Below are 66579 nucleotides of genomic sequence, written 5' to 3'. Positions count from 1 at the left end.
GCTCCATCTGCGCAGCCCCACTGTGTGCCAGGCCCCTGCCGAGTGCTCGGCTGGCTTCAGCTCACCGGCGCCTCTCTGCTGCCCCTCGAGGAAGGCACTGTTATGGCCGCCTTCCTCCACCTCTTCACCTTGGTTAACTATGGTGCCAAGAATCGCAGTAACCCTTCTCAATTCTTTTGAACCCATCTGTTGCTTAATTTAATTAATTTGATTTCCTTCTTGATGCTCCCCTGCCGGTCCCCTCCCGCCAGGCATCCACTCTCCTGAGTCTGTTCTGTGTCCTTGAAGATGCACAAATCCCTGTAACCCAGGTGGGGACCTTGTGTAGGGGCGTATGGTTTTCGTGCACAGAGGTGGCCTTGCGCTGTACTCTCCTAGCTCTGCCTCCTCCCCACCCACTGGGGTTTCTGAAACACACCGTGGCTCACATTTCCTGGCATACCTGCTGCCGCAGTGACCCTGACCCCTTACCGGCTCCACCTTGCCCAGCAGACTTTCTCTAGGTGGACACCCCGGAGACAGCAGGGTCATGAATAGCCTCCTGCCTACGATTCCCAGGGACTGCCCCGGCCCCAGCACCCAGCAGAACCTGGATTCCATCTCTCACGCCCTGGCTAGCTAGCACTTGGTTGTTCGGGGAGGCTGGGCTTCATGGGGAATGGGGCGGTGCATCGGGACAGGTCTGGGGGTGGCTAAGCCTGTCCATAGATGTTGACAAACACGGAGAGGGGACCAGGAGCCATCAAAACTAAAAACATATTTTTTAAAAAACCCCAAACTGTTGTCCAAAGTTTTGGTTGCTAAGTAGCCTCCTTATCAGTTATTTTTAATGTTTTCCATTCTAATAAGGAGTTGTGGCATCCCATGTGGCCTTGATTTGCGTTTCTATGATAACTAATAATGTGGAGGGTCTCTTCATGTGCTTATTCACCTTCAGATACTTTTCTATTTTGGGGTACAATATCTTTTTTGTTGTTTTTTTTTTTTTAAGAGAGAGTGAGAGAGGAGAGAGAGAGAGAGAGAGAGAGAGAGAGAGAGAGAGAGGAGAGAGAGAGAGAGAGAATTTTTAATATTTATTTTTTAGTTTTTGGCGGACACAACATCTTTGTTTGTATGTGGTGCTGAGGATCGAACCCGGGCCGCACGCATGCCAGGCGAGCGCTACCGCTTGAGCCACATCCCCAGCCCCTTTTTTGTTGTTTTTGTTATTGTTACTGGGGGTTTAACCTAGGGGACAATTTTCCACTGAGTCACACCCCTACCCCTTTTTAAATTTTTTTATTTTGAGACAGGTTCTCACTAAGGTGCTTAGGACCATGCGAAGTTGCTGAGGCTGGCCTCAGACTTGCAATCCTCCTACCCCAGCCTCCTGAACAGCCAGGATTACGGGTGTGCACCACCACACCTGGCTTGGAGCAGTATCTTTTAAATGTCTTGCCCATTTTTACTGGCTTGCTTCTTTTTTGATGACTGAGCTGTGGATGCTCTGTGTCTGTATTCTGGGTGCAGGACTTTTATCAGACATGGATTTTGCAAATATCGTCTTCCAGTCTGGGGCTTATCTGTTCATCACCAGGGTCATTAGAAGAGCAGGACCATTAAATCTTAGGTCAAATTCATCATTTTTTAATGACTCATAGTTTTTATGTCTTTTAAAAAAACCTGCCTCATTCAAGGCTACAAAGATTCTCCTCCTGTTTTTGTGTGGGAATGTGCTGGTACAATGGATCTGGGTCCATTTCAAGTCAGTCCCTGTGTGCGGCGTGAGGTAGGGGTGGGTTGGTTTTTTAACATATGGATGCAATTTCACTTCTAGAGAATTCCCTCAGTATCTTGCCCCACAAAGGTATGAAATGGACACTCACCACCACCTGGACAGAAAGAGAAGACACTGGAAATCAACTGTGGCCTTCCCTTGAGGACCCCTCTCGGGCCGGTTGGTCCCTCCGAGAGACAAAACTGCGAGCACAGAGCTGGCGTCCGGCCCTCGGCCCCTGCCCGCCACAGGCTGCGCCCTGTCCGAAGCTGCTCAGCTGACCGGTGTCCAGGCTGAACAGCGGGGACGTTCTGAAGCCTCTGGCTCAGGCATCAGGAGAACACGGCGTGTTCATGGAGCCACATGGGAGCTCTCTGGAGGATGCCACCAGGTCAGGAAGCCCAGGGCAGAGGGCACGGGCCACCGTCGTCGGGTGCAGCTCCTGGGTGAGGCTCCTTTGCTTGCTGTGGGAAGATTCCCGGGACCTGAGTGACGGGGCTGCGTCGGGGAAGAAGAGTCGGGGGTCTAGAGGGCAGGGATGGGAGAGAGACGGCTTTGCACTGTGTCCCCTGTGTCCCTTTGAGCTCTTTTGCCAAGGACACGTATCGCCCATTCTGAAGTCAAGCCTGCTCTGGGCACCTGCGGGTGGGCAGCCCTGCAGCTGGACAGACCCCACCCAGCTTCCCAGCGGCCAGTGCCTGGAGCAGGCTTCTCTCTCCCACGGGGAAACCCAGGCTCTGAGCAGGGACGACATTCCCCAGGGACAGTGTCAGGCATCTACAGGGCCCGAGGGACTGAGAGCCAGGGAGGGCGCCCTGGGGACCCAGCCGGAGTCCCTTGGGGTGCTGCACAGGGCAGAGCCATCTGGAGGCCATCGCCACCCCACCCAGGCTGCAGAGGAGGTGGGTGGGCCAGCCGCGCAGCTGGGCCTCGTCAGGCCGGAGCCGTGGACAAGGAGCCAGCCCTGGAATCCCAGTCCCCGCCGCGCTGGGCCACCCTGGGCCGCCTCTCCCCACTACGCGCCAGCTCCCCACGGGGCACGGGGAGAGGTGGCCCAGAGAGCGCCCCGCTGGCCCCTCACCTCACAGGCTCCCCGCACTGACACCAGGCATGCTGGACGGTCAGCGCTCACCAGTGAGAGCGGTTATTGTCTCTAGATGGCCCTCCTGGCCTGGGACCACCTGCAGGTGACCCAATAATAGTACCAACAGCCCACGTGCCCAGGGCGGCCAGTCAAGGAGTGCGGACTAGTCCATCCACACTGCAGCAGTCGTCTGAGCTACAGATTCCTCCCACTTGGTTTTTCTGATGACTCTGCTGAGGCTCAGAGACACTGAGTAACTCGTCCAACGTCACACAGCCCACAGACGGCAGAGGGCACCTGGCTCGGGAGCGCCCACTCCAAGGCCCTCCCTGTGCTGCCTCAGTGTTCCCACACCTCTGTCCCCCTGGTGTTCGATGCCTGGGGGGACCTGTGACAGTGTCCCCTGAATGGAGATGAACACGGGTCTCCACCAGTGTTGCTGGCTGAAGCCATGGGACAGGGGGACTGGGGCCATTTGGAGGGGACTGGAGCAGCCCAAGACAGAGGGCTAGGGGTCACGGGTGCCTCGCCTCTGGGGGCACAGTTGTCTGGGTCAGCCTGGGGGGAGGTGGGACTGGACAGACCCCACCTGGGGGCCTTCCATGTGGACCAGGAGACACACACCAGGACTTTCCTGCAGCCCTGTCAGAACAGAAGGATCCTGGCCACAGCCCAGGTGTCTCTCAGCAGCAGATGGCGCACAGAGGGTGGCCCAGCCACACTGCGGAAAACTATGCAGGGGCGGAAAACTATGCAGTGACGAAAAAGGCCTGACGCAGGCCCCTGTGCCGACAGGGCTCCTCCAAGCCCATTGTTCTGAGGACAGAGGACGCTGCTGGGCAACTGTGTTCGCAGGCAGCTGGGAGAGGGCGGAACACAGGGCCAGGAGGGGAGGGGTGGACACACTTTTAACCCTTCTAGAACTTTTCCCCACAGAACTAACAATTGTTAGATTGAGGTGCAGAGAGTGGGCAGCCCCCAGCCTGGCACCATGGAACAGCCCGAATCCAAGGGAGGCGTCTTGAGCCCCTGGTGGCCAGGGCTGGGGCACAGGTGTGGAGGCCCCGTCCCTAGAAGTGGTCCCATATGCCTCGTTAGGAGCAGTTTTGGTGGAGGAGCTGGGGCCAGGATCGGGGGACGGTGGGACAGTGGAGTGGGGGGCTGACATCCACCGGTGGGGCCGCCAAGCACTTGCTCATCAAGCTCGTCCTACATGTGGGACTGTCCTTGTCATTCCCACTTTACAGACCAGGACACTGAAGCCCCGAGGGCTTACCCCCTTCACAGCGAGCAACAGAACCATGGGCTGCAGGCCGAGGCTGCCTGACACCAACCACGGCCCAGCCCTGCCTCCGGGGGGACCCCGGGCTGCCCACCCCGCCGTCCACCCCGGACTTCCCACCTGGCCTGGACCTGGGGCAGGGAGTCTGCAGCCTGGCTTGTGGTCCACTCTGGTCCCTGCTCCCTCGTCCCTTCCAGAGTTGGAGAAGGGCAGCCAGGAGCCGCGGGCCAGTCAGCCAAGAAGGCTGGGAGTGACCACGGCCGGCAGAGCCAAGCATCCTGGAGGGAAGAGGCCTCTGCATCTTAATGGACAGGCAGAGAGCCCAGCTCAAGTTGCTGCTCTGCTGGAGACTGGGGGACAGGAGAAGGAGGGAGAGGCTGGGCCCCGGCAGGCAGGGCTGGGAGCTGGAGGAGCGGGGAGGCCGGCTCCTGAGGGCAGCGGGCAGGCAAGGCCTTCTCCTCCTGCCCAGGCCTCCTTCCCTCCCTCCAGGCTCCGAAACCCACTGCTCCCTGCACCTCCATCGGCCCTCGTGGCCTGTTGGGCCTTGGGGACAATTCCCGGCCGTCCCCTCCCTTCCTGGTGGAAACTTTTCCAGGAGTAAACCTTGAGTCGCTGCACAAGTGTCCCCGAGAGCTGGCAGGCAGGACAGGAGAGGTAGATGGACACTGTCCCCAGTACTGACCACGGAACCTGGCCAGTGTGAGAGCCAGAAGGGACCCCAGCCAGGATCTGCATTGATGGCCCGATGGGCGACACTAGCAAAAGCCACAGGGCAGCAAGAGGACGAGAGCGACAGGAGTTTCTGTGCTCGCCATAGTTTAACCCTGGAACTGGATGAGGCTCAGAGAGGTTGATAACTTGCCCAAGAACACACAGCTGGAAAATGATGGTGAGAGATCAGCTCCCTCCTCAAATAGAGAAGAAAAGGGAGGCCCAGAGAGGGGCAGAGACCAACTCCAAGTCACACAGTGAGTTAGAGGCAAGACAGTGCCCTCCCTCTGCTCCATGCCAGGCCCCCTGTTATTCCAAAATCCTGGACCCCAGCCTGAGCCTCATTCTCCCAGGGAATCCAGCCTCTATTCACAGAGGCTTGGGGGACAGAAAAAGAGGAAGAAACCCTCTTCTGACCTGTTCCTCTTGGGACATTCCCTCCCCACACGCCCCATACCCACCCCGGAGCTGGCACATAGATGAGTCCTTACAGGGGACTCCTCTGTGCCTCCCCCACTGGTCACCAAAGCCTGCCCTCTGTGCTGTCCCCGCTCCCCCTGCAACCCACCACCCACTGCTCCTCCACTCCAGCCACGCCACTGTCCTTTCTGTCCCCTCCCCCTGCAGCCTGACAGGCCCATTCCAGACTCAGGGCCTTTGCACGTGCCGCTCCCTCTGCCAGGAACCCTCTCCCCAGCCTCCCATGGCTCTCTCCTCGGCTCCAGTGCGCTCCCCGGCAGCGTCCTCGGGCCTTGTCCTCCTCTGAGTCCTCTCGTCTGTGCTCGTTGCCCTGCGCTGGAGGCTCGGCTCCGCCAAGTCCAGGTGCCACCTGTTCTTCCCACCTCGTGTTCATCTGGGACACATGGCCCCGAGGGGCTGAAGGACAGGCCCAAGGCCATGCAGGGAGGCGGCCAGGGAGGCGGCCAGCAGGGCCCTGCCGAGCGGCTCACGTCACTACTGTCCTGGTCACTACCGTCCTGGTCACTACCGTCCTGGACGTGGTGGTTGTCCGAGGCCCGTCGGGGGCTGCTGTCAGAGAGCCCAGTGGGGGCCCGAGGCCAGTCTGGGATGAGCCCCACTGAGGTCTCCACCAGCCCCCGGCCTCTCCCCCACTCCCTCTGCCCCCACCCAGTGCTCATCCTGCAAACCTCTCGAGGGTGTCCCCTGCGGTGGCTGCAAGGTGACATTAGTCCACAAAGACACAATGCACCCTGTGCCAGAGTCTTGCTTCTCGTTCACCAGAGTCCGGGCCCGGCTCCCAGAGCAGCAGCCTCGGGCAGCGATCTGGACCCAGGCTCCCTTCACCTCTGTCACCCCACACCTCCCCCAGGCTCCTGGGTCTCGGGTCCGATGCTTCAAGCCCGTGGAAGGAGAAGGAGGCTGGACCGTGGGACTCAGTCACAAGGCCACAGCAAGGGAGGCTGGGGACGGCCGGGCCACGGGCTGGGGGGTTTGCTCTGGGTCCGGCCTCAGGTGCCAGCAGATGCTCTTTTCTTTTTAGGGATTGAACCCAGGGGTGCTTAACCACGGAGCCACATCCCCAGCCCTATTCTGTATTTCCTTTAGGGACAGGATCTCGCTGAGTTGCTTAGGGCCTCCCTAAGTTGCTGAGGCTGGCTCTGAACTCTCGATCCTCCTGCCTCAGCCTCTGGGTGAGTGGGATCACACACATGCGCCACCACAGCAGATTTCCTACCCGGGGCCCTGGGACCGCCGGGAAGGATCTGCAGAGAAAGTGCTGTGTTGCTGCTGGCCACAGGGCCCCAGGCTGGTGCGTGGTCCCCGCTTTCTCCTGCCAGCCTCCTGGGCTACAAAAGTGAGTCTCTTGTCCCCACTGTGGAGCCACAGGTGCGATAAGGTGCCAGGTCACCCCCTGCCGGCGGGACGGGGGCAGGTTGGGACACAGGTGTGCTGGCTGAGACTCCTCCAGGCAGGGCAGAGGCTGGGGTGAGGGGGCCTCATCTTCTCGGGGTCACAGGACAGAGGAGGGTCAGGATGGGCCAGCGTCCTGGCGAGGCCACCGCCGGGCCTGAGTGCGGGGCAGACGTGGCCCAGAGGAGCCTGATGCACTTTTCATGGCTTGTCCTCTATCCGCAGGACGGTCCTCTGGCTGGACGGCTCCTCCGAATCACCCTTCCCCGTGAGGAGCCACGGGTAAAGGAGCCACAGGGGTCCCTGTTGCCACACACCCGGGCCCTGGCTCCACCCCAGCACCTCCAACACCAGAGAAAGAAGCTGGTGCATGTTCCCAGTCGGGACAGGAGGGTGCCAAGGGCGTGGGAGGCTGGCCTGAGGGAGAGCGGCCATCAGCCGACGCAGCACTTCCCGGGAGTTATGGGGACTTGGGACAGAATGGCACATCCCTCGGGGGAGCAGGAGCGTTTGGCTACTAAGGAACAGGGACTTAGTGCTGTGGCTTAAACAGCAGGACTCCCTTTCTCCCCCAGGAGGGTCAAGAGGAGGAGCAGGAGCCGCGGGGTCTTGGTTTTTGCTTTCCTGTCCCTCGAAGCTGCCGGTCAGAGCGGACTCCAGGCATCACAGCCCAGGAAGCACCCACTGATGCCCTGGGATCACAAAGCACAACCACCACTTCCTCCAGCTTAGGGCTCACTGGTCCACACTTGTCACATGGCAGCTCAGCTGTCTGAGAGACAGAAAGGGGGACATTTGACCACCCAGCCTTGGTGACAGGAGGAGGCAGACAGGCTCTGAATTAATCAATCCCCCATGAGGCACTTCTACTCCTGGGTCTTGGTCCTTCAAGGAGGAGGGGACATTGGAAGACACAGTCCACTGCGACACGAGAGCCCCTCTAAGAATGGAATCGATTCTAGTGAGTCGTTAGAGATGCTGGATCCAGCCACACCTGAAAGTCGCCACTCCTGGATGTCTGCATTACACATGCAAAATAATAACGATAATAATTTCACGTAGACAGTCCTCTGCTGAACTCGCTGAAGCGGGGCCTGACCTCTTCCCCTCAGCAGGAGAGGCCCCGTGGTGGAGAGGCTGGCCCTGGAAGTTTGGAATCTGGCTGTCCATCCCAGTCCTCCTGCTGCCAGCAGTTTGCTTTGGGCAGTTTCACCTCCGAGTTCCTGATGCTCAACCTCTACAGGGGGCTGCTTTGTGGAGCAGTCGCTGGAGCAGGTGAACCGTCCCATGATGGACGGGCCCTGGTGACTGCCTCCTTGCCCCTGTTCATGTGGATAGTTGAGGAGCTGGAGGTGCCAGTTCCAGCTGTGCCCACTGTGGGGCTCATTACCATCTCTTCCCTTCACAGCAGGGTTCTGGACGCCAAGGACTCTGCCCAAGTATTTCTATGTCCCTAGCCCAAGGCAGGGCACACAGTAGGTGCTAAGGAAATGCTGGAATGAGAGAGAGCACAATACTTCCTCCATCTAATCCATAAACATATATTTAGCACCTACTATATGCAAGGTACACTGAAGGCAAGCGGGATGCAGGGGTGAGGGCTCAGGTGGAGCTCTTGCTCTCCAGAGCTCAGGGCCCCACGGAGGAGAGCTGGGTCTGAACGGGTGACCCCACCCCTGAATTCATGTGCTGCAGCGGAATCCCCAGGGTGACAGTGTTAGGAGGCGGGCCTCTGGAGGTGACTGGGCCACCGCAGTGGATCCCTCTTGATTGGAAACAGCTCCCTTATGAGAGAGGCCTGAGAGACCCCTGGGCCCCACGTGAGGTCCCAGCGAGAAGTCCCCGTGGGGACCAGAAGGTGGGTGCGCATGGGCCCCCCGCAGCCTGGGCACTGAGAGCCGAGCTGCTGTGGTTCCTAGGCCTCCCAGGCACTGGTGTTTGGTGACAGCCTGCACAGAAGGGGGGGGGGCACGGCAAACCCCGAGCAGAGGACCTGGGAACAGCAACAGCAACCGGTGGCTAGGTGGTGCAGAGACGCCAAAGCGAGGATAGGAAAGGGCTCGTGGGGGGCGGTCCCTGCAGGGACCTGGGAGCCCCCGGGGGTGGCCAGACGCACCAGGAATCGGGCTTCCAGGCCCAGGAGAGCCCTGCAGAGCCCCGAGATGGGCTTCAGTGACCGGAAGCCGGCAGATGAGCAGAGAGGCGGAGAAGCTCCGCAGGCACCGGCCTCTCCTCCCCCGTGTGGGCCTTGCAGGGACCCGCGGGGCCTCCTCGGCTGCCAACGCTCAGATCCACCTTTGCCAAGGAGGCGACATCTGCAGCAGCACGCGGTCTTTGGGGCTTCCAGGCCGGCCTGGCCCGTCCTGCCCAGGGCTGCGCCCCACAGGTCTCCACTGCGCAGTCCTGCTGGAGGGGAATTACTGAGTCATAAGGTAAGTATATGTTAACTTCACAAGAAGCTGTCCATCTGTCTCCCACAATGTGCCACCATTTTGCATTTCCACCTGTGATGGGCAACTCAGAGTTCCTCTTCCTCCCCTCCTCCCAGCACCTATTGCCAGCAACTGAACCTGAGGGTGGTTAACCTCTGAGCCACATCCCCAGCCCTTTTTATTTGGAAACAGAGTCTCGCCAGGTTGTTTAGGGCCTTGCTAAATTGCTGAGGCTGACCTCCAACTTTACTGGGAGTTGCATCCCAGTAGCTCCTGATCCTGAACACGTGTTCACGAGCGTCTTGGCCATCAGGTCTCTTCTTTCATTGAACTTTTGTTCAAAACTTCGCCCGTCTTTTCATTGGGTTGTTTTCTTATTACTGCATCTTGAGATCTCTGTGCGTCTTCCAGACGTACATTATGAAATCTATGCTTTATAAATATCTTCTTCTAGTCTGTGGCTTGTTCTTCTCCTTATTATCTTATTAGTATCTTCAGAGGAATGAAAATGATTCATTTTGATGACGTTTAATTCACCCATCTTCCATGATTCACGGCCTGATCTGAGAAGTCTTGGCTGAAGTTTTGTGTTTTTAAACCTTAATGATAGACCACAAATCTCTTCATCCAATATTCTCGCTTTTAACAACCCTTTAAGATCCCATGCCATGAGCTTGCAATGTTTTCCTGCTGTGAAGGAGGAAGTTCTAGGCAGAGGGCCGCCAAGTCCCAAGACTGGCCCTGAGGGCCTCCCGGAGGCTCAGCTGACCGCCGGGCGCCGTGGACACACGGTCCACCACCGCTCAGTCAGGACAGGCCTGCGGGGAAGTGTCGTTATCCTTCGGAAACAAGCTCAACATTGAGCCTGAGGGTCACAGCCAGGAGCTGGGCCATCAGAGGGGGAGCCGGGCGGGGGCATCAGCTCTTCCCTCTAGCGCTGCCCCAAGGCTGGTGGCTTAAAGCAAAAGTCACCCTTTCTCACCTCTCTGGGTCCCCGGGCTCGTTCTTCTGGCCTGGGCAGCTCAGCTGGCCAGAGTCTAGGCTGGCCCTGGGCTGCTCGGTCGCGGGGAGGGATGGAGGCCTCGGGTGCATTCACCTGGTGGTCACGCGCCTCCAGGGAGCATGCGCGGGAGAGTCCCAGCTCAGGACCCTGCCCAAGCCTCGCCTTGGAAAAACGTCGCATGGGCCAAAGCCAGGGCGGAGGGAGGAGGCCCTGCAGCAGAGAGGCTGGCAGGGACCAGTGGGTCTGGGGTGGGGTTCAAGTCTCCCACAGAAGCAAACCCTGGTGTCCAACCAGGAGGGATCACGGGGAAGATCCCAGCAGGCAGCCCCCGCGTCACCCTGAATGTGCAATTAGAGACAGACATTGCGCTAGGAGGGCAGTTCCTGATCCAAGTCCGCGAGAAGAGGTGACTGTCCTGTTAGGTTACCTTTGCTGGCCAGCAGGTTGGCCCCGCAGGAAAGCCAAGTCCCGGGTAGACGGCAACAGCAGCAGGCGAGGAGGAACAGAAGAACCGAACCGGCCCAGAGATCCGTCCGCCGAGGGCTGGGTAAACAAACAGCGGCTAATGATAGATGCCGCGGCCATAGCAGCGAGAAGATGACCTTGGTCACAAGACCTCTGTGTGTAATTTGGATAAATCTGGAAAACACAGAGCGCAGGCAGAACACTGCAGCCTGCGTAATAGCATGTATTTAAGTTTTGAAAACAAAAAAACGTGATGCACTGTTGGTGCACTGAGCCGTGTCCCCAGGGCTGGGAGGGAGGGGAAGGAGGCCGGCCTCACCTGCAGCCTTTCGTTTCTTTCCAAATCCAGGACAAATAGGCCCAAGGTTGACACGTGCCAGTGGGAGGATGGGATAGGGGGGATGTTGTACTATCTTGAGCATTTGTCTGATTTCCGGGGCGGTGTACCAGGGATTGAACTCAGGGGCACTTGACCACTGAGCCCCATCCCCGCCCTATTTTGTATTTTATTTAGAGACAGGGTCTCACCGAGCTGCTTAGTGCCTCGCCATTGCTGAGGCTGGCTTTGATCCTCCTGCCTCAGCCTCCCCAGCTGCTGGCATTACAGGCGTGGGCCATCTGAATTTGTCTCATCTTTTTTCCCAAAAGATAAGTCCAAAATAAGTAAAACAAAATCTAGAAAATGGTAAAATGGTTTACAGCTGCTGCTGCTGCTGCTGCTGCTTCTTCTTCTTCTTCTTCTTCTTCTTCTTCTTCTTCTTCAGCTAGAAACCCCACCAAAAAAACCATGTGCAATGCCAGGCGCAGTGCACGCCTGTAATCCCAGTGGTTCCAGAGGCTGAGGCAGGAGGATCTGGAGTTCAGTGCCTCCCTGTTACTGAGGCACTAAGCAACTCAGCGAGACCCTGTCTCTAAAAAAATATAAAATCGTGCTGGGGATGTGGCTCAGTGGCCGGGTGCCCATGGGTTCCATCTTTGACACCCCCCTCCCCCCAAAAACCCACCATATGCATCTACAGGCAGCAGGAGGTGGTGGAGGGACGACCCCAGGACCTTAGCTGTGCTTCTGCCTCTGGCTATTGGTAGCACAGGCTGCGTTTACTTTCTCCCACTTGACAATGTGGACTTTCTGACTGTTCCAGGAGGGACACGCTGTGCTTGTTTAATAAAAACAAACAAAATACCGAGGGGCTGTTGGTTCTCTGGGTCACAGGCTCCTCTGGGCCTCCACGGGTCCCAGGTTCCAAAATAGACCTGCCCTTCGACCTGGCAGGCCCATTCCTCATGTCCTGGAGTGAGCGCCAAGGCGGGCTCAGTGGCCGCTGAGCTCCCCAGGCCTGAGAGAGGACGGGCGCGGCTGGGGCCCCGGGCTGGGCACAGCCAAGGGGGCCCAGATCTTCCACCCGGCTCCCCTGAGGACCAGAGCCGGGCAGTCCCGTGGTGGAGAGGGGAGACTGAGGCCAGGGAGGACACCTAGAAAGAGGCAGCGTCGCTCACAGCGGAGGCTGCTGCGTCCGAGGCCCGTCTGCTGGGACTGGGCGCTGGGACTGGGTGACTTGGGACAAATCCCAACGCACTTATGGGCCAGTTTCTCTGGCAGGCCCAGTGGGAATCATTCTGCCTCCTCCTGCACCTTGAGCTGTCACAGGGTCTGTGCAAAGAGGCTCCGGGTCCTTCCAGTGACAGCCAGGGGGGACACTGACACCATCCGTGGAGAACTCAGGTGCCGAGCACTTGAAGGCCTTTTGAGCCCAGCCTCCCCTGGCCAGTGGACCTCTCCAAAGTGGCCTCAGCTGTGTTTCCCATCCTGCATGCTGTCCATCGAGGGCCACCGCCTGCCCCTCCCCTGACCTTGGCCGTGACTCTGACTGCCCCCGGGAGTAGGAGGCAGAGGAACCCTGCCCTGCGTGACTTTGTGTGTCTTCTGCCGACACTGTCCCTGAAGATTCTTGCTCTTGGAGCCCCGGCCACGCGAGGAGGCGGATGTCATTGTCCGGGGGGTGACAGTCCGCTATGTGGGTGAAGGAGCTTCGAGTTGCTGCTTCAACGCCGACAGAGCAGAGCTGAGCCTTCCTGCTGAACCTGCCCGTGGCCACAGAGGCGTGAGCGTTTGGGTCGGCTGATTTGTCACTGTGACCCAAAGACCCGACAGGCACAACGGAGAGGAGGAAAGGTTTATTGGGGCTCATGGTTTCTGAGGTTCAGCCCACAGTCGGCCAACTCCATGGCCCAAGTGAGGCAGGACATCACAGGGGGGGGGACAGCCGCCCTGGTGTGGCACCGGGGAGCAGAGAGGAGAGCGCTCCACTCACCAGAGACCCAGGGACCCACTTCCTCCAGCCACACCTCAGGACAGTCACCCCCAGTTCACCCTCCTCAGTGGACTGATCCGCTGATTGGGTCCCAGCTGTCACCGTCCCAGGGCTCCACTCCAGCACCCCTGCGTGCTCACACCTGAGCGGCGGGGGACGCCTCCCATCCAGACCCTCACAGTGCAGTGAAGTTGAGTGCCTTGCGACTCAGTGCAGGGACCTAGACCCCGGGCCCCGCCCACGGAGGACCGTTCTCCCCGCCCGGTCTCACCTGCCAAAGGAGCAGGATCAGGGTTCAGCCCTGGGGCCCCCTGAGTGCTGGGTCCGGCTCACAGCGGAGGCCACGTCCAGCCCCGGCTCATCCTGAGCACGATCGTGCTGGGGCTCTGGGTCTGGGGGTGGAGGCAGAGAGGGGACAGGTGAGAGATTGTTGTTTGGGTAGACATACTCACAGGGACACGGATTACTTGCTCCAAAGATTCACATCTGGCCTCCTGGGGACTCTGACAGACTGGCCCCCGGGGTTGTCCTCAGCCCCAGGGCTTCCTGCCAGGACCTCACCACGCGCCTGTCGATGGCTGTGGGGATACCAGGTGATGGCCTCGGGACCGAACAGCGCAGTACAGAGGCCTGGGGTCTGCCGTAAGCTGACCAGTTTACAACCCTCCACATTCACCCTGGGCCCTGAGATGTGGAGCCAGAGAAGCTTCGGACAGCAGGAAACTGGTGTCCAACTGATGACAGCCAGCTGGCAGTGGGGACCCAGACTGGTGGCAATCCTCTTCTTGTGAATCCAGATACCTGATGAGCCCAGATCGGCTTGTGGTCCCCCTCATTCCCAAGAACAGATCAGTTTCTTTCAGGACCAGAGATCCTGGCGTGGCTCTGGACTGTGGCCTTCCTGGTGGACATGAGTTTCCTGGTGACCGAAATGAGCCCTGGGGACCCTGGAACCCCCAGTGACTCTGACGCTCCCCTGGTTCATGGGGGGAAATGGATTCACTTGGCAAATGGCCAGGCTGGGCAGGCAGTGGGCAGGGGACAGGTGCTTCGTGCCCACTAACGTCCAACTCCCTCTGGTCACTTCACCCCACATCAGTGCCTTTGGGTCCCACGAAGTTGACCTGAACCCACAGCTCCAGGCCTGGATCCATGGCCCGGTCTGATGAACCCAATTATTCCATTCCTCTGGCTATAGTGACCAGTCCAGGAATGGCCTTGTGACCTAAAGTGGAACTGTTCCCAGAGATATCAGGAAACAGGCAATCCATTTCAGGGATTGATAGATTGCAGCTGCTGCTACCAGCGGTGGTAACTGTCAGAGGGTGAAGCCCACAGAGGAAAATCAGGGCCTGGGGCCGGGGGAGCGGGAATCCCAGTAGCATTTAAACACCTAGCTCCAGCCATATCTGAAGCCAGACCCCTTGAACTTTTCTTTGACACTGGCCAATAAGCTCCCGTTTCGCACGAGCTGAGCAACAGTGAAAGTCTTCAGATGTTATTAGTGTATTCTCCAGGCTCCGTCTCCATGGTAGCCACAGGCTGGCAGAGTCAAGTAACCTGGCCTCCAGCTCCAGCTCCCCGCCCCCCTCAGGAGTGGGGATTATTCGTGGAAACTGCAGTGAGCCTGAGCACAGGACAGGCGACACTCAGATCCTAGCAGAGGGGAATGGAGACAGCTGTCATTTATTGAGCACATAATGTGCAGCAGGCTCTGTGTTAACCCCTTTCCGGGGATGAGCTTTTTAACCTCTTAGGCAACATTACTAGGCAATGAAGAAGAAACCGAGGGTCAGAGGGAGGTTGAGCAAATTGGGCAAAACCACACCCAACAGGCACAACCAGGATTCCAGTCCAGACAGACTGGCTCCAGTCCACTCTCAACAGTGAGGGGAGGACAGGAGGTCTGATGGGACAGCAGGGACAGGGACAGGGGAAGGGAGAAGCTCTCCTGGGCAGAGCCAGCTCTGTAATCTATGGGCCCCGGACAGAACGCAAGTGGCTTCTGAATAGGTCATGAACGATGATACCGTCTCCTCCCGGCTCCCGGGGGAGCATCTTCATAGCCCTCAGCGTCCCTGTGAGACACCCGGCTGCCTGAAGCCACCAGGGCAGCCCAGGTGCTACAGGGGAAGGAGGAAATGACACTAAGCACAGAGGTGATCTCTCGGCAGCCACAGTGACTGGAGCAATAAGGAAACAAGGAACAGCACTGGGTGGACAGCAAAGCTCTGGAAAGTGAGAGCAGCGTGTGCAAAGGTCCTGAGGCAAAGCACTGAGAAGGCAGAGCTGAAGGGAAGGCTCAGAGGTGGGCAGGGCCGGCTTGGAGACTCTGGGGTCCAGTTTGGGTCCCAAGCAGACGGGGCACACCACCACATCCACTGGGCACTTGTGTTCCTGGCTACATCCCTCCTGCAGAGGGGTGAAGCTGCTTCCTCATGTGATTTTGGGCAAATCACTCAGTTGCTCCAGGTGGAGGTCAGTTTTTCCCTTTTATAAAATGAGGAGAATAAAGCTCCGGCCTAACTGGGATCATCAACCTGCTCCGCCAGCACCCTTGTAGTGACAGCGCCGCCCACTCTGGGCTGGGCTGCACCCGGCACTGGGGTGCGTGCGTCTGGCCCTGTAGCAGTGCGCTTCCCCCTCACGGGGCCTCATCCACCCTGGAGGGAACTGAGGCAGTGCTGGTCCTGCGCACACAGGAAGGCCAGGCCCTGCTGGTGGCTGATCCAGCTGTGGCTGCTCTTCCTGCCAGAGCCCCACACCTGGCTCAGTGTCCCCAGGCCCCCAGGTGAGCCCTGTTCAGGAGGACGGCTGCCCATTCAAATCTCCACCAGGATTCGGGAAAACACAGCACAGCCCAGCCCAGCCCAGCCCGGTGGACCGCGGGAAAGAGGCAGAGAGAGGCCCAAAGGCCACCCACTCCGGAGAGCCCACTGACCTGGCCGTGTTGGCCCGGCAACTGTGGCCCCAGGGACACAACCTGCCCTCCTGGGATCTGAACTCCGTGGGCTGGGGGCGGAAGACACACCGACACGGAACAGAAAACACTTACTTTGTGCTCACCTGGTGCCAGCACTTCCCTAACTTATTTGATTTTCATGCACCATGAAGGCACAGAAAGGTTAAGTGACTTTCCAAAGTCACACAGCTGATAGGTAGTGGAGCCAGATTGTAACCAACCAACAGAATTCCTCAGTCTCCACACTGCACACTCACATGCCCTCCCCACGTGAGGGACGGGGGTCACACCAGTCTACAGTCAGAGGGCAGAGGCCCAGAGCTGCCCACCCGAGGTGTCCCGGCAAAGCGTGGAGGGGGAATTTAGTTCTAGCCTCCCCTGGTTCTGGGGGGTGGGAGTGGGGGGCTCGGCCAAGACACTTCAGCACCCCAAGCTCTTCTCCCCACAATCCACCGCCTCATTATGTCACAGCGGCTGAGCCAGGGCCAGCCCCAGGGCATGACATCCCCCAGGCCCAGGGAAAAGTGAGGACAGGAGCCAACCCCCAGGGGCACCCACTTCTCTGGCCTCGCCCCACCCCCTCCCCTCTTTGTTCTGGGGCTGGGGGTCGCTCCCTGGAGTTCAGCTGTCCCAGGGAAACAGAGGGGACGGTGGAGGGGCTGGGAAGGGGGAGGCGCTGGGTCCTTGGGAGGCACGGGCGTCGGGGTCGAGGGCCGGGACGCGGGTGTGAGTGTGCTGTCGTCCATGTCTCCCCTCCCCTCCCCTCTGTCCCCTCCCCTCCCCTCCCCTCCCGCAGGGAGGCCAGGCCCCGCTGGACAGCAGAGGTCCCGAGGCCTGGAGGCTGAGCCAGGCCTGCCGGCAGGAGCTGGAGGAAAGAAGGGACGCGAGAGGACAGCAGTGAGGGGTGCCTGGGGGTGGGTGCCGAGGCCAGGGCGACAGGAAGCCCAGCAGCTGGACCGAGGAGCATAAATAGCCACGCGCAGAGCCGGCACCGGGCTGGGCGGCGCTCACTCCGCAGGGGCTGAGCTGTCCCCGCGGTGGCCTGAGCACCGGCAGCGCTGACCCCCACCCCCGCCCGCACCGGTCCCGGATGCTCTCCCGGCCAGCCATGCTGCTGGGCGGCCTCCTCCTCGCGGTGGCCACCATGATTGCAGCCCAAAGGAGGGGACCCGAGGCGGCCTCGCAGCGCCAGGTGCACCTGGTCCAGAGCGGCCCGTGCAGCTACACCTTCGTGCTGCCCGACCAGCAGCTCTGCCCGCCCGGGGACCCCGGCAGCCCCGACAGCCTCCAGAGGGACTTGTCCCCCGAGGCGCCCTCGGCCTCCCTGGGCGCCTGGCGGGCCCAGCGGATGCGACAGCTGGAGAAGGCGCTGGAGAACAGCACGCTGCGGCTGCAGAAGGTGAGTGTGGCGACCCGCGACCTCGGGGACCCCCCAACCCGCGGGCGACCGGTCACCCCAGGACCCTCCCTGGGCAGAGACTGGATGTGAGGCTCCAGGCATGGGCCCGAGGCCACACAGCAAGGCCAGGTGGCCTCAGAACAGGAAAGCAGGCTCTTTGCCACTGCCATGGATTCATTCATTCACGTGCTCAGTGGAACCTAGTTGTGCCCTTGCCACAGACAGGTCTGCCCCACGTGCAGGGGTCCAACAGACAATGGGGGGACAGCCCCTCTGGGTGAACCGGAGAGAGGCATAGAGGTGTCTACTGTGTCTGATGGGGACCCAAAATGGGAGAGGAGTGTGGGGCAAGTGGTGGCCGGGGCTGGCCATCTGAGGTCAGACCACTGGAGAGTGGGGTGACGGAGAACAGAGCGCGACCAGGCAGAGGGCCCAGTAGCAGCCAGGGCTACACAAAAGGGACGGGGTCGTCACCTGGGGAAGGCACGGTGGCCAGAGCAGGCAGAGCAGAGAGTGAGAGGGAGAAGAAGGTCCAAGGTGGATCCCCAGAGGTGAGGGCAGGGCTGGCCATGAGGGCCTGGGGGTCACTGGACGGCTCTGCTCTGAGTGTCAGGGACCCCTCCTTAATGAGGAGTGGGGGCGGAGGGTGACCCCTCAGGCTCTGGGAAAGGAGGGTCTCCCTGGGCAAGGCCACTTCCCTGCCACTCCACGAGACCCTCAGACTTCTCTGCTGATCCTTCCCCTGAGCATCCGCTCACACCCAAGTACCTCGTGTAACAAAGAAGGAGGAGAAGGGGAGGAGGAGGGGGAGGAGGGGGAGGAAGAGCAGGAGGGGAGGGAGAGGAGGAGGAGAGGAAGGAGTGGAGGAAGAGGAGGAGGGGAGGGGTGGGGGAGGAGGGAGAGAAAAGAGAAGGGGGAAGAGGAGGGGAGGAGGGAGAGGAGGGGGAGGAAAAGGTGGAGGGGAAGAGGGAAGGAAGAGCAGAAGGAGAGGAAGAAGAGGAGGAGGGGGAGGGAGAGGCACCAGAGGAGGAAGGGGAAAAGGGGGAGGAAGAAGAAGAGAGGGAGGGAGGGAGGAAGAGGAGGAGGATTAGGAGGAGGATAAAGAGGAAGAGGAGGGGGAAGAGGAAGAAGGGGAAGAGGAGGAGGAGGGGAGGAGGGAGAGGAAGAGGAGCAGGAGGAGGAGGAGAGGGAGGAGGGGAGGAGGAAGAGGAAGAGGAAGGTTAGGAAGGAGAGGAAGAGGAGCAGGAGGAGGAGAAAGGGGAGGAGGAGGAGGATGGAGATGAAGAGGAGGAGGAGGAGGGGGAGGAGGGGGAGGAGGGGGAAGAGGGGGAGGAGGAAGGAGAGGATGAAGAGGAAGAGGAGGAGGGGGGAGGGGGAGGCGGAGGAGAAAAGACGAGTCTCTTGCCAGCTCACTCTTCCTCACTTTCCAGTGGCTCCTTGTCCTGGGGTCACCTGCCAATTCCCAAGTCCCGAGGCTACGGCTCAACCTTCCTTTTACTTGACCCCTTGACAGACTCCATCTTGGTGACCAACACCATCCTTCTGGGAAGGGTCTCCATTGGCCAGTCCCTGCCACCAAGCACACCCGCTCTGGCCACCTTCCCTCTGTCCGTGGCCCCCACCCACCCCTGCCACCTCTGTCCCCTGCCTGCCACTTCGGGGGCTCCCTGCTTCCATCCCCACAGACAGAGGGTCCTCACTGAGGCCCCGGGGGACGCTGGCCCTCTGCCGGGGCTCCAGCCCATCAGAACACAGCGAAGTCCTTTCCCCTCTGCCAGACTCCCAGGTGCCTCACCGACTCCTTCAGGACTCAGCTCCTCTGCCCCGTGTCACCTTCTCAGAGAGGTGCTCCTGTCCTCCCCAGGTCTGAGAGCCCTCCTGTCCCCTCCCTCCCTTCCCTGGCGCCCTCGCATGGCTCACCTGACCCTCTGCAGAGCTCTCGTCCTGGTCTGGGTCCCCAGAGGACGGGCGCCGTGTCGGGCTCACTGGGTTCCCAGGGCCTCTACGCTCATGGTGACAAACTGAGGAAGGTGACAGATATGTTGGTAAATATCTGTGAGGGAGTGTGGCCGTCCCCTCTCTCCACTCAGCAATGTCACCGGTTCACTCCTGATGGGATCCTGAGTCCCCAACCCCGACTCCTCACAGGAAGTGCCCCCAACGGGCACCCAGGGCCTGTGGGTGTGTCCCCCAGGGCTGCCTGGGACTCAGCTCCTCGGCCGTCTCTGTCTAGGACGTCACACCACCCAGCTCTGGGGGTCTGCTTGGCTCCCTGCTCAGCTCCAGGCAGCAGGTCCCACCTGTCACCTGTCTTCCCATCCCTGGCCATGGCCCTGGCTCAGGGCCCCCCCCTGGTCACTACCGGCACTTCCACCCCAAGTCTCACACTCTTGTCCCTCTTTTGAGTCTGCTGGGAGCACTGGCTGAGCCAGCAGGTGGAGTTGACCCCAAGGACTCCCTGGCCCGACCCTTCATCCTGAGGTGGAGTGTCCTCTCTAGGTGTCCATGGGGGGGGGTCATCAAGAGCCCCAGGGTGCCCGAGAGTCCCATGGGAGCCCGACCAGCCTGAGTTCACGTCTGACCCTGGCACGCACTTGCCTTGTGACCAAGGATGAGCAAAGTGGAGAAGGTGACAGCATGCTAGGGGACCCCGGTGAGACCACTCGGGCACCGCGCTCAGCCCACTGCTGGCCATGGGTGCACGGCACACAGCTCCACCCCCATCTGAGCGCCGGCCTAGCCCAAGCCCAGTTAGTCTTAGTCAAGTTGGTCAAAAGGTGCAGTGTCCCTGGGGCCAGATTGTGACCCATCCATGCTGGTCTCAATGGGACCCTAATCCTGCTGTGTCTCAGGTGGGATCCAGGCACCCAGCAGAGACAGAGGGTCCGCCATATGGTGATTTCCATACCATCCTCTGGGCCAGGGACCCCTGGCGTGGAGCACTCCATTCACCCTGTGTCCAAGGAGCCAGCCAGAAGCTCTGAGCCATCTGAGTAAACATACCCCAGTGTCACTCTCCCTGCGTCTGTTCCGTCCCCAGACCCTGGAAGGTGGGGGCCCTGGCTGTGGAGCCAGGGGTCAGAATTCAAGTTCCACTTCTGCTCCTTCCGGGCTGTGTGCCTTGGGGAAAATCACTTCACGTCTCTGAGGTTCAGTTTCCTCACCTACAGAATGAGGGGACAGACTGCCCACCTCGGCGAGGATTTAATGAGATGATGCCCAAAAGCCCTTGGCCGGGTGCCAGGCGTAACGCAAGTTCTTGGTACCTATTGACTGCTTCCCTTAATGGCTCTGACCGGACATAAACGTAGGCCCTGTGGCTTGGGGGTCTCTCCTCCTCCCGCCCCACGGTTGAGGCAGGCAATCCCTGGCTCCTTGGAACAACGCTCTCCCCCTGGTCCCAGCTGGGATGCTCACCACCTTCCCAGGCTGTGACCGGGACCTTCCTCTGGTTCTTCTCCTGGTCTGGGAGGCTGAGTCAGGAGGATCCTGAGTTCAGCAACTTGGCAAGGTCCTGTCTCCAGATAAAATAGGAAAAAGAGCTGGGGATGTGGCTCAGCGGTAGAGCACCTCTGGGTTCAGTCCGAAGGAGGGAAGGAAGGAAGGAAGGAAGGAAGGTTGATTCCGCCCACCTGGGAGAAGGAAGGGGTGTCCCTGGGTGAGCACTCTAGCAGCTGAGCTTGCTCAGTCCACGCTCCCAACTCCCCTCCTGTTCCTCAGTGTACAGATGAGGAAACCGAGGCCGGGCGGTGGGGGGAGTGACTGGCCCTGGTCATGCAGCCCACCTGGACTCTGGGTCCAAGCGCAGATTCTTCCTCCAGCCTCTGGACAGAGTCGAGGATGGCAGGGAGCCAAGTTCTGGAGAGAGTGGGCAGCTCCCTTCACCTCCCAATGGACCTCCAAGTCCAGGCAGGCAGCTGGTAGGGGCCCTACTGTCCTGAAAGAGTGCCAAGGCAGGGAGTCCAGGCCCACCCCCTCCCTGGCTCCCTCTTCCGCCCCTCCCCCTCCTGTGCACCCCTCCTCCTTCTCTCTCCCCCTCCTCCTCCTCCTCCTCCTGGAAGACCCCTGCCCAGGGACTGGCGTCTGGACAGCCGTCAGGCTGCCCACCAGCTCATCGGCCAGGACGTGCCATCTCCGCCTTCTCCCTCTGCCCTCTCTACAGGTGAGGAAACCCAGGCCCAGACCAAGCCACCCTCGCACCTGCCGCCCCTCTGCTCTCCTGGCTGAGCCAGCGATGGCCGCCTGGACTCTGGGCTCTCTCTCTCCCTGTCTCCGTCCCTCTGGCTCTCCAGGTGTCCCCTGCAGGTTCCCAGGGCTCTCGCTGACTCTGTGTCCCTGGTCCTCTCCTGTCTGGCTGTCCATCTCTCCCCACATTCCCCCGTCCCTCTCGTGGTCCTCCCGCCCTCCAGGCCCTGGCTGTCCACGCTGGAGACCTGGGTCCCGAGAGCCCCAAGGTTGGCACCCACCCATGGCCAGGCTGCTCGGCCGGGGCCTCTGTCTTCGCATTCTGCACCCAGAGCCTCGCAGGGAGGGCTCAGGACGGGCAGGGCCCTCCGACCTGGCACCGCCCCAGGCCTGTGGATGGCTCCAGGTCCCTGACGTCAAACCTCAGAATACCTCGGTCCCTCAGCCCAGCGGGGTCCAGGCCTGCCGGGTGGACATGGGTCGAAGAGCACCCAGCGGGAGCCCAGTGTGGGGTCCCGACCTGGCCCAGGACCCTCCCAGCGGCCCCGGCCTCCCAGGCTGCCCGCGAATTCTTGGCCTTTTCGGCCTCCGGTTATCCAAACCAGAAGTGGGTCTCGGTGGCTGAAGCCCGCATTTGGGGTCTGATCCTGACCTCTCGGCTGGCTTCTTTCCTGGCAGTTTGGCACCGGGGGCTGGGGTGGGGCAAAGGACCTTCGCTTCTAGGAGCAAAAGGGTTATTTTTCCGCAAAGGGGCCTAGAACTGTCCACCCAACGCCATCACCCTGGGGATGGCCAGCTGGTTGGTGCCTGGGGTGAGCTGTGGCAGCAGGCCTCTCTGGCTTTCCCAGAGGAACAGGTTTACTTGTTCACGTGGTTTGGCGGGGCCATCCCCCAGGGCAGGGTCACACGTTCCTGGCTCTGTCCACCCTGGACCAAGAGTGCGTGGGGCTAGGATCTGCGCAGACCCTCTCCCCTTCCCCTCAGGAAGGGAATGTGAGGAATCAGGCCCTGTCTGCCCCTTGACAAGCTCACACCTCCGGCCAGCTCTGGCCTCAGGGCCTTTGCTTAACCTCAGAGAAATGTCTGGAATGGACCTGCCCGTGGAGTCTGGGTTAGACCGACCTGGGAACAGAGGTCATGTTCTGGGGGGGGCCACCAACCTGCTGTGGGACCTGGGGAAGTCACCTCCTCCACTGGCTTCTCTGTGAAGTGAAACCCGATGTGCTCCTGGCCTCCCAGAGTGAGGGGGGACAAAGAAAGTTAAGAAGAATTGCGGGGGGCACATGCTGAGCGCCCAGGGGATGCCCCTTACCGTCCTGCGGACTTTGTGCAGATTCTTGCATCTGCTTCTCAAAATGCCCGGATGAAGTGAGATTGTGCATGAAGAGATGAGGAAACTGAGGCCCCGGGAGGCCAAGGGGACCGAGACCTGTCCACTGTGGGCCCCTGGACACCCACTGGGGCCTGGGACCCCAGCTGAGGTGCTGGGGCTCCCCAGCTTTCCAGGCTCCTGTGGACTGAGGTGCTCCCTGCGAGCCTGGAGCTGTCCTTGGCTGAGGGAAGGGAAGATCCAGCCGCTGCCAGTCTCCCTTTGGTGGCCATCCCTTCCCCCGCCCAGTCCCACGGAAGCCACTGACTCGACTTGAACCCCGGCTCCTCTTCCCACTGGCTGCATCCTCCCAATCAACCACTGGGCCGCTCCGGGCCCCGGTTTCCTCACCTGGGAGACAGGGACACAGGTAGAAGCTGCTTTGGAGGTGACGGTGGTGATTAAGTGGGTCAGCGCTCACACAGGGGGACAGACAGCTCCTGGGGTGGGTGAGGGGCCGGGGAGTCGGCTGGGGAGTGCACAGAGCAGGGAGCCCAGGCTGCAGGGGGCGACAGAGGGCCCTGCAGCCTCTCCATGTCCCCACGCCCACAAGAGCCTTTCCTCCTCCCTGGGCCTCCGTTTCCTCATCTGCAAAGTGGGGCTGATGGAAACCACCTCCGGGGAGGACCACATAAGGCACAAACTCAAACACCGGGGGTGCCTGTGGGTGGACCGATTCCTGGGAACCTTGAAATTGAGAGCAAAGCCGCCTCTCCTTAGACCAGCAGAGCCCCGGAAGCTCAGGCCAGCAGATCCTTGTGGACCCCCCTGCTGACCCTAGCCCAGTGTCCAGGGGTCCATGCACACACTGTGGTCACCAAGCAGGGCTGCAGGAAGGAAGACAGTTTCCAGGTGGCCGAGGGGAACCCTGGGAGGCAGTTCTGCAGAGAATGCGGATGGGCTGCGGGGGCCGAGGGGAGTCAGGGGATGAGCCAACAAGGCGTCGGAACCCAGCTCCCGCAGCCCCGCAGACCTGAGCCCCACCCCGCCTCTGGCCAACGGCCTTGTGGCTTTGCTCAGCTTTGTAGTTAAATTTCAGGGTTCAAAATTGGGAAATCTTAGCTGGGTGTGGTGGTGCACACCTGTAATCCCGGCTACTCAGGAGGCTGAGGCAGGAGGATCGCAAGTTCAAGGCCCACCTCGGCAACTTAGTGAGACCCTGTCTCCACGTAAAATCCAAAGGGCTGAGGACATAGCTCAGTGGTGGAGCTCTGGCCCAGTGTGAAGACCTGAGCTTGTTACCTAGGACTGCCGAAGAGTGTGTCCCTCCCTCCTCCTCCCACCTCCCAGAACTATTCTGAATTTGGTGCTAATCACCCCTTACCTGTGCCTGTCCCTCTCCAACCTGGAGTAAGTGTGTTTCCTACCTATGTGACTTCACATCATCTGCCATCGATCGCATCTTTCTATGAGTTGCCTGTATTGGCTGGGCCTTGTGTTTGTGGAATGGGCACCTCTGCAAATGTTTGCAGAATGAGCCTCAGTTTTGCCATCTGTGAAAGGGAGACACGGTGCCCGGGCTGGCGGGGGGTGGGAGAAGTCACTATTGTTCCTGCCATGTTGCAAGGCCACACTGAATCCACACAGGGACTCCGAGCCAGGACCTGTGGCGCGTGATTTACGAACATTGGCTCAGCTCGCTAAACCCCGCTAAACCCCAACCTCCCTGGCCCCCGAAACAGGAGGACTGTCAGGATCCTCATTTGGGGTGGGGAAGCTGAGGCCCTAAGAAGAGAGGGCCTGCACCCCAGCAGATGGCTCCAGTCCCACAGTCTTACCCCTGTGCAGCCCACCTCTCTCTACCCGCTCCTTGGACAGACGGGGACACTGATGGGTAGAGGAGTGACCTGGCCTCATTCACTCCAAAGTGAGTGACGAGGTTAGATGGGGCTCAGAGTTCCTGTTTGTCCTCCCCAGGGGTGGACAAACATGACACACAGCATGTCATGATGTCGTGAAAATCCATGCTGGCCTTGCCATTGCGGGGTCTCATGCAGCTGAGCGCGCACATGTGCCAGCGCCTGCAGTTCTGAGCTTGATCTGCTGGCCGAGAGCGCTCCCTCCTGCCTTCCCTTGCCCATGCCTTCCTCTGAGTTTACTGAGAGCTTGCTCTGGACCCAGGCCCTGGGTAGGTGGGAGGACTCAGCCCTGAGCAAGGAAGGCACATCCGGGTGCTCCTGGGGCAGTGGCACAGACACACGTAGCAATCTCTCATAGGTAGTGGTCATTCATGATATGTGCTGTAAAGCAGGGGCGGGGGACCACCATGTGCTGGGGCGTATAACAGGCACCTGACCTGGAGGGAGAGACTGCATCAGGAGAACAGAGCTGGGCTCTTAAGTTTGGGTTGGTAGTTCCCAGGTGAGGAAAGGAAGGGGAAAGCATTCCAAGCACAAGGAACAGTGAGTGCAAAGGCCCTGGGGTGCACTAGAAAGGAGGTGAAAGGAGCTCTGTGTGGCTAGAGCACACAGGGCCAGGAGGATGTGACCATGAGGGGGTGGAGTGCACAGAGGGACCAGGCCAGATCTTCCTGGGATAGACTCTGTTCTCGAGGACCATGGGGACCAGAACTGATGTGGCCATGCTTCCATTCCGTCCCCACTGAGGATGACTCTGTGATGGGCAGTGGCTATGGACATCTGGACGTGTCCTTCCCCCCCTGCCCTGATCTTCTCTCTGACACCCCAGCTGCAGGGACTGCCTGGGCTGCCACATGTGCAAGATGGGCATTTATGGCTGAGGGTAACACTTGGCCTCATGGGCCCTCAGTTTACTCATTTGTGAAGGGCAGAACCCATGGGTGGACAGAGGACCCCATGAGAGGTGAGACTCAGAAGGCAGGATGGACACAGATATGCAGCAAATGTTGGTAAGCACCTACTGTGTGCTAGATCCCAAGAACAAACTGGACAGAATCCCAGTGCCCAGGGAACAGATTCCAGTGGCCATTCCTCTGCTCCTCCCAGCCAATCTGGGAGTGGGGGACGATGAACTCCATCTTCCAATGAGGCCACTGTGGCTCTGAGAAGCCACATCACTGCACAGAAAAGAAAGGCCCAAGCTCCCTGCTCCCAGCAGGGTCCACACCCAGACCGGACTCAGAGTCACAGCTGGAGTCCGGAGGTGCTGGCCTGCCTGCTGGGGCACTGTGGCCGGGCAGAGGTGCACAAGGTCCTGCTGGTCCCTGACTCCTGCCTGCCTCCCCACCCACTCCCTGTGCCAGCTCTAAGCTGACCCGGAGGAAAGACCACAGACTCCCTGCGGGGAGGGGATCAGCTGGGGGAGGCTGGGCCCCACAGCTCCCAGACAAGACAAGTGACCTCAGTCTCCGAGGAATCAGAGGGTGGCTGGACCCGGCAGGAGGGAGCCTGGCTGCAGGGCCCACAGGTCCAGGGGTGGCAGCGGGGAGGTGTGACTGGCCAAGCCTGGAGCAGGAATCAGAGGCAAGAGGAGCTACCAGAGGGTGACTGCGGCAAAGCAAAGCCCCCTAGGACACATATCAGCTTAAAATGACCTCGGACATTTCCCAGCTTTCTGTTTCTGAGGGTCAAGGGAAATCCAGGAGATGGAGGAGGCTGTTCTGCACTGGGGTCTTTTCCGGGGGTGGTGCGGGGTCAGCTGCTGGCTCGTTGGTGCACCTATGGGTGAGGCCTCGGTTCCTCTCCAGGACATGTGGCTATTGGCCTAGAGCAAGTAACCAGACACACCAGCATCTCTAGGACAGCCAACGGTGACCCAGTGGGACGGGAGAGCACAAGGCCAGGGATCTCCGGGGCCCCCAGGATGGGGCCCTTGGTGCCGGATGCCTGCACTTTTCCCTGTGATCAGGAACACACAGGAAGCCACCGATTGCTGGGGGTCACCGCGGTGTTTCTGCGCGCGCCTGCGCCTGCGCCAGGCGTGGGTGTGTCCATCCGCCCTTCTTCTACCCAAACGCCCGAGTTTAAATCCATCCTCTGCCGCCCGCGACTCGGAAGAGGCTCAGGCTTCCTCGCACCGCTTTTCCCTGTCTGCAAAATGGGTGAGCGAGACGGCGGAGGCCTGAGCCAGTGTGTACGCACCGAGCCCCCAGCCCCTCCCGGGGAGCCCCTGGCCCGCTCTCCCCTGCTCTCCCCCCAGTCCCTGCACAGTCTTGGCACCTCTGAACAACTTCGTTGAACAAGTGAATGAGTACAGAGACTGTGCCTCACTCATTCTAGAACTTTCCTCTGCCCCCCCCCCGACTCCTCCCAGGCTCTCGTCTCCATGTTGGCATTTCCTCCCCTTCCTTTCCTGCCCTTCTTGGGATGCCTGTCCAGTCTCTGGGCTCCACCCCGATGCCCTCTCTCAGGGCTCCAACAGTGACCAGGGCCAGAACCTGGAGACCCAAACTTATTTCTAGCTACCAAACAGCTGGTCCGTGGAAATCTGGTCCCGTGTACAAAACCAGCTCGTCTGTTCTTTTTGGGGGGTGGGGGTCGGGTTCCAGGGATTGAACCCAGGGGCACTCACCACTGAGTCACGCCCCCAGCCCTGTTTCCTATTTTATTTAGAGACAGGGCCTCACTGAGTGGCTGAGGCTGGCTTTGAACTCCAGCTCCTCCTGCTTGCCTGTTCTTGACTGAGGGCCACCTGTGTGCCTCTTACTGGTCCATCCTCGCAGCTGTGGCCATGAATGGGGCAGGGGAAGCCCTGCACTGCGGGGGCTGAGATTCCCGGGGGAATCAAATGACAAGTGGCAGTGGTGGTTTCGGGTGGCGTGGAGCCATGCAGAAACCAGTGTGGGCACCCCGGTGGGCAGTGGGGTAGAGAACAGCGGGTGGGGCAAGGCTTGCTGTGGGTGGGTGGTCAGGGAAGGCTTCCCAGTGGAGTCAGAAGGAGGCTGGGGAGAATCGGGGGTCTGCAAGTGCGGGTGGACAGCCCTCTGGCTCCTGCGGCCACCTCTGCAGACTCCAGGCTCCTCCCAGCACAGGGTGGAACTGCCCAGACACTCCCTGGGCCAGCCCAGGAGAGAACAGTAGTCCCAATCACCAGGGCACACACCCTTGAACTTGCAGTGCCACTTGGAAGGATCTGTTTCCCTCGAAGCCTTGCAGGGGTGATAAATGACAGGTGCACAAAGACGTTCACAGCGACCTCTTGGTGATGGCAAAATCCTGGAAGCAACCTACAGGCTCTGCCCTTGGGGACCCGATGAGTGGACAGCGGTGGCCTAGGTGGACCAGCACGCAGCTGTTCAACAGCAGGCGAGTGTCACTGGGTGGATGTGTCGCAACTTCCATAATTATGTCAAATAAAAAGAAGCCAGGCGCAGGTCCCCAAGCCCACGTCCCAGCAGACCACAGGGCAGGGGACGGGGTATAAGCATGCTCGCGGGGGGGTGTGCGTAGTTTCCTCTGGAAGGAAACCCAGGAAACTCCCTCGGTGGCCTGTAGGGACAGGAACCGCAGGCTGGGGCGGCGCTGGGAAATTTGTTTTCCATTTCATTCCTTTGGGCTCCTTGGAATTCCGAACAATGTGTCTCTATCGCTCCTTCAAAACAATTAAAATCATAAAAATTTACATGTAAATGGAAACACGCAGGAAGTCATGTGACCAGCTGTGACTCCCAGGTTTTCACAGATCTGGACCAAAGGTGGCTATTATTCCTTGTGTCCTCGGCTGTCTCCCTCTCCCAACTGGGGCCTCAGTTTCCCCATCTCCGAATGGAGGGGGTAGGGTTGAGTGGTCCCTGAGGGCATCTGCGGGTCCTCCTGGGTACCCCACCTCTGCACTTGGCGCTGCCGGGGGTACACCTCTGCTAAAGCCCTTCTGTGCCACCCCAGCCAGGCTCCCCCGCCACGGCCTGGCTCAGCTTCGAGCTCAGAGAAGGCTCACCCTCATGGCCACACCCTGCCCAGGGCATCCAGGCTTGAACCTGCTTGTTGGGGTGGTCTTGCAAATTGCCAAAGCAAAGACTTTTGTTTCCTGGAAAACAAACTGCCAAGAAGCCTGCTTCTCTCTAAGTGATGGGCCACAGCCTGGTTTGGGGCACAGAGTGCCCCAGTCTGACTTGGGTTTTCCGAGACCTTCTGGCTTCGTACGTGTGGGGCTTACTTTAGAGGCTGTGGGACTGAGGACAGAGGCTGAGAGTGCAGTGATGGGGCATGTGCCCCACTAGGGGTGACGGTGGTGGGAAGAGGCGATCAGATTCGGCATGTGGCCGAGGCTAGGGACCACAGGGATATGGGGTGCCGGAGAGACAGAGGAGCCGGGACCCCTCTGAGGGCTTGGGCCTAACACTACAAAGGAGAGACAGAGGTCAAGTCATTTGATTGAAGTCACACAGCCGGAGATGCAGGGCTGGGACCTGTCATGGGGGCAGAGAGGCCCTGGCCCCTAGCCCTGCCATCTCTGCCCTCCTCAGTGTGCTGGGGGAGGCTCCAGGGGGAGGCTCCAGGAGGAGGCTCCAGAGGAGGCTCCAGGGGGAGGCTCCAGGGGGAGGCTCCAGGGGGAGGCTCCAGGGGATCTCTGCTTTCTCTACCTGGCTCACAGCCTGGCTCACCCAAACCCTGGTTCTGTTTGGTCTGGTTCAGGAACAGGCCTGGGACGGGGACCCAGCAGCTGGGTCAACAGGTAGAAGCCCACAGCGGGGCTTGCTGGGTCCCCCCTGCTCCTGGCTGGAGGGCTGGTCCTCACACTGCCCTGCCCCGACCCTCCCACCTGACCTGGCCCTCCAAACCAGCGGACCTGGGGACAAGCCTAGCAACTTGACTGTGACGTGTGTCTGAGCCCCCAGTTGCTCCTCTGTCAGTGGGGCCAACCGCAGAGCCCTCCTGTAAAGGACTGGGCTAGGTGCCCTTGAGAGGTACTGCAGGGCCCCAAGGCCTCCTGATGCACAGTAGGGGCACCGCAGGGATTGCCAGGACAGCTGCCATCCTTCAGGACCCCCGTCTCTGTGCCCTGTCTCTGTGCCCATTCTTCAGATAGTGAAACTGAGGCTCTGAGAGACCACACAGGCTGGTGTGGACAGAAGCCCTCTCCAGGCCTGAGAAAAGCATTATTAGGTGGGCGCAGTGGCACAAGCCCCAGCAGCTCGGGAGGCTGAGGTAGGAGGATCATGAGTTCAAAGCCAGCCTCAGCAACTAGTGAGGAGACCTGTCTCTAAATAAAACAAAAAGGGCTGGGGATGTGGCTCAGTGGTTAAGCGCCCCTGGATTTAATCCCTGGTGCCAAAAAAAAAAAAATCATGCGCATCTTCCTTACACACAGTAGGTCCACACTATCGGTAGCACTTAGCACCCTGCTGTTTTTACTGGAGTGTGTCCGGGGCATCTTCTCAGCCCACCGGCTGAATGAAGCTCAGCCTTGTTCTTTTTAACCATTGGGTGTTGACCCATGACCCAGACAAACCAGAACGGTTCACACGTTGGTTGTGTGACAACTCATCGGGCCCTTCATGTGCCAGAATGCTCCAGATGACCTGGAGCTAGGAGGGATGATCATCATCATTTGAAGGAAGAGGCTCTGACAGAGGCATCTGCCCAAGGTCCCCGGGCAACAAGCTGAGAGCTGCGTCTCAAATCCTGGCCCAGGCTGCCCTCTCTGCATTTGTTGATGTACAGTTGACGAATGCTTTTTCCTTCCATAGAAAGACATCAGAGCGAGGTGTTATTGATTTGCTTGAATTTCAAATAGTGGACACACTCCAGTCCCTCCCTTCCCTGGGTCTTGCCTGGCAAAACTCCTTCTCTTTAAGGCCCTTTCCACATGCCTTCTTTCCAACAGGGTTTACCTTCCCATTCACAGATGTGACAGTGAGGCTCTGAGACATGTGATAACTCCAAGGGCCCAGGCTGGGACGCGGCAGAATCCGAACTTGAACCCAGGGCCGAGGGCAGGGGCTAGTAGCCCAGGGCCCACACTCAGCCTCTTCGTGGGCCTCGGTTGTGGGGGAGGTTAAACCCTGTCTTGGCCTGAGGGTCTGGAGAGCCTGGGCCCACTCCCCCCTGGAATCCTTCCCCTGCCCTTCCAGTTGGTGCCCAGGCTCCAGACAGACCCAGCCCCACCATCTTGGTGGATTTGATCTCCAGAGCCCCAGCCAGTGAACTGGGCCCATCTGGTTCAGATCATTCGCCCCAGGACCCGTGCTGGTGGGCGGCATGGCAAATTGGGTGATAGGATCCAGCTGTGGGTGGCCTCTGCCCAGCCCAGCCACTTGGAGCCACAGGACCAATGGGGGACCAGTGAGGGTACTCTGGGAGCTCTAGTCAATCGAGGTGACCCCAAACTACCCTCAGTCCCCAGAAAGCCTAAAGAAGCCCCAGGGCGAGAAGTCTTGGAACCTGGCCTGGTGGCTAGGGACCTGGGACCAGTCTTCAGAGTCCTCTGGGAGGCTTGGGAGAGATGCCCGGGAAGGTCCCAGCTCAGGAATGAGCTTGTGATCCACCCCAGGAGCAGAAGCTCAGGCCTGGGGGTCCGCGTTTGTACCCAGGGTCCAGGAGCTTCTTCTGAACGGGAAAGTCAGGGACCAGCCTAGGAAGTTCTGCTGGCCCTGTCCCCTGGTGGCCCCAGCCAGCCACCCCTAAGATTCCTGGGCAGTTAGTTAGCAGGAGAGGGTCCAAAGAGGCAGCCCGTGGAGAAGAGGGAGTGGGCGAAGGATTCCACATTTGCATTGGCATCACAGCGGGCAGAACCCGCCAGAGGGTGAATGTGGCGGGTGACAAAAAAAGCAGTCAAGGTGGAGGTCCGGGTCGAGGGCTTCAGAACCAGGTGGGCCGTCTACTGAGATGGGAAAGATGTGGGAGAGTGGGGTGCAGGGTCAGGGGAGCTGGTGGGACGTCCAGGGGAGAAGTCCAGGGGAGGCGGTGACGGTCCCGTCAGCGTGGGGGATAGGGAAGTCCCAGGAGAAGTCGGGCGCCTGGCCGGGGCCCCGATGCTGTTGGAGCCTTGGGTCCTTTGGCCTTGGGTCCTTCGGTCCCGGGTGATGATTATGGATCATCCCCAGAAACACATAAAATAAATGCATAAGGACATCTAGTCATTTTGAAATTATAAAACAAATATTAAAATCTAATCTTTAATAAAATCATAGCACGATGGGCTTCCTCATGTCCAAAATCACGATGAGAAGGAGCATATTGCACGATACAGTTGCCAGCTGCGTTAAGTATGAAAGTATCCGTGAGTCCTATTGGCCTCGAAGTCCAGGGACCCCCGAGAGCCACCTGGTTTGTGGCCCATGCTCTTAACTGAAGGAAGAGTCGACTGAAGACGTCATTTCTTTCTCTCAAGGTCATGGAGCCTCTGAATTCTTCTCACAGACCTATGGTTCCCCTTGAGGACCCACCCCTGACCTAGAGGAGGTGCAGAGAGGCAGGGGCCCAGGATGGCCATCAGAGCCATCAGGAACCTGATAAAGGAGGAGTCAGAGAGGGGTGACAGAGGGCAGAGGAAAGTAGGGGAGGGTGGGACCTCCAGTGGCCACGCTCCCCACTGGTCAAGAAACAGGACACGGAAGTGTCCCTTGAGTGAGGTGTCCAGGATGGCCACAGCAAGGTGAACGAAAGAGGGAGGAGCGTTCTCAGGACAGGAGAGCCATTTGTGGTGGGCGTGGGCACAGAGGAGTCCCGCATCACGGTCAGGTCACTTCCTTGTACTTCTTTGTTCGTGCAAAAGGCACCATAATGGCCGGGTGCGATGTCACACGTCTGTAATCCCAACGGCTTGGGAGGCTGAGGCAGGAGGATGACGAGTTCAAAGCCAGCCTCAGCAAAAGTGAGGAGCTAAGCACCTCAGTGAGACCCCGTCCCTAAATAAAATACAGAATAGGACTGGGGAGGTGGCTCAGTGGTCAAGTGCCCCTGAGTTCAATCCCTGGCACCCCAACATCCAACCCCCAAAAAGGGCACCATAATAATATATTAATTTTTAAGGGGAGGCTGGGTGTGGAGGAGAGAAAAGAGCTTGTTTAAGAGTTTGTGTGGAGGAGAGCAGAGAATGGCAGAGGCAGGGGGGCCGTGGGGTTAATTTTAGATACGAGCTACACAGGGATGGGCTGGGGCCAAGGGCCGATGGCCGAGAGAAGCTCCGGCCTGTCTGTCTGGCCCTCTGTCCACTGCGATCTCCACCCTGAGGGTTCCCACAGTCACGTGACCTCAAGCATCAGGTTCAGTTGGGGGCTCGTTAAAGCCACAGACGGCTGGGCCAACCGCGTGCCTGGCAGTGAGATTCCTCACGTGCGCCCAGGGGAGGTCGGGCCACCACACGTGGAGAACAACACTCCTATGAGCACCAGCCCTGCCCGTGGGCACAGGGATCAGACAGTGGCACATGCTCCTTCCAAAGTGCTCCGGGGCTAGGAGGGGATGGGAGGGGACGTGGAGGAGGAGGGGACATGGAGGGAGCAGCCGGAGCCTGGCCCCCAGCCGAGATGGCCTCCTCTCCCCGGGGGGCACCAGTGTTCCCAGGGACCCTGGGAGCTGCCCCGCTGGACCTCTGGGAGCCAGAGGGTGAGAAAAGGAGCCAGGCACAGGGGCGGGGATGATGGCCAGAGGCCAGCATGTGTGCAGCATGAGGAGGACGGACCGGCGCTGCCCGCGGCTCGGAGCCCCAGAACACACTGTCCACCTTTCCGACTTGGTCCTGGCCTCCCGCCAGGCCGCTCCTCTGGCCCTCGGGAAAGTGCAGTCAGTTCTGTCAAAGAGGTGAAGCTGGTGAGGGCATCTCGGGACCCTCGGAGACCGCGGTCGGCCCTGTTTGGCAGACCAGAGGCCAGAGGTGGAGGCACAGCTGGCGAATGGAGCTGTGAGACTGTGCAAGGGCAGGATGTGACCCTCCCCTGGGAAGCTGGGGAAAGGGCACGAGATGGGCGCTGCCCTCTGACCCTCGCGGCTCCCTGTCCATCATTGAGCATAGATGTGCTACGGACCCACTGTGCAGCGAGCATCATGCCAGACACGGAGATAAAGTGGTGACCAAGGCTGGGTCCCTCGCTTCATGAAGCTGACATTGGGCAAATGAGAGTATAGAGTCAGGGGAGATAAGTGTATGAAGAGACCTGAAATGATGTGGGGGAGTGAGCCACATGGACGGGGACAGGATTGGGGGAGGTTCTAGAAGGAACACAGAGGGAACTGGTGCAAAGGCCCTGAGGTTGGCATATGCTTGCTGCATTGGAGGGATGTCATAGAGGCCAGGCATCTGGAGCAAAGGGAGGGAGGGAGGGGGAAAGGGAGAGAGGGGACCAGACTGGTTAGGAGGAAAATGCCGTCTTGATGAGGACTTTGGACTTTCCTCTATCAAGATAGGAACCCTGAGATGGTACTGAGCGCAGGAAGGGCGTGGCTTGACTTGGGTTGAACGGGATCTGGGATCCCTCTGGCTGCCCGGCAGAGGATGGACACGTATGTGATGAGACTAGAGGTGCGGGGGCCAGGAGGAAACTCCGGGGACAGTCTAGGTGACCTGGCACAAGCTGAGCCCGTCATGGAGACTTGTGGGAGGGACAGGAGTCAGGACACTCCCCTAGTCCTCCCCATGACCCCTGTCCACGGTCTCCCCGCAGCTAGAGAGGTACATCCAGATGAATCTGAGGTCAAAGCTGGCGTGGGCCCAGCAGCACATGGTCCAGAACCAAACGGCCGCCATGTTGGAGCTGGGCTCGGACCTCCTGAATGAGACGGTGGCCCGCACCTCCAACGTGGAAGCCAAGGTAACGGGCGGGTGGGGGGAACAAGCCAGCCTGGGCCACCTGGTCTTGACCTCTGTCTCTGGGTGAGGTCAGGTCTCTCCTGGGCCTCTAGCCCCTGGTATCTTCTCCCCAGTAAACCCTGTCCTAAAATTGTCACCCCCCAGGCCCAAAGGGGTGGGCAGACACTGGGCAGTGACAGGTTTGCACTGGGCCCTGGGGAGGGGTGGTGCAGCACGCCCCTGTCCTGGGGATCACACAGGAGAGGAAGAGTCCCTGAGAGCTTGGTGACGAGGACCCTCCAAGTGGCACAGCAGAAGAGAGGGACGGAGAGAGAGAGAGAGAGACAAAGGGTTGATGGAATGAGCAGCAGATGGGCACGTGTTGGCTGAGCCCCCACTGAACATCAGGCACCACTCAAGATGCCTGGCCCCAGTTTACAGCAGTGAGCAGAACAGACAGGCTTACTCACTGAGGAGAGTGCACCAGACAGGGAGAACAGCATGTGCAAAGGCCCAGGGGTGGGACTGTGCTGGCAGCTCCAGGAACATCCAGGAACCCAGTGTGGTGGAACGACTGGGGGAGAGAGGCAGAGGAGGGGCAGAGACATGACAGAGGAAGACGAGTCATGTGGCCTGGGGCCCGGCCAGCTGGGCAAGGACCTGGCTTTTCTGCTTCCCAAGATGCGAGTCACAGAAGGCTTTGGAGTAGAGGCTGTATTTTGAAAGCCTGCATCAGGCTGCTCAGTAGGAAATAGAAGGGGACAGAGGTGCGACTGGGGAACCCTTTAAGGAGGCTAGTATGGGACACTGGACAAGAGACGATAGAGATGGAGGCCATAGCAGTTGGTGGAGGGAAACCGTGGGGCTGTCAGCACTTGCTGGAGGTCTGGCTGCAGGGGTCAAGGATACCTCTTCTGGGGCCTGAACAGCCAAAGGACAGTCCCTAGGGCCATGAGGCAGTGAGGTCACATGGCTGCAGGTGTTAGTGACCTGTGGGTGTCAGTGGGTCCGCAAGTTTCCCGAATGGCAGGCCCAGGGCCTGCAGGTGGGGGCTGGGCAGGGCTCCCTAGGGCTCACCCAGCCCCATCCCGCCCGCTCCTCGCTGGGTTAGGTGCTGAACGAGACGTCGCGCCTGGAGGTCCAGATGATGGAGACCTCGCTGTCCACCGCGGAGCTGGAGAAGCAGTTGCTGCAGCACAGCAACGAGCTGCACCGGCTGCAGGGCCGCAGCAGGTGGGCACTGGACAGGCGGGGTGGGCTCTCGAGCTGGGGGCCAGGGGTGGGCGCAGAGCCAGGCTGGGTCAGGACCCACACAGAGCATGGAGCCCAGACTAACTGGGGGGGGGGGGGCAGGGGCTGGGTCCTGGACAGGGCTGGGTCCAGGCGGCCCCGGGCCAGACTCCCCTGTATTGTGTGGGCAGACAAGAGGCGGTTCCCGGGTTGGGTCGCCTTGATACATTTCCTCCTTTCTTCCCTTCAATCTTTCATTGTCTTTCATTCTTCCCTTTCCCTGTCTTTACTTTATAAATTTTAACTGCTTTATTGAGATGAAATCTACATACTCTACAACCCACCTGGTAATTTTTAATTAGCTTTACCTATGGGTTTTGTTGTTGTTGTTTGTTTTGGTTCTGGAACTTGGATCCAGGGGGGCTTTACCGCTGAGCTGCAGCTCCAGCCCTTTCCAGTTTTTATTTTGAGACCAGGTCTTGCTAAATTGTGGAGGCTGGCTTGGAACTTGCCATCCTCCAGCCTCAGCCTCCCAAATGGCTGGAATTACAGATGTGCACCCCCCCCCCCAGCTCTGGCTTCACTTATTTGTAAATAAATACACCTAATTCCATCCATCTGATCACCTTCCCTGAAGAGACCAGTGAGCAATTTCTTGTCTACAATATCAGAGAGTTCTTGCATTATATGCAAATATGCTTCAAGGGAACACCCTTTAAATTACCAAGGTAAAAACAGACACAGGTTATAGAAAAAGCAGAGAGATCTGACTTCTGAGGCCTGATTTTATCTTGGTTTCGAGTTAAGTGGAGGAAAAACTGCCAAGGTCAGAGTTCTGGGAGGGAGAATCTACTTACTGAGCAAGGCACTGACCGCTCTGCAGGGCCAGATGTTGCCGAGTGCTGGCCGGGACACATCACATCACAAGATCATCCACCCCCTCTGATCTGGGTACAGTTAATGGCGGTTCTTATTGCTATTCCCCCACCCCAAGGTCTAGGTGGAGAGAACCGGGACATTTTCAGTTACTCTGGACTCGTTATCAGGTGCCTGAGAATCAGTGCAGACAGAGAATGTTATCAATGAGCCTTGATCCACAAAGACAGCGAGAATCCTAGAGCTTCAGCACCCAAATTCTCACTTCCTACAGCATAATTTTGGGCCTGAGGAAATTTCTTCTGCCCTAGCTGAACTTATTTCTGTCTGGAGAATGGATCAGGACAACTGGATATAGAGTCAAATGTCCCCTCCCTCAGCCACAAACCCACTAAAGCCAGTGACCACCCGCCTATCCCTCGTTTCTTATAAGTCCTCCCTTGCATTTGGTCAACAAGTGTTTTTTGTTGTTGTTGTTGTTGTTTTGTTTTGTTTTTTATTTATTTATTTTTTTTGTACCAAGGATTGAACTCAGGGGCACTTGACCACTGAGCCACATCCCCAGTCCTATTTTGTATTTTATTTAGAGTCAGAGTCTCACTGAGTTGCTTAGGGTCTTGCTTTTGCTGAGGCTGGCTTTGAACTCACTATCCTCCTGCCTCAGCCTCCAGAGCCGCAGGGAGTATCAACAATTACTTTTTCAGCCCTCCTTGTGCAGGCATGTAGGACCCTGGGGATTCATAAATGAAGGAGTCTCTGTCCTGGTGGAGTGGCTAGTCCAGGGCTTCTTATGAATATGCAAATGTGCACAAGCCTTCCCCCACCCCACCCCACCCCCGTTTTTAAGCCCCACTAGAGCACACCCCACCTCCCACCCTATTTTTTCCCCAGTTCCTTGGAAATGGCTCTACAACTGCATGACATGCTTGCTGGTTCTTTTCTCCAACTTCCCATTATTCCAAAGTATCTATTCCCCCCCCTCCCCAATTAATGGACACTGAGGTTGTTTCTGTTTCCAGTCTGCTGATCCAACCGGTGATAGGGTGACTAACACTTCCATATCTCATTTTACTCAGATGGGAGTAAATCTGGAGGATGAAATGCCAAAAGGGCAAGAGCTGAGTTGAAAGCTTTCTTTAAAAAAAAAATGCCTCTTTGTTTTATAACCCATAACTTTGTGCCTTGTTGTAATAACTGAGACCTGTATAACATAAAAGTGAAGGGCTGGGGTTGTGGCTGAGCCGTGGGTGCAGCCCTTTCCTAGCATGCAAGAGGTCAGGGGTTTGATCCCCAGCACCACTCAAAGAATAATAATAAAAATAAAAATGAAAGTCAGCCCTGCCCACCCTGCAGAAATCAGCAGGGTGGGGACGTTCTTTCCCATTCTCTCCAAACTCTGGTGTCCCCCAGGGTCTTTCCACTCTTCCCCCATATGTTCACCCTATCTCTCTACATTTCCATGGATACCTTTGATGTTTCTTATGTCATCCAACATGTGGTTAGAACTAGAGGCATTGGCTGGGCGCAGTGATAGACACACCTGTAATCCCCCAGACAGCAGGAGGATCGCGATTTCAAAGCCAGCCAGTCTCCTCAACTTAGCGAGGCCCTGAGCCACTTCTTTTCTCTTTTACTAGCAATCTCCCAAGGCATCCTGGCCCATGCTCCCTGGAGGCTATCTCCTGAGACTGGACTGTGGAGTCAGAGGACGAGCATATTTGGGATTTAATAATGACTGTCTGGTTGCTGCTGTGTCCCCCCGCACCACCACCTCTTTCCTTTTCTGGATCCCAAACCATACTACTCCGGGGCCGGGTCTCTCCTTCCTCCCTTCCTCGGTCTGGGCTACGTGGGCACGGACTGCGGGGCGGTGTAACCCAGAACCGGACGCTCCTTCTCTGAGCCTCCCCGCAAGCCTTCTGTGCGTGCTCTGCGGGCGGCGGGCTCACCCCGTGCGCCCCGCTCCGCAGCGCGCTGGAGACGCGGTTGCAGGCCCTGGAGACGCAGCAGCAGGAGGACCTGGCCAGCCTCCGCGAGGAGAAGGAGCAGCTGCGACGCCTGCTGGGCAGCCACGGCGGCGCCCTGGCCGTCCTGGAGCGCAGCCTGCGCCTCGCCAGCAGCAACTCGAGCCTTCTGCAGATGCAGCAGCGCCAACTGCTGGAGTCGGTGCAGCACCTGGTGCACGTGATGGCGCAGGGCCCCGGCGGGAGCGCGGCAGGTGAGCCCGCGGTGAGTGGGCGGGGCGCACGGCGGGGAGAGGAGCGCGGGAGGAGGCTGGCACACATCAGGGGTACGGCCCACCCACCCCGACTGTAAAATAGAAAGAACAACAGCGGGGAAAATAACAACAACAGCAATCCTAAAAGAAGCAGTGGAAACTCTGCCCGACTTCACCGTGACCCTGGTTAGGCCTCGCCCCCACTCTCGGCCTCAGTTTCCCCATCTGTTTATGGAGTGATGATCATAACCAGGGCGTCATAGTCCAGACTGCAAGTTTGGGTTCCAGGATTCACCCTCCACTCCTCTTGCCTGGGCCTGCCCTGCCCTGGGCCTCGGTCTCCCTATAGAACAGAATCCCCAAGGATTTTTTTCCCCACTAACACCCCTGCCTCTGGCCAACAAGGCCACACCAAGACGAGGAGGCATCCCTGTCCTCCTTGAGAAGCAACAGCAATGCCTGAGGCTGCTCCTCAGCACTTGGGGTGGCCAAGGACTTCCTGTCTCTGGCTTCCAGCAGGCAGGCAACCAACTGTTTGTTGAGCACCTACTGTGTGCCAGGCCCAGTGCTGGGGATTCAGCAGGGCACAGCCCAGTCATGGCCTCTGTCTCTTGCAAAAAGTCCCGGCCCCCTCTGTGTGTCTGAGAGAAGGAGAAGGAAGCGCATCTTGGTAGTGGCTGCTGGGAACCAGGGAGCTAGCAGAGTTCCTGACCTTGCCCACTCCAGAAGGTCCAAGGGGCGGTGCCAAGGAGAAGGAGCTTTAACTGGAGGCCAGCCCGGAGCACAGGGGGAGTTTGGACCGGGCAGGGCTCCTTTTAGAAAACCCAGACTGGAACCAGAGAGGGGAAAATGAGAGAGAAAGACAAAGAAGGGCCTCTCCCACAGCAGGCCGCCAGCCCGGACAGCTGTGAGGCAGGAGTCAAACGAGGAGGACTGGATTGCAGGTGCCACAGCTGACGGGGGTTTGGGGACAGAGGATCCCGGGTGGCTCCATCCTAGGTCAGCAGTTCTAAGAAAGCCACGGGCAGGAACAGTGGACCCTCCCAGGCCATAAGATGTGGAGTGACCAGAACCCACTCGGCCTGGGCCCAGTTGCCAGCCAGGCTGCCTCGGGGAGTTCCATGTGTGCGTTGCTTGTCGCTCAGCCCAAGGCGCAGGGCCGGGCTGGACCTCTCCCTGTGGCTCACTGCTCGCCCAGTGTCCGGCCTAGGGAGAGGGTGTGCTGGGCACCCTTTGTCAAATACCCTGTCCTCGTGCTTCCCTGTCACCAGCAAAGGACACTTGGGAGCTGCTCTTGCCGTCTGCCCAGACGGAAAAACTGATAAAGAGGAAGGGTCACCAGGTAGAACCACAGGGGTAGGTGGAGGCGGGCACAGGAGCCAGGCACCCTCAAGCCCAGCAGGAAGGGCGCCACTCTGCAGCTTTGTCCAGAGGGCAGAGGCTGGGGAAGGAGGGGAGAGTGGTTTCCTGGTGTCTCAGGGATCTGGGGATCTGGTTTGGCAGGTTAGAGGGACAGGGACGGAGGAGGGAAAGACCTGGGCTGGGCCGGTGTAAATGCATGGTGTAAATTCCCCACCTCCTCGGGGCTCAGAGGTGGAGGCTGCTCACAGGTGGGCAGTGGAGACCCCTGCCCAGGAAATGTTATGCACCGGCTGGGGTGGATTTGGAGACCTAGTCACCTCGATTGTGATATGGGAACAACAGCGTCCTTCAGACAGGTGCCCCAGAGCCAGGATTTGGGAAGATTTTTTCATGTGTGAAGTCCCAGCCCCTGGTAGCCTTCTGGTTCTCATTGGTGTTGAACACCTCTCTCTGGTACTTCAGCCCCATCCTTAGGTGCCTGCCTCCACAGAGAGATCCGGTTCTGGTAGAATCACAGCCCAAACCTCTAATTGGGTCCTACTAACTGAACCAGAGAGAGGATTTAAAATCTCTGCATTTTAGCCAGGCATGGTGGTGCAGGCCTGTAATCCCAGCTACTTGGGGTGCTGAGGCAGGAGGATGGCGACCAGGTTGGAGGCCAGCCTTGGTGACTTAGTAAGACCCTGTCTCAAGTTTTGGGATGTGGCCCAGTGGTGGAGCACTTGCACGGCATGCACGAGGCCCTGGGTTTGACCCCTAATACCATGAAAAGAAAGAAGAATTTTTTAAAGGGATAAGTCTCTGTATTTTATTCATAGTTTATTTTTCAGGCCAGACTTGGAGGCCCAAGGACTCTGGTGGTTTCAGTCATTAAATTAATGCTCTGTGACCCCAGGAAAAGAGTCCAGAGGGAGGAGGCCCTTGATGGCCAGTGGTCAGCTCCAGAGAAGACTGAATGTGGAGCCGCAGAGAGACCAGCTGAAAGGGAGGGCTGGGGAGGGAGCCAGGCCTCCTGCTCAGTGGAGCTCCAAGAAGGGAGGGCTCTGTCCCGTCCCCCCTCCCCCATGTCCTTGGGCCAGTCACCTCACCCTGGACCCCACCCTGCTCTGAAGGGAAGCAAACTGGGAAGTACCTCCCTAGGGTGCAGGTGCCCATTTCCCTCTCCCCAAAAGCACAGCAGCCTCCCCTGGAGGCTCCCCTCTCAGAGGCTCAGCCTCCAGCCCTGCTCCACTCTGACCCCGGGGCTCCTCCTCAGCCCAGGGGTCGGGGCTGCTCAGCCTGGCGCTCTAGGCCGGCTGGCCCCACGGAGACTCATCTCCTTTCTGCCCTCTCCGCTCCTCCCCCTCCCGGTCCAGCCTCCCCCTCCTCACACAGCCCAGCTCTGATCTTGGGGCGTGAGTCACTGTCCTTCCCTGGCCTTGGCCCCAGGCCCCCTGTCCTCATCCCGTGTGTCCCCCGCACACACCAGGACTGTTCCCACCTGGGGGCCTCTGCCCCCGCGGTTCCCTCTTCCTGGAACACCTCCCTTCTCTGCCTGGACGACCCCTGTCACTGTCCCAGCTCCCCATCGCCTCCCGCCCTCCTCCCCTCAGAGCCTGCACAGAGTGGGCAGGGTGTCCCCGCCTGTCCTTGCTCACCTCCAGCTGACTTTTGCTTTGTCCCCGGGTAGCCCCCATGAGGGCCCCTGAGCAGGTGTTCCAGGACTGCGCCGAGATCCACCGCTCCGGAGCCACCGCCGACGGCGTCTACACCATCCGCGTGGCCAACGGCTCCGAGCCCAAGAAGGTGGGTGCCTCCCGGGGGCTGGGGAGCAGAAGGCGCCGAGTGGGGCTCCCCAGGCAGACCCCAGCAGCTTCGGGCTTTTCAACCATCCAAGATGCCAGTGGAGGTGGGGGTGCCCGACCTTTGGGGGGCCCCCCAGTCAGGGGTCCGATCAGGAGGTGAAGGAAAAGTTCCCAGAGCACCTCCTGCAGGGAATGGTTGTGTTGGGAAGGGTGGTGCCGCAGGTAGAACCAGAAATGCCAGGGCTTAGCATCTCCAGCTCACAGGGGTCCCATTGAAGGCAGGAGCTGGGCTCCGCTCCCCTGGGAAATTGGCACCTGGGGCTCGTTTCAATGAGGGGCTCCCAAGGTGCCCTGAGCTTTAAGCCCAGTCGCCAGGTGGGAAGGGGTGGGAGGACAGGGGGTCAGGAAGGAGGGCTCGGGGCAGCCCAGAAGGAGGAGGGCATGGGAGCAGATGGCCATGTCCTGCTCCGTGATCCTTCCAACCCCTCAGAGTATGTGAGGGACAGTGGCTCAGATGTCTCCAAACCGTCTTCAGCACCTTCTCACACACCTGCTCACCAAAGAGACCAAGCCCAGGGCCCTGTGTAGGCACAGACTCCAGCTAGAATCCCATGACATTATTTCTTTCAGGAGATTTATGGATTAGTACCAGGGATTGACCCAGAGGCTCGTGACCACTGAGCCACATCCCCAGTGAGACAGGGTCTCACAGACTTGCTTAGGGCTCACTAAGCTGCTGAGGCTGGCTTTGAACTTGCAATCCTCCTGCCTCAGCCTCCAAGTCACTGGAATTACAGGCATGGGCCACCGTGTCCAGTTTATTAGATTTGTTTTAAAATCATCTGAATAGAGGCAAGTGTTATTAGTTTTCTATTTATGGTACTGGTAAGATTTCCTTTTAAAATATTTTTAACCTAAGCATTTATTTAATTTTTTTAAAAAAGGATTCCATTTTTTAAAGTAAATATACTGTGTGAAAGTAAGTAAATTTCACAGTGTGGCATTGCAGAAGGCTGGATGACTGAGACCGGGGACGGTAATAGGGAGGAGATTGGGAGATGAGACACCAGGACTCACACCTCAGCTTTCCTTTTTTTGGGGGGTGGGGTACTGGGGATGGAACTGAGGGGCACTTGATGACTGAGCCACATCCCTAGCCCTATTTTGATTTTATTTAGAGACAGGATCTCAACAATTTACTTAGGGCCTCACTAAAGTGCTGAGGCTGGCTTTGAACTCCAGATCCTCCTGCCTCAGCCTCCTGAGCCACTGGGATTACAGGCGTGTGCCACCACGCCCAGATTCAGCTTTACTCTTGACTCACTTGCCAGAAGCAACTGCTTCCCCTCTGTGAGCCTCCGAGTCCCTTCCTGTACCCACTGCTACCCCCAGAACAGGTGCGACATCTTCTCTTGGGCTGTTCCCATCTTGCAGTCTCTACTCCTGTTTCATTTTTCCCTGGAAACACCATCCACCTGTCACTCTCTGGGAGTCTCATCATCATTCAATGCTTTGTTCTGACACCACCTCCAGGGAGCCTTCCAAGATTGCTGAGTGACTCCTTCTGGAGTCACTTCTTGGGACCTCCTCCAAGAAGGAGGACCTACCTTTAATTTGTAGTTGCCCGGATGTTCACAGTCATAGTCTGTCTGGGCTACTGTACCCTCCTCCACACTGAGCCAGCCCTGACGGCTGATCGACCTCTGATTCACTGATGACTTATCCAGTCCAGACACGTATTCGTTGAACATGGAACCGGCACAGAACTGGCTGGAAAAGTAATCTGTCCACCAAGGTCAGCCGGGAAGGCCTAGCTGGGATAGATGGCAAGCTCAGAGGAAGGATTCTTTTGATCTTATCTGTATCGGCATCCCCAGTGCCTAGCACCAGAAGGTGCTCGGAAAACCTCTGCCCGCCGCGTGACGGTAGGACTTGCATCTCTGAGTCCACACCAGGGACTTCACACTGCTGCCTTCGTCCTCGAAGCAGCCCCGCCACAATAACGCAGGCCCAGTAAGTCCTCGTGTCCCCAGCACATCGCAGACTTGACCCCTCTCATTCTCGCCGTCACACCAGTGTGCCCAGGAGGCAGGGGACCACACAGTGAAGGTGTCAACGCCCACCTTTCACAACAAGGAGAGAGAGGTTCTGAGGCCTCCCCTACCTGTCAGTCACTGTAGAAAATGATGACAGCCCATGGGCATGGCAGCCTGGATCTGGCAGGTGCCCTTGACCGCCTGGTTTGCTCTGGACTTGGAGGGGCCTCCGGCTGCCCCCGTGGGATTCCAGCTGCTCCCCTGTCCCCCAGGTGTTCTGTGGCATGGAGTCCAACGGAGGCGGGTGGACCATCATCCAGCGCCGTGTGGATGGCAGCGAGGATTTCCAGCGGAGCTGGAAGGAGTACAAAGAGGTGACACTGCCACCCTGGGGAGGGGCTTTGCAGCCTGTGGGGCTGATGCAGGCTCGGGGTTGTGACCGGGGACTGGTGTGCTTCGCCCCTTCCCAGGAAAAAGAAAATCTGCTCTTCTAGAGCCAAACAGATTTCCCAGTGCATATTCACTTTCTGGGACCCCATTCCCTGGAATTGAACCGGCTTTTTGAAATTTCTGATATACGTCCTAAGATCGAAAATTTAACTTTATTTTGTTTCAACTTTTAGGAAAGGTAATATAGGTGCATTGCTTAAAAAAATTGTTCCAATGTAAAATGGAGGAGACAAAAGAAAATCTCCCCACCCACCTGGTATATTGCTTAATCAAACGTCCTTGTCTTTTTACACATCGATGGCCACATATTAAAGACCAGTTCTTTAATGTGAACTGCTGGCTCGAAGGCCACATGCAGTATACAAGATGAGGAGTGATGTCTGCTAGTCTTTCCGGTTTTTTGTTTTATTTTTTTTTAATTGAATTTTGAGTAAAGGATTTGGGGCAAGCTGACTTAAAAACCCTTAAAAGTTTTCAAAAGTAAAATATTATTTGCTTGCAGTTCATTGGATAAATACTTAAAATAAATACATTGGATATAAATTCATGAATGTTCCTGTATCTATTGATATTTTAAAAAACATCTTTATAAAATGCTAAAGATGCAGGGCCAGGGCTGTGGCTCAGAGCTAGAGCACTCACCTAGCATGTGTGAGGCACCGGGTTCGATCCTCAGCACCACATAAAAGTAGATAAACAAAAAAGGTGGTGTGTCCATCTACAACCAAACAAAAAAAAATTTTTTTTAAATGCCAAAGATGCAGAAACACGCGCAGGAGTGCTGGGTACTAACCCTTTGCGGCACGGCTTGATTCAAGCGGGGGTGGGGGGGCGGGGCTTAGGTGTGCCCCTGTCCTTGGTGCTGAATTTTCTTTCTGCCAATGCGTTGGTTGTTGTCACGCGGGACAGGACACTCCTTGCGCTCTTAGCTTTACATTTCTGCCTTGCAGAGTGGCTCTGTCAGTGAACAGAGTTTGTTCTGCCATCTAGGTAGCAGATGAAGTTTTAATTTTTTTTTTAACCGAGGTCTGATATCCATGCAGCCAAGTGCACAGGTTTAATAAGTAATTAAGTGTACACCTCGATTAACTTTCACACATGTATTCAACCATCTGACCCCCATTCAGAGCTAGACAGACAACCCTGCCAGCACCCATAAACCCCCTTGTGCCCCCTTCCAGTCAATATTTCCCCAAAGGAAATCACTATTCTGTTGTCACCAATTATTTTTGTCTGCTCTTGAACTTCAAAGAAATGTGATCTCAATTTTTTTTTGGGGGGTGGGTGGTCCTAGGATTGAACCCAGGAGCACTCAACCACTGAGCCACATCCTCAGCCCTTTTTGCATGTTATTAGACTCAGGGTCTTGCCAAGTTGCTTAAGGCCTCACTAAGTTGCTGAGGCGGCTTCGAACTCATGACCCTCCTGCCTCAGCCTCCTGAGATGCTTGGATTACAGGCCTGTGCCACCGTGCCCAGCTCTCAATTATTTTTAATGAGCTTTTACATTGACAAGTGACTGAGTCTTCTTCCTCGGGGATATGGGGGCTGCCCACTCCTAGGCCCAGTTCACAAGGGGTCAGTGAACTTGACCCCCTGGCACAGTGGTCTTGGATAAGAGGCTGCAGAGCCTGGCCTAGCCCAGCTCCTCAGCCAGGGGTGTGTCCCTTCCTCCCCATAGGGTTTCGGAAACCCAGCGGGGGAATACTGGCTGGGCAATGAGGCCATCCACCAGCTCACCAGCCGGGCTAACTATTCTCTGCGCGTGGAGCTGGAGGACTGGGAAGACCAAGAGGCCTACGCCCAGTACGAGCGATTCCAGCTGGGCAGCGAGGCCCAGTTGTACAGGTAGGTGGGCTGGGGCCCGGGCCCGCAGGTGGGCTGGGGGTGCTGGGCGAGTGGCCGCAGGGTCCGCACCAGGGGTCAGTCCCTGGCCATCTTCCCATTCTCACCATCTGTCCCCCATTTGAGTGCACGTCACGGGATTTGGAGGCGGTTGGTTAGCACTCAGCAGTCCTGGCCACAGGGTGGGGTGGAAAAAATGTCACTGACGCCATCTCAGGCGCAGGAAGGGGCCTTCCAAGGTCACTCACCCCAAGTCACTCATTTTACAAAGACTCAGCAGGAGGGACTTGGCCAGTCTGTCCTATGCCCCGGAGTGAGGTAGAAAGGTCCCTGTGCTGGGAGGTGGGGGACACGGGCCCTTTCTGGCACTGCAGCTCGTGAACTTGGACAAGTCCAGGCCGGGTTTCTCTGAGCCTCTACTTCTTCAGTGGGCTGGGATGTGAGGATGTTGTAAAACCAGAAGAGGTTTCCGCACCCCTTCCTTGAACTTGTTCCTGGTGTGTGTAAGAAAAGGAAGGAACATTTATTGGGCCCCTACTGTGCTCCATGCACTGTATCAGATCAGCCTCGAACCCTTGGAGGTAGAGTACCTGCTTTAGTAGTATGGAAACTGAGGTGCCGAGCACAGGTCCCCTGCCCAAAATGACAAGCTACATAGAGCCTGGATAGGACTCGGGCCTCCCTGCTGCCAAACCACACCATAGTAAGGCCCCATCATAGGATTAAGTGTTATGTAAAAGGTGGAGATACACAAACAACATATTCAAAGACAGAAGCATGACGTCTCCAGAGCTCCGTCTGTGCTTCTGTCCACCATTCCAGCGTAAGTGTGGGTCTGGACCCCGCTGTGCTCTCCTGTTGGAATTGGATGAGTTCCTCTGGCTTTTCATCTGGCCACGGAACTCCCTGCCCACAGCTTCAGACTGTGAGGCTCAAGGCTACAAAGAACCCACAGTGACTGACCCTCTGCAGAACCTGAATGACAGGACCACACGTAGGCTGGCACTGCTCATTTGGGAAGGAATCAGGCCCAGGCCCCACCCCCTCAAAGTGCTCCCAGTCCTGTGTGGGGTGTGGGCATGTTCACAGGCCACCCACGCCCCTGGGGAGACAGCAGCTGCTAAAGGGGGCGTGGAGGTGTCGTGCCGTCAGGGAGGACCCCAGGAGAAGGTGACGCCTGCAGTGCGTGCGTACTTTCCAGAGTGGGTTAGAAGAGCGCCCAGGCAGCAGGAATGTTCTGAGAAAAGGCAGAGTTGGCATGCAACCGGGTCACACATGCCCGGAACCTGCCAGGGCAGCTGGGAGCTCACGGGCTCATTCAGGAAGAGTCCAGGAGACTGGGGTTGGGGATGCAGGAAACCAAAGGGTGGCCTGGAAACCTCCAGAAGAGGGTGGGAGGGGGAGGACGGCAGATGCCCACCCTCCAGGGTCAAGGGGATGCTGAGGAGGAGAGGTCCCCACAAGGAAGCCCAGAAGCAAGGGTGCTCAGGTGGCCGGTCAGCAATGGGGAGTGGGCGCCAGGGTGACAAGGGCACTCTCTCCTGCCAAATGCAGTATGGGGTCCTCGTGAAGCCCAGCTGGGGTGCTGGGCATGGAGGGTGCGTGCATAGGAAACAACCCCCAGGAGGGCTGGGGGCACAACCAAGGCACAGCTTAGCATGGGGCAAGGTGGGAGGGACAGACACCAGAGGCGCACACAGGCCTGGGCCCAAACACAAGTGCAGAAAACACACACAACCGCCCAGGCGCCGTGGAGGGGCTCACCCCAGCCCTGCAGGACACACACGGGCCTACAGAGCACACACGCGCACGCACACATGCATAGCTGCACAAACACGCACACCCCAAGCACAGGCACACAGTGGGACATGTGCCAATGGGCCTCCCAAAAGCCCTCGCAGGGAAACACACACACACACAGTCCCCAGTGGACACAGGGACAGAATCCAGAGCGCACACTCGGGCCCAGGCCAGAGGCTCTGACACAAGCACCAGCAACACGCCCATGAACGGAGGCTCAAGGAACCAGATCCAGATCCAACGACAGACGCTCGGGGCTGCACAGATCCCTGGGCCTGGGAAACACCTCGTGGGATCCCCAAGAGACCTGCATATTTAGGTTTCCTTGGGCCTGAGCCATGAGGCAGAGCCACCAGAGGTCACAAGTCCTCATTCCGGCTTCCAGAAGAGAGGGGCTCACATCCCTGAGCCCCCAGGGGAGCCCCTGATGACCACAAGAAGAAGCCAAAAACACAGGAGTGGGGGACAGCCTGTGAGTCCCCACCCCAGGGACCCCCTAGTGGGAGGCCTCTTGGCTGCACCAGCCCCACCAGCCCAGGGTGCCATGTTCAAGGGTGTGGTGAGGGTGTCATGGTGCACAGCCATCTGGATGCTGAGCACTGAGCCAGCCACAGGCCCAGGCCCCTCGTTCCCTCGGGTCCCATGGGGACCTCTCCCAGGTCCTCCCCCGGGGAGCCAGAGCTTCCTTAAGCCACCCCAGCCACTTGCCACCACCTATAGGAACTTCTGAGTTGCTCCCAGCCCAGCTCCTCCCCTTTCGGTGCCAAGCCTCTGACATTCTCCAGCCAGGCTCAGGATGTGCCAGGGGACCAACAATGACAAGCACCAAGCGTGTGGAGCACACACCACATGCTGGCGCTGCCCTGCACGCTACCCACACGCGGACCTCCACGGAGTCTGGCAAAGATGTACAAACCCGCCCACCCCTCTGGCGCAGAGGTCGAAGTCACAGGGCTGGGGACGCCCTGGGCACAGATCCATGGGTGCTGGTGTGGGGAGGGAGGACTTCCTGGAAGAGGTGGCTGCACCTGGCACCAGCCCTTGTTGATTTTAGACCTGGGCAGGAAACTGGCTCCCAGGACCCCCACTCCTGGTGTGTGAAAGGGTATCCTGAGGTTCAAATGAGAACAAGTTATCCAGACAAGTGCTTTGAACAGTGCCTGGCACATAGTAGGTGCTTGAGAAAACGTCAGCCATTATCCTTGTTCTGATGCCCCTTGCTCCTCTCCAAGACCAGGTTCAGTGAGAGGAGGAGGTCCTGCATGCAGAAGCCACTTTGTCCCCAGAGGCAGCAGGCAGGGAGGGTGGTCAAGAGGGAGGGTGGCCAGCGATCAGAGACCCAGCCTTGGACAAAGTCCCCAGGGAGGCCTCACCTAACTCTGGCCCTTCTCCAACACCACCTCGGTGGCTCCAGGATTTCTCTGTCTGGGTACAGTGACTCCGTGGGGCGCCAGACCGGCCTGTTCCTTCAGAGCGCCAACTTCAGCACCCGCGACGAAGACAACGATAACTGTGTCTGCGAGTGCGCCCAGCTGATGTCGGGAGGTGAGCGCACCCACCCGCCCGGCTCAGCCTGCACCTCCCCAGCCGGGTACCTCCTCTGAAGCCTGGCACCACCAGCGTTCCTCAGAAGGCCTGCTGGAGGAATGCTGAAGGCGGGCACAGTGCAGGGGCAGCCCCAACCCTGGCCTCAGAACTCCCCTCCCCCAGGCAGTCAGGAGAGGACCATGGAGACCGGGGCAGCTCCCCACCAGCCCCCACTCGGGCAGGGCTCCTTGGCAGGGACAGAAGTCAAAGAGCGGGAACAGGATGGGCAAGAGACAGGGAGCCGGGCACAGAGGCTCACACCTGTCATCCCAGCAGCTTGGGAGGCTGAGGCAGGAGGATGGCAAGTTCAAGGCCAGCCTCAGCACCTTTGTGAGGCCCTAAGTAACTTGTTGGGAACCTGTCTCCAAATAAAATAAAATGGGCTGGGGTGCATCTCAGTGGGTAAGCATCCCTGGGTTCAATCCTTGAGAGGAAGGAAAAAAAATAGGAGAGACAGAATAGGAAGGCCTTACAGAGACCTAAATCCCAGAGACAGGGACAGAGAGAGACACCAAGACTGATAGAAAGAGGAGGGTGGGGACAGAGAAGCCAGAAGGAGAAATGGGAAGAGCAACCCAGGAGTCAGGGAAGGGGGCAGCAGGGACCAGAATCAGAACCTATCAGAGAAAGATGACCAGCGGGAGGGAGTCACCGGGCAGAGGGGACAGGCCCTGTGTGCGAAAGGCTCAGAAAGAGACGGAGACCCCTGGAAACCGATGGGAAAGACAGGAGTCGCTAGGAGTCCAGAGGACGGAAAGTCGGAGCCTCGGATGGGACTCAGCGGGAGGAGGGGGAGCACAGAGGGGCGGGGGGGGGGGGGGCCCACTGCCCTCCAGAGGCCGCAGCTGCGCAGAGCCCAGCCCCTGCCCACACGCAGCTCCCCGCCAGGAGCAGCCTGATCCATCTGGGTTCTTTTTGGGGGGGGGCGGGGTCTGCCCTCACCCCACCGACAAGACCCCACTCCCCAAAGCTCTGATCTCCTCTTCCTCCAGGGTGGTGGTTTGACGCCTGCGGCCTCTCGAACCTCAACGGCGCCTACTACCGGAACGGCCAGCACCTGCGCAGGATGGACGGCGTCCGCTGGCAGTACTTCCGCGGCCCCGGCTACTCGCTGCGGGCCACCCGCATGATGATCCGACCCGTGGGCGGCTAGTGAGCGGCTGCGCCCCGAGGGACCACACGGGGGAGCCCCGAGGCGGATCCCTGGACAGCCTGGACCGCGTGGGACACAGTGCCGGGGCTCTCACTCCACACCCCGACCGCCTGCGCCCGGGTCACCTCCTGGAGTCGCTGCGTCCTGACTCCCTTCAATCTGTGACAAGGGGGATGGGGGTCCTCACTCTGCTGGGCCTATTCCTCATCCCCCTCCCCTGCCTCCCGCAGGGACTCCTGGCCACTCGGGGGTGGTGGCCTCCCGAATCAGTAAAGGACAGAATAAACTTGGCTTCTCAAAGGAAGACCCAGCTAATGGGACTGGTGGCAGCCGGGGAAGGAATTTTCCGGGAACTGTCTGGCTTCTGTGCCCTGGGTTGGCAGGGGGCATCTCCTGCTCCAGCTCCTGTCCCCAGCTCATGGCGCCTTGACATCTCCCCGGGCTTTACTTTCAAAGCTGAAGGGGGGCTGCCCCTGCCCCTGATGCTCATTATTTTGTCCCCACCGGTCATTGCTCCTAGGAGCCAATGTCTGGGGATCACACCTGGTCTCTGAGGGGCTTCAGGAGGTCTTAGAGGGATTCCTTGGCCCCCCACGTGTCCCAGAGGGTGTTCCATAAGTAACCACCAGGGCTCTTCTCTAAAGTAAGTACCGCGGTCAAGTAGGAGAGAAATAGCAGGTTCAGTCCAAGAAGCCGGGCGTCCCTAGCTACAGGACTTGTCAGAGCCTTTGAGGAGCTCATTTGCCTCATGACTGCCCGTGGAGCAGCTGGAGTGAGTAGCATTCTTCAAATTCACGTATTTGAAAATGGTCCCTGTTTGTCCCACCTCCGGGCTATGGATGCCCTTGCCCTCCCTCTTGAGGAGGAGGAGTCCCAGGGCCCCATCTGTCACCCCCAGCTGTTCTCACCTACAGGGACCTCAGTGACAACCTCAGACAGTCTCTAAAGACACTGAGAGGAGCTTTGAGTTAAAACACGCACACACCACCCTGAAGAAGGTCTGGGCCTGGCTCCCTGTGCATGCTGTGAGCTAATGTGCCCTGGGGCTCCTGTGGCCCAGTCCCCCCGCTCAGGTCCAGGTTTCTGGGTGGGAGACTGGTGCCTCCGCAGGAAACCAGCCTTCTCCGGCCTCTTCCCGCAGAGCCTGAGTGGGGGTCTGCAGGGGGCTGGGTGGCCTGGGCCTTCCCTTGAGCTTGGGGGTCCAGGGGCCCCTCATGAGCATCTCTCAGAGAGGCTGGAGTCCGGAAGTGGTCACCCCCACCACAGTGTCCCCTCTTTGGCCCCATGAGGCCCCTCAGCCCTGTCACCATGGTCCTGGTGGGACCCCACCTAGCATGTGGCCAGGAAGCACCCATTTCAGGCTTCCTCCTGGAGGAGGCGGGGCCGGCAGGAGTGGGACCCTGCACCCCTCTGTGCCGGCCTGAGTGCACTGCACCCCGAGCGCACAGCAAGGTCCTCCTTGGACCCCTTTATCGGAAACAGCACTTTCCCTCAAGGTCCAGTGGACGTGGCTATTGATGGCGGCATCTCAAGAGGACGGGGAAGTACCCAGGGGCAGGCGGCTGCCCAGGAAGCCCCAACAGCCATGCAGAGCACCTGCCCAGCAGGCCTTAATGTAGCGCCTGCTGTGTACAGTGTGATGCCAGGGCAGGGCTTTGGCCCAGCTGAGACCTGAGGCCAAAGTTCAGCTCTCAAGGGTCATGAAACAGACTGGACTTGCTCCTCCCCAGGCGGGGACAGGGGAAAGGGGACTTGGCTGTGAGCTCCTGAGCAAAGCCTGCCACAAAGCAGGTGCCCATAAACGGTGGCTCCTGAAGGGTGAGCAGGGGGAGGGAGGCAGCCCCTGCCTGTGATACTCCGTCTCCCAGGTCCAGGAAAGGGGAGGCCGCTTTGATTTTAAACCCAACACATTATTTTTGTACTGCGGAGTTGAGTAGAGGCTGGCTGCATGCTGGAGGGGAGGCCAGAGCCCAGGGATCCGGAGGGGTAAAGGCCCAAGTTCTTTCCTGTCTCTGCTCCAGTTTTCTAAAAAGCCAGGAAGACGATTTCAGTTCCCTTACGTCATTGTTCTCACCCTCCTCCTCCTCCTCCTCCTCCTCCTCCAGGCCAGGACCCACAGGCACAGGCATGGGATCTCTAGCTAGGGAATGAGTGGATTCACATATCTGGAAAGACTAGATCAAGTTTCAGGTATGGTTAGCTCTAGGGACTCCAATGATGTCCACCTCCACCTCTGGCCTTGGCCTTGGCGTTGTCCCGAGGAGATGCCCCCCAGCAGCCAGGCTCTGTCCCCCCAGCTCAGCATCCCCAGGCAGGGAAGCCCTTGGTGCGGTGGATCCGTAAAGGAATGATGCTCTCCAGCCACAGTCCTGGGCCCATCCCTGCACTTACCGCTGATTCTGATTGGCCAGACCTGGGTCACATGATCACGCCTGGCTCCAGGGAGCTGGATCAGCTGCACCCAAGTCCTGGTTTCATGAAGAGGGAGGCGGGGCGGCAGGAGGGGTGTTCTTGTGCCTCCAACCTGTCCCTGACTCTCGGGGACATTCTTCCAACTCTGCCTCTCTCCTGCCTTCTGCCCTCCAATCCTGGCCCCAGGCCCAGCTCATCCCCAGTGGCCTCAGACAATCAGGCACACGGATGTGGGGCGGGGCAGGGGCTGGGCTGGGGCTCAGTGGTGGAGCACTTGCCCAGTATGTGTGAGGCACCGGGTTCCACCCTCAGCACAGCATAAAAATAAATAAGTAAAATAAAGGTGTTGAAATGCCCTACCCAGAGATGTCAGGCCTGGTGCTCTGTCCCTGCAGCAGACAGAGCCCCGGCCCCCTCTGCTCTAGGGTTTCCATTCCGTGCAGTAAGGACAGGAAGCGCCTCTGCCTCTCACAGCCCGTGTGACAGTGACACTGACTCCCGACAGCTGCACACAGGCCCAGCCAGGGAACTCTGGCAGCACACGGCCCCGAGGGGACCTGGCTGGTGTGGCCCTGGGTCAGCCTGGGGTTCCTGGGGGCCAAAGCTTGCAGAAGCTAGCTCTAAGATTCCTGCATCTGCAGGTTCCTGTGCAAAATCTTTGTCACCTCTCCCTACATCAGACCAGTGACCTCCCCGTTTAGTGATGAAGAAATTAGGGCTCAGAGACGGAAAGTGTTTCATACAAGGCCACTCAGCCAGGGCGCTTCTGTCTGTGAGCTTCCTGGAGGTATCTTGGCCCCGGAACAGCAGTGTTCAAGTGGGTCCCTCTACCTAGAACAAGGGCTGAAGGAACTTTCTGGAAAGGCCTCAAGACCAGCCTGCCTTTCCCCACCTGGTAGAGCCTAACAGAGCCAGAGAAGCAGAACACATCATTCCAAGGTCTCTGCACGTCCCCAGCAAGGGTGATTTCCAGCCGGGAGGACGGTGGCCCTGGAGGGGCAAGGGCACGGAGGCCAGCCTCCGAATGGCTTGTCTCAGGGGCGGGGTTTTGAGCCCGGCGGCTGGGTCTACTTCCCCTCAGTCTGCTGGGCCTTCAACTCTCCCGTTTAAAGGTGCCTCCAGGAAACCAGCTCCGTTGCCTTGGCAACAGCAGCATCCACATCTTTTGACAGAGCAGCTCTTCAGAGGATGAGCTCTGATGCAGGCCTCTAGGATCCGGCTCACAGGGGAGGTGTGAGCGTCCAGTGCAGCCGTGGACCCAGGCCCGGCCCGGCGTTTCCATGTTTACCCCCTGCACGCGATTATTCACACACCTGTCAGTCACGCTCGGCAGACCTGCAGGGCCTGGGCCAGGTGGGGGGCTGGGATGGAGCAGTTCACAAGACAGACAGACGCAGTCCTGCGTGTGTGCACTGAGCTGCACAGGCTAAGGCAGAGACTGATAACAACAACAACAAAATTAATAGTTCCAAATACAAAATTAACTAATTAAATTGCAATAAGCAAGGAAGTAGAAATAAGAGAATTATGGAGGGTTCAACCTGGGTGTTCGGGAAAGACCCCTCTGAACAGGTGATATTTAAATTGAGTGCTAAACAGGCTGTGGGCTCCCCAGAGGGAAGAGCAGGTGCAAAGGTCCTGAGGTGGCCACAAGCTTGATTAATTTGAAGAACTGCAATGAGGCCAGCAAGGCTGGAGCCCCGTGGGCAGGTGTGGGTGGTGAGAAAGCATGTCCTCAAGGGTCGAAGGCTGACCGTCCCCAATGCCCCCTAACAACTGGATCCAGCCGCCTTTCTCCCTGACTCCTGTGTTTCTGGGACAAATTCCTGTTCCTCTATCAACTTCATTTCCCATCTGCAAGATGGAGAAGGATCACCAGTCGTCTCCATCTGAAAGTCACCGAGATCCTGACCCTGGAGGAATCCGGGTGGAGGGCCTGTTGTGTCCACTGCCCTGAGAGGTGCCGATGGCAGAGTTAGGGGGAGGGAGAGGATACAAGGGGGCCTGGCCTTAAGCCCTTGGAGAGGGGAGTGTCCCCTACACAGGGGTCAGCAGCCGGAAAGACTTGGGTTTGAACAACCGGCATCCCCGGTGCCGTCCCCATGCCGACCCAGCCCTCTACCTCCAGGCCACCTCACCGAATCTGTAGGTTCTCCTATTTCCCCATTTTACAGATGTGACAACTGAGGCTCAGAGAAGTGCGGAGCCTGCCTGGGGTCACACAGGGGTCAGGACACAGGCTGGGCTGACCTCAGAATCCAGTGGGTCAGATCTGCCTCTCGCTTAAGTCTGGATCTGAGGAGTCACAGCTGGTGGCTCGACTGCCACCCCTCCCACAGCCTGCCTCTCTGGGGCAGGGTGATGCACCCAAGTACTAGTTTCCACCCGGCAGAGGGAGGCAGGCGCCCTCCGCACCCCTCCCTAGACCCAGCCTCAGGAGCCCCCGACAGCCCCGTCTCCAGGTCGCTGCCCCGCGTGGAGACTTCAGTGGCTCCTCAGTGTCCTGAAGTGAGGTTGGATGGTCACGGTGGGGCGGGAGGCCGCGGCCAGCTCCACAGACGCCGTGTGTTCGATGGTGATTCCTAACCTTGGTCACAAGGGAACGAAGCTCCAGGTGACCCTCTGCTGCAGCGGGCTCCTCCTCACCTGGCCCAATACTTCCCAGCCTCCCTCTGCCCTGGGGGTTCCTGGGGGGGGGGAGAAAGGGCCCAGAGGGCGGCCAGGTGTCCTGGACCCACCTCCTCCTGATCTCCATGAGCCGAGGCCCTGCAGCACGGGGTCCACGTCCTGTCCCCCCTTACAGGGGAACGTGAGCCCCTCTAAAGTCCCTGTGGGGTGAGTGGCCATGAAGCACCAGGGCAGGGTGTGTGCAGCTGGCGCTCTGTGACGGTGTCTTCAGGTCCCTTTCATGCCCAGCGCCACACCAAGAGGTGCCCTGGGAGCCCCGCGGAAGCCCATCACCACCCGCCGTGGGATGAGCATTGTCACCCCCTCCTTTTCCAGGTGGGGAAACAGAGGCCCAGGACAGGGAAGTCGTGTGGCCCAAGTCACACGGCAGGGAGGTCCAGAGTGGCTTTGGACCCAGTCACCTGCCAAGGTCCAGGGGCCGCTTCAGAGAGTGCAGGAAGGGGAGGTGGCCGAGCCCTGGCAGGGGCCTCGGGTGCCAGATGGAGAAGAGAACGCGGGGACTGAGGCCCAAACAGAAAGAGGCTGTGCGGAGGGGTGGCTGAGCCTCCACCCAGCTTTCCTGTCCCCTCCTCACCGCCAGTGTGTGACCTGGAGCAAGTCACTCCCCCATCAGGACCTCAGTGTTCACTCCCCATGGAGCAGACACCCTGATGCCTATTTTGCCGACGCTTCTGAAGATGGGAGAGGATCCAGCTGCGCACAGAGGCCGGTGCGGAGGAGCCTCTCCACCATGGCGGCCTCTCTGAGCAGCCGGTGGCCCTTCTGGGTCTTCCCGTTCCGCCCTGTTTCTGGACCATCTGTCACAGTTGCAACTTGGTGGCAGGCAGGTGGGGGTGGACCCCAAAGGTTTGGGGGCAAATTTTAAGCTGAGAGGAGTCAATCTGTGCGCTCGCTCTTTTCCTGTCATTTGGGGAAAGAACCCCAGGGTTCCACGGGAACCTGGTATGAGAACAACTAGCTCAAAAGAAAGATAAAGGAACGTGTGACAAACCCGACGTCCTGCAGCGGTGGCCGGTGACCTCAACGGGAGTCCCCACCTCTGGAAGGTGGCTCTGAACCCATAACCCATGCCTGGGTTGTTCCTGCAGAAAGACTGCATTGCCACGCTCGCCTGTGGTCCAACCCGTTCAGGAGGCTGAGGCAGGAGGACCGCAAGCTCCAGGCCAGCCTAGGCGCCCAGCCAGACCCTCACTCAAGTTGAAAAATTTAAAAAAAAACAAAAACAGTTTGGGGAAGCGGCTCAGTAGCAAGGCACCCCAGGTTCAGTCCCCAGTACCAAAAAAAAAAAAAAAAGAAGAAGAAGAAGATTGGCGTCAACTCAAATAGAGTGTGGTGCATTTGTTTCTGGATATCCACGTCCCCGATCTGTAGTAGTAAAACCACTGCCCACATTTTATTGTGCTCCTGGCTTCTGGGAGTCAGGAGTTCCAACGGGGCACCCTGGGCATGGCCTGCCTCTGTGGTGAGGGGTGGCTCCGCCCAGGTCACCACAGTGGGCTCAACTTGAATTCACTTTGGGTCTCCCTGAACATCCAGGCACCGTGGGTCTCCAGAAGTCTGCACCCCTCGGCCACGGTGGACATTGTGCGAATCGATCACGTGACCCTGTGACTCCCTGCTACCGGCATGATCCGTTGTCCCACCTGACGTCCCTTCCAATATCAAGTCCAAAGACAAAGGTTAAGAACTGCAACGTACCAATATATGATACTTGAAAACATTCGAGCTTTAGTTTGGGGGGATTGGCTTATTTCATTTAGCATGATGGTCTCCAGGTCCAGCCATTCACTGGCAAATGTCATAAGGTCGTCGTTATTCATGACTGAGTAATATTCCGTTGTGTATATGGACCACACTTTCTTTATCCACTCACCTGCCGAAGGGCTCCTAAGCTGGCTCCATAGCTTGGCCCCTGTGAATTGAGTTGCTCTAAGCATAGAGGTGGCCACGACACTGCAGTGTGCTGATTCTAACCTTTTTGGATATAAACTGATTTTGACCTTTTGGATAGTTGGCAGATCCCACCTCTTCAGAAGAGTGTCAAAGAATGAGCAGCCCTTTAAATGCCCCCGCCCCAGTATTGTAGGTGATGATGTGACCATATAAAGGCCGGGCTTCCAGGAATGCCTGGTGTTAAGGTGCAGTACACGACGAGGTTCTGGAGAGGATTTGGAAGGCTAGAAAATGAGACAGCTGCTTCATGAAACAGAGGCCACCAGAGCTGGGGGCTTGGCCCTTGCCCTTTCCTTCTGTGTGAAGTGCAGGTGTGATGGCTGGAGCACCAACAGCTTGGACCACGCACGAGGTGAGACTGAAGACTGAAGCCACCCTGGGCAGGTGGCACAGGATGGCAGAGAAGCTGGATGTCTCTTGATGGCGGAGCTGCCCTGCCAGCCCTGGCCCACCTTCCACAAGAGACAGACAAATTTTTACTGTGTTTAAGACACTATGATTTGGGACTTCAAATCTTAACAGATACATACTTTTCCTCAGAGACTTGGTAAGAGATATGAGACCATCAACAGGGGACACAGAATGCCGCCTGCTGCTAACTCTGTTGTCATTTTTTTAAAGGAGTTCTTAAAATTTAAAAAAAAATACCATCTGGCTTTGCACTGTGGATATGATCCTTGAACTCAAATTTAATCAGGTCTAAAGTAAAGAAGAAAGTCCGGGAGGCTGGCCCCGCCCTCTCTCCAGCCTCATCCCATGAGTGGCTGGGGCTGTGGGCGCCATTTGGCGTCCTGGAGAGAGGCTGTTATACATGGAAACAGCACAGAGAAGAAAAGCAGGGTCTGGACATGATGCCTGAAACTATTTTGATCCTGAATCAAGCTGCACCTGAAGCCAGATTCACTTACACTTTTCAACTCCTTGGACCAATAAAAGTCCTGTTTTGCTCCAGCGATCTGGAGTTGGGTTTCCATCAGCTGCAGCTTACAGAGGCCCAAGTAGATCTAAGATAAGGCTGGGCAGGGGCTGCCCAGGTGTCTGAGGGACTCTATGGGTGGTCCCTCCCAAGGCTTAGCCGCTGAGCCATGATATGGTAACATGCTGAGCCACTGTTATCATCTCTGTAAATCACAGGCAGCCAGCGCTCCCAGAGCCCCAGTCGGAGACACCATCCTCCAAATTACAGCTGAGAAACCCTGTGGCTCTGAGATATGGTCATTATCTACACGGTGGCTATGTATGTTAAAATGTACCAAATTATTTATCTAAGTATGTGCACTTCTCAAATATCAGTTTACCTTAAAGCTGTTTTAGGAAACAAAAAGGTGATAGACACTGGACAAAATGCAAGGCGTTGTTTCCTCTCTGCGTCCAGAGGCCCTCGACAGGACATTCCCCAGACACGGAGGCCACCTCAGAATTGGGGTGGCCCCACGAAGGACAAGAAATTGTCCCTGTTGTGGTGTACACTAACCAATATAATCAGTGAGAGTGTAAGTGGTCGGTTATGGGTTAGTAAGAATATAGATTATAGACATAAGGTTTTGATACGTGAGGTAAGACGCTTATGAAGCCAGACTGTCACAGGGAGGCAGGCCTCAGACGCCATTGTGCTGTCTTCTCTGTACTAGAGCTGCTTCTGAGAATCTGAAGTGAAAGCTGTTTTCTTATAAAAACTGCTTTTCTGTACTTGGTGCCCCACAGAGTGGACCGTACTCAGGATGCAGCGGCGGTGGTGGTGAGCCCCGTCCTGGGTCTGGGTGCCCTTGGGGGACTTTGCAGTAGGTTCTCGCCCCCGGCCCTGCTCAAACTCAGGCTGCACCTGCAGAGCACCTGCTGGAACCCGGACCGTGCTCAACTGAACTGCAGGGTCGCCCTTTTCTAGTGTCTGAGCTCACGGTCAGGAAAATAAATCCCAGTCCTGCTTGGGGCTCGCGGTCCCGTAACTATGGTTTTAGTCTCTGTGACTGACTTGCTTCCAGGACGCTAAGCAAGCCCCTGAGTTGTGGTTTGTGTCCATAAATTCTCAAAAAGCAGACCAGGAAGCTGCTGTTCTCCCACAGAGCTTCAGTCTCTACCGCTGGTGACGTCCCTGTGGCCAGTAAAGAAAGCTCTCATCGATTTGAATTCAAACTCAGAGTGTTTCTGAAGCAGCCCCAAGAACAGCCCCTGTTTCTTTTTTTGGGGGGAGGGGGGTGGGGTACTGGGATTGAACTCAGGGGCACCCAACCGCTGATCCGCATCCCCAGCCCTATTCTGTATTTTATTTACAGACAGAGTCGCACAGTTGCTTTGCGCCTCACTTTTTCTGAGGCTGGCTTTGACTTGCGATCCTCCTGTCTCAGCCTCCGGAGCCACTGGGGTTACAAGCACCGGCCACCGTGCCGGCTCCTGTTTCTTCAATGAGTCAATGAGGTGACGTACCTGCCTTCTTGTGCCCATTGTCACCCTCTCTTGGGGAAGTACCTCGCAAAGCTGTGATGATGGCTCCAGTGAGGTACAGGTGTGAGGTTGACCAATGAGGACCACAAAGAACCCGGACACTGCAAATACTGATTTTTATCGACATCAGTTAGATTTAGTGAAGAAAGCGATTCACCAGACTTGCTCTGTGATGTGATGCAGAGGTCGAGCCCATGGCAGCCAAGAGCTGTCAAAAGCAGTAACTGATTGAATAATGCGCATCTCTGGGGATCTGTGTGGCCTTGAGCAAACTGTACAACCTCTCTGTGCCTCAGGTCCCCTCAGCAACAATCAGTAAAGCAGTATTTCCCGCTTGTCCATGACTTTGATTTCCACAGCTTCAGTTCCCTAAGGTCAACCGCAGTGGAAAATAATGATTTTTGCCTTGAGTCTTTCAACAGAAGACCATATTCACATGACTTTTATTAGAAAATAGTTATGATTGTTATATTTTGTTATTAGTTATTATTGTTGATCTCTTACTGTGCCTAATTTGTAAGTTAAACTTGATCGTAGGCATATATGTATAGGGAAAAAACACTGCCTACAGACAGCTCTGTCAGGATGCCAGCATCACCGGGTACGGTGGCACACGCCTGTGATCCCAGTGGCTCCGGAGGCTGAGGCAGGAGGTTGGCGAGTTCAAAACCATCCTCAGCAATTTAGCAAGACCTGAAGTAACTCAGTGAAACCCTGTCTCTAAATAAAATATATAAAAGGGCTGGGGATGTGGCTCAGGTTGAGCGCCCCTGAGTTCAGTCCCTGGTACCAGGAAAAAAAAATGTGAATGAAGATAACTTTCATCCATGGACCCCAGGAAGATCCTTGGTTAAGAATCTTGGAATTAATACACACAAAAATGCTCGGAACAGTACCCAGCATACAGCAAGTACTTGACAAATATTATTATTGATTATCTATGTATAATGCGGATATTACTTAACTTGGCAGGCTCCATCCCGAATAAACCATCATAACTGACAATATGGAAGTTGGTGTTTAATATGCCTAACCTGCTAAATGAGACCCAGCATCATGAGAGAGGATCCTACCACATAGTTGGGAAAAGATCAAAATGTACAATTTTTTTTTTCAGTACTGGGATTAACCCTAGTGGTACTCTACCACTGAGCTACATCCCAGCCCTTTTGATTTTTTATTTTGAGACAGGGTCTCACTAAATTGCTGAGGCTGGCCTCAACTTGTGAACCTCCTGCCTCAGCCTCCCAAGTTGCTGGGACCATAGACGCGTGCCACCATGCCCAAGCCAAAACGCACACTTTGAATCATGGTTTCTACTGACTCTATAACCCTTTCACGTCATTATAAAGTTGAAAATTCCAAGTCAAACCATCCCACTGGGCGCAGCAGTCCACACCTGTAAACATGGAAGTAAAAAGATGTCACCTGTGTGCACACGCAGGTCCTGGGGGGCACCCTCTGCACACAAGTGCTCCCAGGCAGAGAGCAAGGCCACAGACTGGAGCCATCGCCACTCGGCTCGGCCTGCAGGGATGGTCTGCTTGGACCTTAGATCTGAACCACAGAAGGCTGTGGGACATCAGCTCAAGTCCTGTCCTGTCAGGAGGGTCACTAACAGAGTGACAATGAACACCCTGTCTGAGCCTGCACATCAGAGCATCTTGCACACAGCACAGCCCTGAGCAGCGAAGGACACACAGCACCACTCCTCCCTTCCTACTGCTGGTCCCTACTCAGGGCTGCGCCTCTCCCCAGAGGGGACCCAGTGAGCCCATTCCCCAGACGTGCCGCAGTCTGGCTGGGCACAAAATCACGAGCCACTCACAGCTTTGTAGATTCAAACAGCAATTCTTTATTCCCGAACTCACACCGGCCCTCTACAAACACGTTCTGGGGAAATCCCAGTTCTGCCGCAAAATTCACGTACTCCACCAGGCTTTGAATCCCAAATACTTTCTGAATCCCAGGAGAACTCAACGGGAACTCAAGGATCGGGCGTGCCTGAGGCAGCAGGATACGCCCTATTCCCACCAGGGTACACCTTAAACCTGGAACCGCCCTAAACCCAAGGATCGGGATACTTCCTATTCCCAGCAGGATACACCCTAAACCTGGATCCGCCCTAATCCAGTAGGATCCTCCCTAAACCCCGGATCCACCCTCGTCCTTGAGCAGGGTCACCTTTCTCAAACATACATGCAATGTCACTGCAAATGTCCAAGGCAAGTCCATTTCCACGAGTCCTTCCTCTAAGCAACATGGGTACCGCTGGCAAGGAAACTGTCATACCTACTTGGCTAATGGCTCTCAGCATGGGTCAGCCAGTGCAGACGTGCCGCTGGCCATGTCCCACCGGGCAGGTCCTGTGAGACGGGTTAGCGCATCCCACTGAAGCGGAAGACGAAGAGATCTGGGACACCGAGGGTTCCCCTCTCCTGCTCAGACCACAAGGGGACCCCATCGGGACAACCCGACAAGGTAGGTTGCACGGTTGGGTCACAAAGTGGAGGGTCAGAAAGGGCCCAGAGGTGAGCGCCGGCCCTGCAGCCTGCCCGTCTCTAGGGCATTCCGACCGGAGGGAGAGCTGCTGGCATTTCTAGCACCTCCCTGAGCCCCACCCCTCCCGAGAGCAGACCCATTTCACAGCCCAGGAAGCTGAGTCTCAGAGAAGCCGGTCAATTTGTCTCCCATCCTTAGCCAGGAAGGCTGGATTCCAAGCCAGCGCTTTGCCTCCCCCACACACCCACCCACACCTTTCCTTCGTCCGTCCATCAGCTGGTCGTGGGAACCCAGGGCAGTCTGTGGGGGTCGGGCTTTCCCCCCACACCGCGCTCTGCTCTGCGGCAGTGTGCTTGCCTTCAACCCCGAGCTGACCCAGGGCCACGGGGGTCGGGGGGCTGCACGGGGCCAGGAACGCGGTGCCACGGTGTCTGTGTCCCCTTTCCCACTTTACCGTTCCTCCCTTCACACGACCTAGTTTGGGAGGCCCATTTCTCCCCGCTGTCCACACTCCGCTCCCCAAAAAATATCAGGGTGGTGTTTTCTGGCAAACAGGCAGCAATGGATTCAGCTGGTCAGGTTGGCAGGGGGACTGGTAACCGGAGTGACACGTTGGGACCCAAACTCAAGGCCTTTCCTGCCCACCTGGATCATGGAGGCCGGGGCTGGACACCTCAGGTGCCCTTGGCCGTGGCCTCCAGGAATCCTTACATCCCTTCTGAGCTGGGGCGGGGGCCACCTCTCCCAGGACCTGGCCAGAGGACACATCCTCCGCTTCACTGTCCCTCCCAGAGACCAGCCCAAAGTCACATAACAGAAAAGGGAAACTTCCAGGAGACGAGGTGCATCCCGGGTCCCTGCCCGGCTGGAGCAGGCTGCAGCTGGTGCTCAGCCTGAGCTGGGAAAGGGGAAGGAGTCCTCTCAGAGCCCTGAACAAAGCAGCCCTTAGTTCCCGGAGCTGGTCAGCAGGAAAGGCATCGGCCAGGCCCAGGGGTTGCTGCAGCCTGAGGCTCACAGCTTGGGCTCCATCCTGTGGGGCACAGCGACATCACAGGACACTAGCATCAGACCAGGCCTCTGAGTGATGAATCAAGCTAAAAATAAGCCAAGGACATCAGAGAAAACATTTGGCATGTTTTTTTGGGGTTGGCTAACTTCACTTAGCATTATCTTCTCCAACACCATCCATTTACCTGCAGATGCCATAATCTTGTTCTTTTTTAGTGTTGAGTAATATTCCATTGTGTATAAATGCCACATTTTTTAATCCATTCATCCATTGAAGGACATCTAGGTTGGCTCCACAGTCTAGCTATTGTGAATTGTGCTGCTATAAACAATGACGAAGTACTCAGACTTACATGTTAGTATTAAATTTAAGAATAAGTTTTGTAAATATCTACATGTAGCATGTATCTGGTATTTAACTGTGAGGGGCGGGAGGGATGTCTGAGATGAGATTTATTCAGGTCGACGGTATCGTGACCCCGCCCCTCAGCAGGACCCGGAGCCCAGATCAAAGGGCTCTTGCTCCCCCCTCTTCAAAGTCACCCAGCACAGCCCAATCCCATGATGAGAGGCTCCCAGCTCCCTGCTGATGGCCCCCAGGGCCTGGCAGGGCTCTCTGGCTTCCTAGTCAGCAACCTCTCGTTTAACCACAGGTGGCTCCTGGGGGTCCTGGGCTGCAGGTCTGGGACAGAAAAGTATGTATCCCGTATCTGTGTCTCTCAGGGGATTCAAACTATGAAACAAAATCACAAATAATTCAATGCCATCATACACTAGGAAACCAACGATGATCATTACTATTCTCAGTTTATTCGTGATTATCAACGTAGTGACGATAACGATGGCTGTTATTACTGCTCACCTGCACTGCCATCTGCACTTCCCGCCTGCCTGATGGATGGATTCCCAGCAACCTCCCTGAAAAACACACCCTGGAGCCATCTGGGATTAGGTCTGCATGTGACAGAAAATTCAGGTAACATGGACTTACATAGAAAGTGGTTTGTTTTCAGTTAGGTTTTTTGTTTTTGTTTTGTTGTTGTTTTATTTTTTAGTTTTTGGTACCAGGATTGAACTCAGGGGCACTCGGTCACTGAGCCCCATCCCCACCCTATTTTGTATTTTATTTAGAGACAGGGACTCACTGGGTTGCTTAGCCCCTCGCTTTGGCTGTGGCTGCCTTTGAACTCCCGATCCTCCTGCCTCAGCCTCCTGAGCCCTGGGATGACAGGCCTGGGCCACGGCGCCCAGCTTTAAGTTAGTTTTTGCTACATAGAAAAACTAGGCCCATGGGCTGGGGATGTGGCTCAAGCGGTAGCGCGCTCGCCTGGCATGCGTGCGGCCCAGGTTCGATCCTCAGCACCACATACCAACAAAGATGTTGTGTCCGCAGAGAACTAAAAAATAAATATTAAAAATTCTCTCTCTCTCTCTCTCTCTCTCTCTCTCTCTCTACTCTCTCTTCAAAAAAAAAAAAAAAGAAAAAGAAAAACTAGGCCCAAAACTGGGTGGCTTAAAGCGGCCACTGGAGGCTGGGGGACACGGCTCAGGGGAAGAGCCTGATTTTAGCGCGTCGGAGGCCCCAGGATGAGTCCCCAGGACTACAACAATAAACCGATAAAGCCCCTGATGCGCGGGCTCTGGTGGCAGTTGGCAGTGGCTCCTGGGCGTGCCCAGTCCCACTGTCCCTGGGGCAGCATCGCGGAGGTGGCTGGGCCTGCAGCCTCCCCTGCTCCCCGAGGCTGGTGTCCCTGGCCCCCAGGTGGACTCGGCTCCCGGGATGGACCCAGGAGCACGCAGCTCCAGGTGCGGCCATCTTCACGCTTGGCCTTTTCCTGTCATCTAAAGCGGGTCACAGCGTCAAGTCCAAGGACGGAGAGGAGCAAGTTCCCAGCGAGAATCAAGTTCCGCTGCGCAGGGCCAGCCCCGGAGAACGGAGGAGTCGCTGATGTCCGCTCCTGTGACAAGTGGGGGGACAGAGAAGACAAGGGGGACAGCTGGTGCCAGAAAATGGAGTAGCGCTGGATCCTGACGCCCGATGACGCCATACCCACGAGCTGTGCCCGCGTCCATGATGATTAGATGAACAAACGGTGACAAGAGGTCAGTCCCTGCAGAGGCTCCCAGAGACCGCTGGCCGCGCCACCCCAGGAGGTGGGACAGAATCCCCTCCCAGTGTCACGCCTCCTCAGTGTGTCCCCCTCAGTGTGTCTCCTCCTCAGTGTGTCCCCTCCTCAGGGTGTCCCTCCCCCAGTGTGTCCCCTCCCCAGTGTGTCCCCCCCTCAGGGTGTCCCTCCCTCAGTATGTCCCCCTCAGTGTGTCCCCCCCTCAGTGTGTCCCCTCCTCAGGGTGTCCCCCCTCAGTGTGTCCCCTCCTCAGGGTGTCCCCTCCTCAGGGTGTCCCCCCTCAGTGTGTCCCCTCCTCAGGGTGTCCCCTCCTCAGGGTGTCCCCCCCTCAGGGTGTCCCCCCCTCAGGGTGTCCCCCCCTCAGTGTGTCCCCCCCCTCAGGGTGTCCCCCCCTCAGGGTGTCCCCTCCTCAGGGTGTCCCCCCCTCAGGGTGTCCCCCCCCTCAGGGTGTCCCCCCCTCAGGGTGTCCCCCCCCTCAGGGTGTCCCCCCCCTCAGGGTGTCCCCCCCTCAGTGTGTCCCCCCCTCAGTGTGGCCCCCTCAGGGTGTCCCCCTCAGGGTGTCCCCCCCTCAGGGTGTCCCCCCCTCAGGGTGTCCCCTCCTCAGGGTGTCCCCCCCTCAGTGTGTCC

The 66579-nt window shown here is 57.8% G+C and overlaps 1 protein-coding gene across 1 annotated transcript; it reads left to right on the top strand.

Moving 5' to 3' along the window:
* Positions 1–16969: 16969 nt before the first annotated feature.
* Positions 16970–51021, top strand: ANGPT4 (angiopoietin 4; the record flags this gene model as incomplete). The annotated part of the gene is made up of 9 exons (XM_081292824.1): positions 16970–17278; positions 34357–34503; positions 35593–35714; positions 38558–38790; positions 41837–41952; positions 44260–44361; positions 46118–46284; positions 49496–49626; positions 50661–51021. The coding sequence occupies 9 exons, from the start codon at positions 16970–16972 to the stop codon at positions 50819–50821; spliced, it is 1488 nt and encodes a 495-aa protein (XP_081148950.1). The 3' UTR covers positions 50822–51021.
* Positions 51022–66579: the final 15558 nt, after the last annotated feature.

The sequence above is a fragment of the Spermophilus citellus genome (assembly GCF_964194105.1).
Source record: "Spermophilus citellus genome assembly, chromosome: 4".
NCBI classification, from domain to species: Eukaryota; Metazoa; Chordata; class Mammalia; order Rodentia; family Sciuridae; genus Spermophilus; species Spermophilus citellus.
The sequence above is the reverse complement of the archived record's forward strand: the minus strand, read 5'-3'. Positions and strand labels throughout refer to the sequence as shown.